Below are 72,089 nucleotides of genomic sequence, written 5' to 3'. Positions count from 1 at the left end.
ACAATCTGATCCAGAAAGAGTCCTCTAGTGCTTCCTAGTGTTCAAGACATGAAGGCCCGTGATCTATAGTGTGGCACAGTGCAAAGTACCCATCCTAGATACTAGATACCTTTACACTGCTGTGTCCATTGTCCTCTATTAAGAGCACACACAGAAGTACTTTTCCTCCTTTTCATGATTTCAGGGCCACATTTATGTTCTTTTTTATTTTATTTTATTTTATTTTTTATTTTTTATTTATGAAAGTATTAATGAACAAAACCATAAGGTAGGAGGGGGACAACTCCTCACAATTCCCACCACCCAATCTCCATAACCCACCCCCTCCCATGATAGCTTTCCCATTCTCTATCCCTCTGGGAGCATGGGCCCAGGGTCATTGAGGGTTGCAGAAGGTAGAAGGTCTGGCTTCTGTAATTGCTTACCCACTGAACATGGGCATTGACTGGTCGGTCCATACTCCCAGTCTGCCTCTCTCTTTCCCTAGTAAGGTGTGTCTCTGGGGAAGCTGAGCTCCAGGACACATTGGTGGGGTCTTCAATCCAGGGAAGCCTGGCCAGCATCCTGGTGGCATCTGGAACCTGGTGATTGAAAAGAGAGTTAACATACGAAGCCAAACAAATTGTTGAGCAATCATGGATCCCAAAGCTTGGAATAGTGGAGAGGAAGTGTTAGGGAGGTACTCACTGCCTACTCTAGTGTACTTCTGCTGTCAGGTATATATTTTGCAGTAGTTTATGGATACGTGTGAACATAAGCTCTCTCTCACAGAAACTGGTGTATATCTAGGTTATGGGACTTTGTTAGAAAGAGAACCACCTGAGATGAAATTAGAGTGTACTATAAAAGGAAAGGTCTCACCCGAGTAATGAAGCTGAAGGGTTGTCATTCCACACCTGAAGTCTCTGGACACAGTCTGAGGTGAAGCATGTTGAGGTGGCAATCCTTGCGTTGGTTAGGTTGTGATCAGCGGATGCAATATTATTTGGTATGGATTGGGAGACGCATACGGGAAAGTGGGCCCTATCCAAGGGTTCCAGGACTGGGGGAAGTAGGGGCTCTATAGTGGAGATGTGAGGTTCCTGCTGTCTTAGGGTTCAAAAAGACAATCGATAGTTAATGTTATCATCACATTATTTGTTAATTGGGTTAACTTTGAAAAGTCCTTTTGTTATGGTTTGCTGTACAGTATCCAGTATCTTGTATATAGCTGTGCTATTGGATGCTTCTAATCTACTTGGTCTATGCCAGGAGCCATTTCTCTGCTCGAGAGATGATAAGTTTTGAGACAATGGAACCCCTCAAGACAAGTGTTAATTCCCCCCCTGGGCAGGCCCTTTCCCCTTAGGTAAACCATTTATCAGTAATAAAGTAAGGCAACACAAGTGAGTCAACACACAGTTTGGTTCCCGCCATTTGTTGCAAGGAACATTCCCCTTTGAAGTTTGCTCCCCCTCCCCCCTCCTCCAGCATTCCCTCTCCTTCCCCAAAGCCTTATAATGCCTGTGTTCACAATAAAATTTTGCAGCTTGATCAGAAACCTGTCTTGCTGTCATTCTTCGTGTCTCGTGTCCCTATCATTTCAGGTCTCATTGGGTTCCTAGCCCCTGTTCACCGCCCTGCTGGTCGGGGCAGGTCTAGGCTTTTGAGAGAGTCCGCATATCAAATACACAGCCTATATATTAAAAAGATTCAGTTTGTGTTTTGAAAAACTTTGAGACATACAACTGATTTTCCCCCTCTCATATTAATTAACTACTGATTTATATGTCTACATTTTGCTAGGAATGTACATAAACACCATTACCACCACCAAAAGACTGTGACCCATCCCTCCCACCCACTCCCACCCCCCACTGGCCCAGGAAGCTGCATGTCCTCTATTAAGAGCACAAACAGAAGTACTTTTCCTCCTTTTCATGACTTCAGGGCCACATTTATGTTCGAATCTCACTTCTCTGGTGTGATCTCTCCATGTCTCCCTTAATCATTTCAGTGCTATATGAGATGTATCTCATATAGATCATAGATCAGCATTGATATCAGAGTTGTGACAGGCACTCATGAGAACTTGTCCTCTTGTGTCCAAAATCTGAGGTAACATACGCTCTGCTGTGGTTCTTCTCTAATGGGCAGAACAGTCCTTCCCTATGGACGCCCTCAGAATTGAGAAGTTTGCAGTCATGGGGTAGTGCATTGGTTTGAGGGCACATATACTATGATTAATGCCCCAGAATACTGGAAGCATCAAGCAGAAGAAGTTCAGGAGAACTGATCATCCCCTGGTGTTGTGAAGAAATCATGAGGCATGCTTAGATGAACCTTAGGCCAGAACATGGCAATGTACTTGCCAGTAGTATGCACTCTGATTTAGTTTGGGATATATACAATTTCCTAATTTAATTATTTGGCAGCTGTGCCAAGTGGATTCTGGTATCACAAAACCATGATTCTACTGCACCCTGATGCTATTGTGCATGGTAAGTGATACATTTATTTCCAATAGTCAGATCAGGATATCTGATAACCACTATGTACTTATACCTCAAAGCATGCAAAAGTTGTTCAGTTTCTGCAAGTTTAAAGGAAACTGAGAGGTGGATAGGTGGTGGCAAAATGGATTTACTACACATAGTATGAAGCACATGGGCCCTCACAAGGATCCCGGATCCAGCCATGAGGCTCTCTCCTGCAGGTGGGTCGCTTCACAAGCAGAGAAGCAAGTCTGCAGATGTCTATCTTTCTCTCCCCCTCTCTATATTTCTCTTCTCTTTTAATTTCTCTCTGTGCTATATACAACATTAACAGCAATAACAGCAAAAAAAAAAAAAAAGTAATATATGGTTGCCAAGACCAGGAGTCTGGTGGTGCAGGCATCAAGCCCCATTGAAAACCATGGAGGAAAAATAAAAAGAAAGAAAGATAGAAAGAAAGAGAGAGAGAGAGATAGAGAGAGAGAGAGAAAGAAAGAAAGGAAGGAAGAAAGATAGAAAGAAAGGAAGGAGAGAAGGAGGGAGGGAGGGAGGGAAGGAAGAAAGAAAGTAAGAAAAGAAGGAAGGGAGAGAGAAAGGAAGGAAGGAAGGGAGAGAGAGAGAGAGAGAAAAAGGAGTAAATTAAGCATATCATGAATATATCTGGGACTTGTTTCTGGTGACAATGCTATCATACCAACTTACATAAAAGGTTTATTTCTCCCTACTCGCAATCTTGCTAAGAGATCCTAACATGAGACTCTAAGAAGTGAAAAGCTTTGTGATAGCCCAGTGCCTGAGAATTTTCAACATAGAAAACCTATATCCTCCTCAGGTTCATGACAGAGTAGGTAAGCCATGCTGAGCAAAGGGAGATCATGACTGGGATACTGAGCAAAGCAAATTATCTTATGTTCATAAACAGAATTTATTTCTAGTAGATGGTGAACCTTCTCCAAGGACTATATTCCTGTAGTCACGAAAGGAAACATCCTTGGAGCTCACACCACTCAGAACGTATGGGAACTCTTAGGAGTAGGGTCTCTCAGTCCAAAGACAAAGATAATATGCCCCTCCCCTCTCCTACACCAAAAAGTTTCTTATAATCCACAGAGGGGGGCATGGGAGGGCAGTGGTAGATGATGATGACTCTTCATACATGCAAATCTATCTGTAAAGTCCCTCATAAGACAAAATTGGATGCCATTGGAGTTAATAAAACATCAGGATTTACTGAGACAAAAGGACAGAGGAGATTTCTCAGAGATTTTGTGACTAAGGATAGAGTTTGTGACTTGTCTATTTTCAGCTATTGTTTGGATTTTTTTTAAATTGCTTGCACAAGATCTTTTTGACACCCATCAGTGCTCCAGACTCAGTGGAATGCCATTGTCACTCTCACACAACAAACATAATTACAGCTTCTAACACAGTAAGATCTGGTGCTCTACAAAGAAGAGTATCTTACCCACACTCCCTGCCTGACTTATGATATGTCTTCTGGCATAGGACTGATTATCACAGTCCCCATTTTCAACTTTTATATCATTTGTACCAATGTTCTACACATCCTTGGATTTTCACTTTGTTTACCTTTACAAAACCAATAAAATTTATCTTTTTCTATCTGGTCTTAAAATGACAGTAATATTATTTTCACTATGAAGCAAAATACCTCAAATATTTTTCAATAGGTAGACAATAATTAAAGTGAAGCTTCTATGTCCTGAGGATCTAACATTCTTTCTCCAACACCCAATATGCTTCGCTTACTAACTTTCATCAACCCTAGGACTTTAAGGATGCTGGGCTAATCTTTTCTGAGCTTGCACTAAGAGGACTTCCTAATCTTGTGTAAGGCAGATCTCTCCCCAGTAAGAAATGTTTCTCAGGCATTCAGGCTTACATTTAAGTCTCCATACCTTCACCTCTATCTTCCTACTATTTTTCTTTCTGTTGTTTAACTCTCTGCAAATTCCAGATGAAGATGATTTTGTAACTGAGAACTCAAGGATGTGATCATGGGTAATATCCCTATTTTACTTGAAGCATTATATACTCATAGGGAAATGAGTTATAACTGATGTCTCAACAACAACTACAAAACAATAAAAAACAAGGGAAACAAAAATGGAAAATAAATAAATATAAAAATTTTAAAGATATAAAGCAGAACAAACTGTTTGGCTAATCGTGAACCTAAAGGCAAGAATATTGCAAGTGAAACTAGTAGGTCTATTTTAGGTATTTTGGGATACGAGGTTATGGTGGTGGGAATTGAGAGGAATTGTACACCTCTTATTCTATGGTCTGGTTAACAAATCTACTTTACAAGGAAAAGATTTAAAAATAAAATAAAAGGATGTAAAAATGTTCTGTGTGTCAATTTCATTAAAGGAAAAAAAGAAGATACAAGGCAGTGGTCTCATTTATGGAATTAAAAGTCGGTAAACACATTCATATTAGAAATGAAACCTGATATGCACTTTACACCTATCTGTCTTAATTAATTAGCAAAAGTAACAGTACTGGTCATCTAGATATTGGGGAGAGTGCTAGGTGGCTGCAAACCCAGTTAAGTGCACTTAACACCAAATGGAAGGGTTAGTGCCAGCTCTGGCTCCAAACCTTGAATCAAGTCTGCTGGTGTCTATCTTTATTTCTCCAAATATATCTTTCCAACCCTCTCAATTTCTCACTGGACTTTAAAATTTAATAGAAATAAAATAGAAGAAAAAAAAATGGCCCCTGGAAGAAGTAGGTTCATAGCACCAATACTGATCCCAGCAATGACTCTTAAAGGAAATAAACAAACAAATACTAAATAGATAAATACATAGATATTGGGGAAAGCACATGACAAAACATTCATATAGATTTGGAGACATCAATGAGTCTGATCTGACACATGATACAGCTCTAAGGAAGAATCATTTCACTGCTTAGAGTAAAAGAGCTACAGATTTACTCATCATTGGGGCAAAAAGTAGTTTTTGTTTCACTTCCCCACTGGCCTAGAGCACTGTGTGAGCACTGAGACTAACATCCCAAACAGAACAATAATATTCAGCCTCATCCTCAGATTGCAGCCCTGTGATGGTCAAGGAGGCTGTGTTGCCAGACTTGGAGCCAGAGAAGCGATCAGGGACCCCAGAATATCGCTTGGTAGTTTCATATATAAGAAGCTTGGGGGCCATTCCTGGGAACTGTTGGTACCAATCTACATATTTTCCTTCATTACTGTGCCCTATGTTGTTGCTGTTTCCAGTGCAGGAGATGGTGATGCTCTGCCCTAGGTTCCCGGACACTGAGGATGGCTGAGTCACCACAGACTGGGCCCAGGATCCTATAAAGGAAGACACAAAATTAAATGTTCTAAACAGAATAACATTATAATATTAAATAATATTGTTAATAAAGCAGATGAAGCAGATCTCAGTACATCTTCCCAACCAATTCTTCTATTCCCATTACTATTTACCTCTGCACTGAATAAACAGTGTTAAGAGGAGACAGGACCAAGCCATGATGGACATCTGCATTGAGAACTTGCTTCTGATGCCCCCAAAGAATTAGAGCTCCCTCCTCTGTCTCTCCATTCTCCTGTTTATATTCTCAGAGAGGGAGGGATCTTTCATGCAAATAAGACCTACCTGTTTGATTCTTCACAAGCTCCTAAGTCAGCTTCTTCTTCAGTGTGAATGGAACATGGGTGTGTGTGTCCCCAGGGAATGCTTCATTCACAGCTGCGGGTCATGATCAGTGGGCAATAGGCAGGCAGGCCAGGTGGTGCTTTCTGTTTTCATCAGTCTGACAATCTGATCCAGAAAGAGTCCTCTAGTACTTCTTATTGTTCAGGATATGAAGGCCCATGATCTATAGTGTGGCACAGTGCAAAGTACCCATCCCAGGTACTAGATACCTTTACACTGCTGTGTCCATTGTCATCTATTAAGAGCACACACAGAAGTACTTTTCCTCCTTTTCATGATTTCAGGACCGCATTTATGTTCAAATTTCACTTCTCTGGTGTCATCTCTCCAATGTTTCCCTTAACAATTCAGTGCTAACATGAGATGTATCTCATATAGATCTTTGATCGGGATTGATATCAGAGTTGTGACAGGCACTCATGAGAACTTGTCCTTTTGTGTCCAAAATGTGAGGTAACATACACTCTGCTGTGGTTCTTCTCTAATGGGCAGAACTGTCCTTCCCTGTGGACCCCTCAGAACTGAGAAGTTTGCAGTCATGTGGTAGTGCATTGGTTTGAGGGCACATATTACTATGATTAAAGCCCCAGAATACCTGAAGCATCAAGCAGAAGAAGTTCAGGAGAACTGATCATCCCCTGGTGTTGTGAACAAATCATGAGGCATGTTTAGATGAACCTTAGGCCAGAACATGGCAATGCACTTGCCAGTAGTATGCACTCTGATTTAGTTTGGCATATATACAATTTCCCAGTTTAAATATTTGGCAGGTGTTCCACGTGGGTCCTGGTGTCATAAAACCATGATTCTACTGCACCCAGAAGCTATTCTGCATTTTAAGTGATACGTTTATTTCCAGTAGTCAGACCAGGATATCTGCTAACTTCTATGTTCTTACATCTCAAAACATGCAAAAGTTCTTCAGTTTCTGCAAGTTTGAAGGGAACTGAGAAGGAGCTAAGTGGTGGCACAATGGGTTTATTACACATAGTATGAAGCACATGGTCCTGCACAAGGATCCCAGATCCAGCCTTGAGGCCCCCTCCTTCAGGTGGGTTGCTTCACAAGCAGAGAAGCAAGTCTGCAGGTGTCTATCTTTCTCTCTCCCTCTCTTTATTTCTCTTCTCTTTCAATTTCTCTCTGTTCTATATACAACATTAATAGCAAAAACATCAACAAAAGGGAAATATGGCTGCCAAGACCAGTATCTGGTGGTGCAGGCATCAAGCCCCATTTATCACCATGGAGGAAAAATAAAAAGAAAGAAAAAGAAAAAGGAAAAAAGAAAGAAAGAAAGAAAGAAAGAAAGAAAGAAAGAAAGAAAGAAAGAAGGAGAGAGACAGAGAGAGAGGGAGAGAGAGAAGAGTAAATTTAGAATATCATGAATATTTCTGGGACTTGTTTCTGGTGACAGTGCTATCATACCCACTTAATAAAAGGTTTATTTCTCCCTACTCACAATCTTGCTAAGAGATCCTAACATGAGACTCTAAGAGGCGAGAAGCCTTGTGATAGCCAAGTGCATGAGAATTTTCAACACAAAATGCCTACCTATCTCTCTATCAGGTTCATGAATCCTGTTATTATGTCAGACAGAGTAGGTAAGCCATGTTGAGCAAAGGGAGATCATGACTTGGGTATTGGGCAAAACAAATTATCTTATGTTCACCAATAGAATCTATTTCTAATAGACGGTGAACCTTCTCTGAGGATGATTTTCCTGTAGTGCCGAAAGGAAACATCCTTGGAGCTCACACCGCTCAGAACATACTCTTAAGAATAGGGTCTCTCTGCCCAAAGTCACAGATAATTTGCCCCTCCCCTCTCCTACACCAAAAAGTTTCCTATAATCCACAGAGGGGGGCGTGGGAGGGCTCTGGTAGATGATGATGACTCTTCATACATGTAAATCTATCTGTGAAGTCCCTCATAAGACAAGATTGGATGTCATTGGAGTTTATAAAACATCAGAATTTACTGAGACAAAAGGACAAAGGAGATTTCTCAGAGCTTTTGTGACTTAGGATAGAGTTAGTGACTTGTTTATTTTCAGCTATAGTGTTTTGTTTTGTTTTGTTTTTGCTCTTTACAAGATCTTCTTGACATCAGTCAGTGCTCCAGATTCAGTGGAATGCCATTGTCACTCTCAGACAACAAATATAATTACAGCTTCTAAAACAGTAAGATCTGGTGGTCTATAGAAGGAAGAGTATCGGGTGGGGGTGACAGCGTAATGGTTATGCAAACAGACTCTCATGCCTGAGGCTCCTAAGACCCAGGTTCAATCCCCCACACCACCATAAGCCAGAGCTGAGCAGTACTCTGGTGTTTCTCTGTGTGTCTTTCTCTCTGCATCTCTCTCAAAAATAAAAAAATTAATAAAAAAAATTTAAAAAAAAGAAGGAAGAGTATCTTACCCACACTCCCTGCCTGACTTATGATATGTCTCCTGGCATAGGACTGACTATCACAGTCCACATTTTCAACTTTTCTATCATTTGTACCAATGTCCTACACATCCTTGGATTTTCACTTTGTTTACCTTTACAAAACCAATAAAATTTCTCTTTTTCTATCTGGTATTCAAATGAGAGTGATATTATTTTCATTGCGAGGCAGAATGCCTCAAATATTTCACAATAGGTAGACAATAATTAAAGTGAAGCTTCTACGTCCTACGGATCCACCATTCTTTCTCCAACACCTAATATGCCCTCGCTTATTCACTTTCATCAGTCCTAGGACTTTAAGGATGCTGGCTAATCTTTTCTGAGCTTGAACTAGGAGGACTTCAGAATCTTGTGTATGGCAGATCTCTCCCCAGTAAGAAGTGTTTCTCAGGCATTCATATTAACATTTAAGTCTCCATAACTTCACCTCTATCTTCCTACTATTTTTCTTTCTGTCTTTTACCTATTTGCCAATTCCTGATGAAGATGATTTTGTAACTGAGAACTCAGAGATGTGATCATGGGTAATATCCCTATTTTACTTGAAGCATTATATACTTGTGGGGAAATGAGTAATAAATTGATGTCTCAATGAAATCAATAACAACAACAATATAACTACAAAAACAATAAACAAGGGCAACAAAAAGGGAAAATAAATAAATATAAAAAAATTAAAAGATATAAAGCAGAACAAACTGATGGCTCATCGTGAACCTAAAGGCAAGAATACTGCAAGTGAAACTAGTAGGTCTATTTTAGGTATTTTGGGATACGAGGTTATGGTGGTGGGAATTGAGTGGAACTGTACCCCTCTTATTCTATGGTCTTGTTAACAAATCTACTTTACAAGGAAAAGATTTAAAAATAAAATAAAACGATGTGAAAGAACTGTTCTGTGTGTCAATTTCATTAAAGGAAAAAAAAGAAGATACAGGGCTGTGGTCTCATTTATGGAATTCAAAGTCGGCAAACATATTAACCTTAGAAATGAAACCTGATGTGCACTTTACACCTATCTGTCTTAATTAATTAAGAAAATAGCAGTATTGGCCATCTAGATATTGGGGAGAGTGCTAGGTGGCTGCAAACCCAGTTAAGTGCACTTAACACCAAATGGAAGGGTTAGTGCCAGCTCTAGCTCCAAACCTTGAATCAAGTCTGCTGGTGTCTATCTTTATTTCTCCAAATCTATCTCTCCAACCCTCTCAATTTCAGACTGGACTTTAAAATATAATAGAAATAAAACAGAAGAAGAAATAATGGCTCCTGGAAGAAGTAGGTTCATAGTACCAGTACTGATCCCAGCAATGACTCTTGAAGGAAATAAACAAACAAATACTAAATAGATACATACATAGATAATGGGGAAAGCACATGACAAAACATTCATACAGATTTGGAGACATCAATGAGTCTGTTCTGACACATGATACATCTCTAAGGAAGAATCATTTCACTGCTTAGAGTAAAAGAGCTACAGATTTACTCATCATTGGGGTAAAAGGAAGTTTTTGTTTCACTTCCCCACTGGCCTGGAGCACTGTGTCAGCATTGAGACTAACATCCCCAACACAGCAATAATAATCAGCCTCATCCTCAGACTGGAGCCCTGTGATGGTCAAGGAGGCTGTGTTGCCAGACTTGGAGCCAGAGAAGCGATCAGGGACCCCAGAATATCGCTTGGTAGTTTCATATATAAGAAGCCTGGGGGCCATTCCTGGGAACTGTTGGTACCATTCTACATATTTTCCATTATTACTGTGCCCTATGTTGTTGCTGTTTCCAGTGCAGGAGATGGTGAGGCTTTGACCCGGGTTCCTGGACACTGAGGGTGGCTGAGTCACCACAGACTGGGCCCAGGATCCTATAAAGGAAAACACAAAATTAAATGTTCTAAACAGAATAGCATTTATAACATTAACTAATATTGTTAATAAAGCAGATGAAGCAGATCTCAGTGCATCTTCCCAGGACCATTTCTTCTATCCCCATCACTATTTACCTCTGCACTGAATAAAGAGTGTTAAGAGGAGACAGGACCAAGCCATGATGGACATCTGCATTGAGAACTTGCTTCTGATGCCCCAAAAGAATTAGAGCTCCCTCCTCTGTCTCTCCTTTCTCCTGTTTATATTCTCAGAGAGGGATGGATCTTTCATGCAAATAAGACCTACCTGTTTGATTCTTCACAAGCTCCTAAGTCAGCTTCTTCTCCTTCAGTCTGAATGGGGCATGGGTGTGTGTGTCCCCAGGAAATGTTTCATTCACAGCTGTGGGTCATGATCAGTGGGCAGCAGGCAGGCAGGCCAGGTGGTGCTCTCTGTTTTCATTAGTCTGAAAAACAATCTGTTCCCCACTGAAGCAGTCCTCTGGTGCCTCCTAGTGTTTAAATGGAAGTCATGTTATCTAAATAAAGAGCAGAAGGCCACAGGTATGACTCAATAGAAAGACAAGACAGAAGAGGTGAAGCCTCTATGACCTTGGGAAACACCAATCTCCACTCTCTCTCTCTCTCTCTCCCTTCCTCCCGCCTTCCCTCTCACTATTTGCTCTTGCACTGATCAGCTCTCGCTTATGGTGGTGCTGAGGACTGAACCAGGGCTTTGGAGCCTCAGGCTTGAGAATCTCTTTGCATAACCATTATGCTATCTACCCCTGTCCAGTACCCATCAACTACCCCTGTACACTAACTTTATTTTCATGAACCCTGGGAACTTACACAAGCTGGGCCTTCTTTTTTGAGATGAGTCCCACGTCCTGTGTATGAAAGATGCCTTCCCACTAAGAAATAGTTCTCAGGCATTCAAGTAAGTTCACATACTTTCACCTGTTGGGAACAAGGCTCACAATTTGAATAATAGACTTTAGGACAGAATTAGCATATGGCTGACATCAGCCTGGTGAGTATTTCCCAGATTTACACATACTCACAAGGGGCTGTGGTTACAAGGGACTATATAAGCAAAGGCCTGGAGCACATGCCTGGGTGTCTCTGATAGCTAGCTGCAGGTCTCATGGCTTCCAGAATTTCTCTTAGCTAGACTTTTCCTCTTGTTTACTTTTCATGGGAATGTTTGTAAATAGATATCTCATTTGTTTAACCCCTTTTTATAATTTTCTATATTCATCTCCATCTTTCTATCATTACGATGATAGATTAAGATGCCATATTAAGATGAAAAAGTAAATGAGGACTTACAGAAGTAATGATGCATAATATCCTTGCTTTTTTTAAAATAAGAAATTACTCATTTATTGATCTTAAATCTTACAGTGATGATGTACAACCATAGAACATCATGAGATATATGCATAAAATGCATAATGTTTTCCCACATATTTACAACACCTTTGTAAGTATAACCATTGTAAAATATTTTACAGCTTTGTAGCCCTTTTTCCAGCCATGACATTATCTACCCAAACAAGAACTTAGGCCCACCTGCATAGTAGATGTCAGGCACAGGCAAAAACTAGTAATGTCGTGGACCCTTTGGAATATACCTAAAACAGACCTACTAGCTTTTCCCAAAATGGAAACTCCATATTTTCATCTGCAATATGCAAGTCTTTAGGTTCATGATTATTAAACTATTTGATATGTTTTATATCTTAAGTAATTTCAGTCACCAGGTTCCAGATGATGCCAACCTGATTTCTCTAGGCAGACAGCACCACCAATGTGTCCTGGATCCCCAATTCCCCAGAGCTCTACTCTTCTGGGGAAAGAGAGAGGCAGGTTTGGAGTATGGATTGTCAAAGACCATGTTCAGTGGAGAAGCAATTACAGAAGCCAGACCTCCCACCTTCTGCACCCCACAATGATCCTGGGTCCATATTCCCAGAGGGATAAAGAATAGGAAAACTATCAAGGGAGGGATTTGATATGGAGTTCTGGTGGTGGAAATTGTGTGGAACTGTACCTCTCTTATTGTCTGGTCTTGTTGGTTTTTCCATATTATAAATAAAAATTTATTTAAAAAATAAAATACCCCTGTTTTATCTGGAAGCATTATGTTCTCATGGAAAAATGAGCCATAAAAAGTAATTATAGGGGCTAGGTCATAAAAAGGAATTATAGGGGCTAGGTGGTGGAACAACTGACTAAGTGCACATGCACAAGGCCCCAAGATCCAGTCCCTAGTCCCCATCTGCAGGGGGAAAGCTTCATGAGTGCTCAGGCAGGTCTGAAGGTGTGTCTCTGTCTCTCTCGTCATCTCCATCTGCCCCTCTCAATTTCTCTCTATCTATATGCAATAATATACAAGTAAATAATTTTAAGATTAGTTATAGGCATCATGCCATTGCATTTATCAGATGAAGTTAGTAAAACCTGCTTTTGAGTGCTCTACATGCAATCAATCCCTATTTAGAATGATCTCTTTGATGGACAAAGATTTTGAAAAATGCATTTGTATTTTTTGATCTCATGTACTACAGAACATTTGACACTGAAACCATCAATACTACAATATAAATGATATACAGGTCATCTATTTTTATCATGTTCTTGGCAAACAACTGTCATACCTATCCTCAAGTGCAATGCTACCTAGGATTCAGTCAAATAACACTCTGAATGGTTTTTATTATTATTATTGATTTTTAATTTTTTATTTATAAAATGGAAATATTGACAAGACCATAGGATAATAGAGGTACAATTCCACATAGTTCTTGCCACCAGAACTCCATATCCTATCCCCTCCCTTGATAGCTTTCCTATTCTTTATCTCTCTAGGAGCATGGGGCCTGGATCATTATTCAGTACAGAAGGTGGATGGTCTGGCTTCTGTAATTGCTTCTTCGCTGAGCACAGGTATTGGCAGGTTGATCCTTACTTCTAGCCTGTCTCTCTATTTCCCTTTCGGGGTAGGGCTCTAGGAAGGCAGGCCCCAGGACATATTGGTTGGGTCACATGCTCAGGAATGTCAGGTTGGCACCATGGTAGCATCTGGAGCCTGGTGGCTGGAAAAGAGTTAAGACAAAAAGCAGGACAAATTGTTGACTAATCATGAACCTAAAGGCAAGAATAGTGCAGATGAAGATTTGGTGTCCACTTTGGGAAAAGCTAGTAGGTCTATTGTAGGTATGTTCTAAGGGGCCCATTACATTACCAGTTTTTTCCTGAGTCTGACAGCTAACACGCAAGTGGACCCAAGGTAATTTCTGGGGAGATGATGTCATAGCTTGAAAAAGGACTAGAAATCTGGGTCAGGAAAGAGAGTAGCTCCCAAATATGGGAAAAGTATATAAATATTGTTAACTTCAAACCCCATCAATTTGATCTGGGGCCCATAAGCACAGCTGCCTATGTAAACTCTACATACCCTGACTATTATACGGAAATAATCATTCCTGGTCACTGCTGGCTGTTTATTGGTCACATACACACGAATATGGTTATATATACAGAGACAACTCAGAGGCAAAGCAGGGTAAGTGCACATGCCTCCAAATGCACCTACAGCTTAAGGATCCAGGTTGGAGCCCTGGTTTCTCACCTGCAAAAGGTCGCTTCACAAGCTGTGACATAGGAATGCAGGTTATATCATTCTCTCTCCTTCTCTGTCTTCCCCTCTTTTATCAGTTTCCTTCTGTCCTATCCAACAACAATAACAATAATAACAAGGGCAACAAACATGGGAAAAAATGGCCTCCAGGAGCAATGGATTTGTAGTGCAGGCACTGAGCCCTAGCATTAATCCTGGAGTAAAGAGGGGGGGGGGGGTCTCAGTCTGTAGTAGCACTATAACTAGATGTGAGATCTGCTCTGCAAAAAATTAATTAATTAATTAATAGACTGAACTCAGAATTCAGTGGTGGTAACCTAAATTCTCTCAGATGGTTTTGACTACAAAATGTAGACATTAGAATAAGACTCGCTGATTTTGTCTTTTTCTCTAGATGCAGTACTGTACCCTCTTACTTTTTATAGATTTAAGTTGTCCTGTGATTTAAAAACTTGTTCTAATTATTATGAAACACTGATAAGCACTACCCATAAGAATGTTCTGCATGCCATCTCTATTGGGAAGTAAAGAGGTAAGACTGTGTTCTCATTTATGTAAACAAAGTAGACAAATACATTCCTCTTATAACTGTCACCAGATGTGCACTCCACATGTATCTGTTTAAAACTAGGTATTGGGGAGGGGGCTGGGCAGTGGCACACCCAGGTAAGGGCACATATTTCCAAATGACCAGTTTGAGCCCCAACTATCCTACACAGAATTGCATCAATAGTGGTGATGCAAGTCTGTAAGTGTTCATCTTTCTTCCATTATATCTCCTCTCCCCTCGGAATTTCTCACTGTCCTGTCAAATTAAGTAGAAAGAAAAAGAAAAGAGAAGAAAAGGCAAAAAAGAAAAAATTATCCCTGGGAGCAGTGGATTCAAAGTGTTAATACAGAGTCCCAGGAATAAATCTGGAAGGAAATAAACAAATAGATAGTAAATAAATGAAAAGGTATTGGTGGAAGAACGTGAAAAATATTCATACCATTTGGATAAATCAATGAGTTTTTTCTGATTCATGCTTAATTTCTAGTGAAGATGTAAGACAGCCACAGATTTATTTATCACTGGGGAACAGCTATTTTTTGACTCACTTCCCCACTGGCCTAGAGCACTGTGTCAGCATTGAGACTAGCATCCCAAACATAGCAATAATAATCAGCCTCATCCTCAGACTGGAGCCCTGTGATGGTCAAGGAGGCTGTGTTGCCAGACTTGGAGCCAGAGAAGCGATCAGGGACCCCAGAATATCGCTTGGTAGTTTCATATATAAGAAGCTTGGGGACCATTCCTGGGAATTGTTGGTACCAATCTACATATTTTCCATTATTACTGTGCCCTATGTTGTTGCTGTTTCCAGTGCAGGAGATGGTGATGCTCTGCCCCAGGTTCCTGGACACTGAGGATGGCTGAGTCACCACAGACTGGGCCCAGGATCCTATAAAAGAAACACAAAACAAATTATTCTAATTTTAATAACATTTATAATACATTACAAATATTTATAACAAAGCAGAGGAAGCAGATTTCTGTGCATCTTCCCAGGACCGTTTCTTCTATCCCCATCACTATTTACCTCTGCACTGAATAAAGAGTGTTAAGAGGAGACAGGACCAAGCCATGATGGACATCTGCATTGAGAACTTGCTTCTGATGCCCCAGAGGAATTAGAGCTCCCTCCTCTGTCTCTCCTTTCTCCTGTTTATATTCTCAGAGAGGGAGGGATCTTTCATGCAAATAAGACCTACCTGTTTGACTCTTCACAAGCTCCTAAGTCAGCTTCTTCTCCTTCAGTGTGAATGGGGCATGGGTGTGTGTCCCCAGGGAATGCTTCATTCACAGCTGTGGGTCATCATCAGTGGGCAGCAGGCAGGCAGGTCAGGTGGTGCTCTCTGTTTTCATCAGTCTGACAATCTGATCCCCACAGAAAGAGTCCTCTAGTCCCTCCTAATGTTCAGGACATGAAGACGCATGACCTATAGTGTGGCATGGTGCAAAGCACCCATCCCAGGTACTAGATACCTTTAAACTACTGTCCATTGTCATCTATTAAGAGCACACACAGAAGTACTTTTCTTCCTTTTCCAGATTTCAGGGCCACATTTGTATTTGAATCTCACTTCTCTGGTGTGATCTCTCCATGTTTCCCTTAATAATTCAGTACTACATGAGATGTATCTCATATAGACCTTTGATCAGGATTGATACCAGAGTTGTGACAGGCACTCATGAGAACTTGTCCTCTTGTGTCTACAATATGAGATAAAGGACTCTCTGTTGTGGTGCTTCTCTAATGGGCAGACCTTTGCTTCCCTGTGGACCCCCTCAGAATTGAGAAGTTTGCAGTCATGAGGTAGTGCATTGGCTTGAGGGCATATATTATTATGATTAATGTCCCAGAATGATGGAAGCATCAAGCAGAAGAAGTTCAGGGCAACAGATCATCCCCTGGTGTTGTGATCAAATAATCAGGCATGCTTAGATGAACCTTAGGTTAGAACATTGCTATGAATTTCAATAGTATGCAGTAGTATCTGTCTTAGTTTGGTGTATATACAATTTCCCAAATTTTCCAATTTTAATTATTTGGCTGGTGTACCAAGTGGATCCTGGTGTCATAAAACCATAATTCTACTGCACCCAGAAGCTATTGTGCATGGTAAGTTACACTTTTTTCCCAATAGTCAGACCAGGATATCTGATAACCACTATGTACTTATACTTCAAGACATGCAAAAGTTCTTCAGTTTCTGCAAGTTTAAAGGAAACCGAGAGGGAGCAAGTGTTTTGGCACAATGGTTTTATCACACATAGTATGAAGCACATGGACCAGCACAAGGATCCCGGATCCAGCCATGGAGCCCTCTCCTGCAGTTGGGTCGCTTTACAAGTGGAGAAGGAAGTGTGCAGATGTCTATCTTTCTCTTCCCCTCTCTATAATTCTCTTCTTTTTATTTTTTCTCTCTGTCCTATATATAACATTAACAGCAATAACAACAACAACAAAAAAAAGTAAAATATGGCTGCCAGGTCCAGTAGTCTGGTGGTGAAAGCATCAATCCCCGCTGATAACCATGAAGGCAAAATAGAAAGACAGACAGACAGAAAGAAAGAAAGAAAGAAAGAAAGAAAGAAAGAAAGAAAGAAAGAAAGAGAGAAAGAAAGAAAGAAGGAAAGAAAGAAAGGGAGGAAGGAAGAGAAAAAGAGGAGAAAATTGAGTATATCATGAATATAGCTGTGACTTGTTCCTGGTGACATTAGGTTCATGATTATTCAAATACTTGTTTGGCTTGGCTTTATATCTTAACTCTCTTTTTAGCCACCAGGTTCCAGATGCTAGCATGATACCAACCAGATTCCCTGGACAGACAACCCCACCAATGTGTCCTGGAGCTCTAATTCCCCAGGACCCCACCCCACTAGAGAAAGAGAGAGGTAGACTGGGAGTATGCATCGACCTGTCAACACCCATGTTCAGTGAGGAAGCAATTACAGAAGCCAGACCTGCTAAAGAATAGGAAGCTTTCAAGGGAGGGGATGGGATATGGAGTTTGGTGGTGGGAATCATGTGGAGTTGTACCCCTCTTATCCTATGGGTTTGTTAGTGTTTCCTTTTTATAAATAAATAGAATCGCATATATTTGACTTTGTATATAATATAGTTGTGCAATTTCAAATAGAATTTTTCAATTTTTTCTTATTGATATTTCAACACTAGTGTACTAAGGTGGTGAACTTCATATGACTTTTTCATGTCTTTGAATAAAGTGTCTCTGATTCAAACAACATTTATATATTCTGAATGCACTTTTTTCATCTGAAAAGTGACCTTACATATTCTGAGATCACAACTCAATTCTTATATCCTGAACAGTACTTACTGTGTCTAATTCATGACCATGATATATTGCTTTTCCTTCTTTATTTGAGAAAATTCTCTAGGTCTGGAGAATTTCTATTAAAAAACTTCTATTAAAAATTTTATCATGTGATCATACAATCTTGTAAATTATTATTAATCTTAAATAAAAATAGTTTGGGGAAAATATATACATTTGACATCAGTACACTCATTGAACAACGCACAGAATGGTAAACTATGTGCATAGGACTCAAGATATATCTTTTAAGGTGATCACTAGAATAAAGTGTATATTCCACAGTTTCATACACAGCAAATGAGTGATGAGTGATGAATGTACAGATACTGAGAAAAGGAAATAAAGGCAGAGAGTTGTGTAGTGAAACAAAAATACAGGTTTTTGAGCAAAGAAGACGAAATTCAGGAGAAAAGACAATCACGGGTGTTAGGTGACCAAATGTCAGATAGCACTGGCTGAAGGATATATAGCACAGTTATTAGCCAAAAAAATGATAAAGTTATATGAACTGTATACCATCATTTATATTCTACTACTGATTTTATTCAATGTCAGATGTTCTGTAGTACCTGAAAATAAAATTTCATCAAGAAGTAAGATGTGTTTTTCAAGTTCTTTGTCCAAGAAAGAGGTCATTCTAAACAGGGTTCAATGTATGGACAGAGTCACCACAGATTGGGCCCAGGATCCTATAATTGAAGAGCATAAATTTAAATATTCTAATTATAACAGCATTTATAATATATAATAAATATTTCTAATAAAATAAAGGAAGAAGATCTTTGTGCATCTTCCCAGGACTATTTCTTCTATCTCCATCACCATTTACCTCTGCACTGAATAAAGAGTGTTAGGAGAAGACAGAACAAACCATGATGGACATCTTCATGGAGAGCTAACTTTTGATGCCCCAAAAGAATTAGAGCTCCCTCTTATGTCTCTCCTTTCAACTGTTTATATTCTCAGAGAGGTAAGGACCTTTCATGCAAGTAAGCCCTACCTGTTTGATTCTTCACAAAGTCCTAAGTCAGCTTCTTCTCGTTCAGTGTGACTGGGGCATGGGTGTGTGTGTCCCCAGGGAATGCTTCATTCACAGCTGTGGGTCATGAGCACTGGGCAGCAGGCAGCCCACGTGGTGCTCTCTGTTTTCATCATTCTGAAAAACTATCTGTTCCTCACAGAAACAGTCCTCTAGTGCCCCCACGTGAACATAACACACAAAGAGCCATGACCCAGAATGTGACATGTTGCCCAGCAGCCATCACAGACACCCTCTGCCTACACACTGCTCTGTTAATTGTTCATCTATTAAGTACAGACACAGAAGTACATTTCCTACTCTTCATAATTTCAGGGCCATATCATGTTCTATTTTTTCTCCTCAGGTGTGATCTCTCCATGGCTCCTTTGACAAATGGAAGGCAGGCTAAGTTCTACCACATAAAGGACTTAGATTAGGATTGAGAGCAGAGTTGTGACAGGCACAATTGACAACTTGTCTTCTGTTCAAAGCCTGGAGAATGTGCCCTGGGGACCCACCAATCTCTGACCAACTATTTCTTGCCCTTACTCTCCTTCCATGTACCCTGGGACATTAATAAAGCTGGGATATTCCTTTTTAGATTGCACTCTGAGGAGATCCTGACTGTGTATGGTGGATAACTCCCTACTGAGAAATATTTCTCAGGCATTTACATAACTCATTATGCCTTCATCTCAGTCAATCTATATTTTTCCCTATTTTATTTTTATTTATTTATAATATTTAAATATTGACATGACCACAGGATAAGAGTGGTATAATTCCACATAGTTCCCATCACTGGAACGCCATAACAATCCCCTCCCTTGATAGCTTTCCTATTCTTTATCCCTCTGAGAGTACCGACCCAGAATCAATATAGAGAAGGTGGAAGGTCTGGATTCTGTAATTGCTCCAGCGCTGAACATGCACAATGGCAGGTCTATCCATACTCCCAGCCTGTCTCTCTCTATCCCTAGTAGGGTAGGGAACTGGGGAGGCAGGGTTCCAGGTGGGGTCATCTGCCCAGGGAAGTCAGATTGGCAACATGGTAGCATCTGGAACCTGGCAGTTGAAAAGAGTCCAGGATACAAAGCAGAGCAAATTGTTGACTAATCGTGAACCTAAATGCAAGAATATTGCAGACGAAGATATGGCGTCTCCCTTTTGGAAAAAAAAAACAAACAACAACCTGGTAGGTCTATATTAGGTATATTCCAAGGGTCCATGGCTTTGCTAGTTTTTGCCTGAGCCTGACAGATAGTATACGGGTGGACCCAACTTACTGTCTGGGGAGATGATGTCAGAGTTGGAAATAGGACTAGAAAGCTGTTGTTCCTGATGGAGATGACCAGTGACAGTAGTGGGAGGGATCTGTTAGGTCTAGTCCCATTATGTCTGGGAATCCCAGCATTCCCTGACTAGGGCCCCAGGTGATGGCCTGATAGTGACTAAAGAGTCATTATCGAAGTGTGCCAGCCTCTTGCCCTTAGTCAGCTTTTATAGTCCTTACTTTGTCTGACAAGTTTAGCTTTGGAGTGATTTCAGGATGTGAAATAATAATAGTAGGTAGGTGAAGAGGGTATTTAAGTTTAAGAAGGAACTATTTCATTTATGGTGTTATTTTGGGTCTTTGTACTTGCTACATTTATTGACTCACTGTAAACTATTGTGCACCTTTGCTTTAAGGTATAGTATATGCTTTCCCCTAACGTATGGGTATGTATACATATACCTTACCTCTTGTGCCCTGGTCTATATATAGGTTTTGAGGTTTGTTAAGAAGTGAACCATCTGAACTGGGTTTCAGGAGTCCTATAAGCTAGGAAAGGTCCCATCAGAGTAAAAAGCTGAGGAGTTGGCATTCTATGCCTGATATCTCTGGACAGAGTCCAAAATGAAACATGCTGAGGTGGTACTGCTTGCATTGATTGGGTTAGGATCAGCAGATGCAGTATCAGTTGGTATGCATTGAGAGAAATGTATAGGAAAGTGAGCACCACCATAGAGGTTCCAGGACTGGGAGAAATATGGGCTATATAAAGAAAGGGAAAGGTTCTGGCTATCCTAGAGTTTAAGAAGGCAATAGATAGTGATTGCTATAACCAAATTATTTGGCAATTGGGTTAATTTTGAAAATCCCATTATTAGGATTTGCTGTGTCATACAGGACCTCGCCATAATATATTAGTCAATCTATATTTCTATTTAGCTATCAAAGCCAGTTTCGGAAGAAGAAGTAAATGAGAATTTAGACAAGTAATCACATCATAGGTAATATTCCTGTTTTACTTGGAAGTATTATGTTCTCATTGGAAAAATGAATCTTAAAAAACAATTATATGTGTAATCTTAGTTGGGAGTCTAACAAAAGACACTTTAAAGAAAAACAAAAACAGCAACAATAATAACAACCAAAAGCAAACAAAACTCCAAAACTAACCCAGTTTAATTACTAGTAGTTCAGATCTCCGTGGTAGCTCTTGAATGTGAACACTGAGTATGGCCCATGTTTGTTATGCACTAGAAAGGAATTCAGGCCCTACACATGCTAACACAAATTTTACGTCATCCTTAAATATGTGAAATATTAGGTAACAAAAGATATACCTCGAGCCCTATGCTCGTAGTTTAGCATTCTTTGCCTTGTTCAATGAGTGCACTGATTTCAAATGTATATATTTTCCCCAAACTATTTTTATTTAGATTAACAATGATTTACAAGTTTCTATGATTACATGATATAGTTCTATACCACCCCCACCACCAAGTTCTGGGCCCCGGTCTCCCAAAGGAATAGTATTTTCAATCACTGTAAAACTTTTGTTACCTTCTGATTATATTCATATATTCTAAAGTTTTCAGCTGTGCATCTTATCTCATGGCATTTGATAGATACAGTCACTACATCCTGCTTTATAGCTCTGTCCATACATTGACCCTGTTTAGAATGACCTCTTTCATGGATAAAGAACTTGAAAAACACATCTTACTTCTTGATGAATTTTTGTTTTCAGATACTACAGAACATCTGACATTGAAAAAAATCAGTAGTAGAATATAAATGATGTTATACAGTTCATATAACTTTATCATTTTTTTTTTTTTTGGCCAACGACTGTCTTTTATATCCTTAAGCACAGTGCTATCTGACATTAAGTCACCTAACACCTGTGATTGCCTTTTCTCCTGAATTTGGTCGTCTTTGCTCAAAAACCTGTGTATTTGTTTCTTTGCACAGCTGCTCTGCTTCTTTTTTTTTTTTTTATCTTTTCTCAGTATCTACACATTAATCACTCATTTTCTGTGTATGAAACTGTGGAATATACATTTTATTCTACTGATCACCTTTCTCAGCAATAAGCCATATATTTTGATCCTACCAAGAATACTTACTCAACATGGTCACAAATACCACCTCTGCATCAACAGAATCCCAAACTCAACACAAACACCACATATTTCCAGTTCTGCTCCCTTTCTATATATTTCTTTTTTTATATACAGAATGATGTTCTGTTTTTTAATATTTTATTTATTTATTTATGAGAAAGATAGGAGGAGAGAGAAAGAACCAGATATCATTCTGGTACATGTGCTGCCGTGGTTGAACTCAGGACCTCATGCTTGAGACTCCAGTACTTTATCCACTGCTCCACCTCCCAGACCACTCTAATTATTTCTAATTCTGGATAATTCTAATATTAATTCCAGAAGTGTGTTGAGTTTGTACTGAACATTTATCTGTAATTCAGATACATGTGTAAAAAGAAGAAAGTGACATTTCAAATGTATTTCTTATTACCCCTTAGCAAATGAAGGAATTGTGACATATTCTCTAATTTTCTTTGCTGACTTTAATATTGTGCATAGCTTAGTGTGCAATTCATAATAAATAAATAAATTGAATATTTGTGCACAACATATTAGTGTAATTTCAAATAAGATTTTTCAAGTTTTTCTTATAGATATTTCACTTTTAGAGTACAAATGTGATGAACATTACCTGATTATTATCATAAGTCTCAGAAAAGTACATCTATTTGACTCAAATAACATTGATGTGTTCTGAATACAATCATATCATCAGAAATGAGACCTTACATAATCTGATACCATATCCCAGTGTTTTTATCCTGAACTGTATTCACTATGTCTAATACTTCACCATGATATTTCTTTGGACCTTCTTTCTCTGAGAAAATTCCCCAGGTCTTGAGTCTTTCTTCTAAGGACCCTGCTTGTGAGCCCTGTAGGACAAGATTCTCTCCTGATTGATGGAAACTATCATGCCTGGCTGTTTACAAATCACATTCAGTTATATGAGTTTTATATATAAAAAGAATGAATTCAGTGGTGGTCACCTATATTCTCTTTCTTATGATTGCTTTTAAAGATTTTATTTTTCTATTCATGAAGACTAGGAGGAGAGAGAAAGAGCCTGACATCACTCTGCTACATGTGATGCCAGGGATTGAACTCAAGACATCATACTTAAGAGTCACATAGTTTTGGAGATATGCATTGAGTGCTTTCTGACTTATGATTCATCTTTAAGAAGGAGAGTTCACTCCTACAAGGAGGGGTACAGATGTTAGAGCCATCACTGGTAACAAGTAGTTTTTGGTCTCACTTCTTCACTGATTTAGAGCCCTGTGTCAGCATTAAGAATAATATCCCAAATTAGGCAATATGGTCTTCAGACCATAGTCCAATGATGGTCAAGGAAACTGTGTTGGAGCCAGAAAAATGATCAGGGACTATAGAATACCCTTTGATAGTTTTGTATATAAGAAGCTTGGGGTTATTCCTGGGAGTTGTTGCAACAACTGTATATAATTTCCCTGTATCCTAGGCCCTATGTTGTTATTGTTCCCATTCCAGGAGATGGTGGTCCTCTGCCCCAGTTTCCTAGACACTGACATGGCTGAGTTACCACAGACTGGGCCCAGGCTCCAGAGACATAAATTTAAATGTAAATGTAAAATTAAATGTAAATGTAGAGACATCAATATAAACATTCTAATTCTAATAAATACATGAAATATAATAACTAGTTCTAATAAAGTAGAGGATGCAGATCCCTATAAATCTTCCCCGGATAAATTATCTTATCTCCATCACTATTTACCTCTACATCGAATAAGGAGTGTTAAGAGGAGACAGGACCAAGCCATGATGGCTATCATCATTGAGAACTTGCTTCTGATTCCCCAAAAGATTTAGTGCTCCCTCCTATGTCTCTCCTTTCTACTGCTTATATTCTCAGAGAGAGGGGAATCTTTTATGCAATTAAGACCTGATTCTTCATAAGATCCTAAATCAGGTATTTCTGCCTCAGTGTTGATGGAGTCTGTGGGTGCCCAGGGATTGCTTCATTCACAACTCTTTGTCATGATAAAAAGGCAACATGGAAAACAGGCTGTGATCTCTGTTTTCATCAATTTGTAAAACAAACTGCTCCCCAGCCCCCTGCCACAGAAACATTTCTCTAGTATCTCCTAGTGTTGAGAACTAGAAGACTCATGTCCCATAGTATAAATTTGTGCCCAGTACCCATCAACAACACCCCCTCCACTCCTCTCCACACACTGTTCTATCCACTGTCCATCCACTTAGTCTAGACTCGAAGCATTTTACCTTTCCTTCATGATCTCAGGGCAATACTCACGTTACAATCATACTACTCAGTGGTGACTTCCATGGATCCCTTTACAATTCAGTGCCAGGATGTGATCTACCTACCCATATCAATCTTAGAGCAGAATTGAGTTCAATGTAATGACAAGCACACATGGCAACTTTCCACCTTGAGTGTAAAGGATGGGTAATGTGCTCTCTGCTATGGTCCCTCCCTGGTGGGAAGAAAGCTCCTTTCCTGTGGATCCTCTCAGATTTTTGGAAGGCAGCAAGTTGTAGGTGGTTCAATGGCTTGAGAGCACACATTATTATACATAAGGTAACAAAGGGGGTGAAGCTTTAAGAAGCAAATAACTACAGCAGCAGATCATGCCCTGGTGTTATGATGATGTTGTAAGTCATAATTGTTTAAACCAGAATATGATTCTACTGCACAGAAGTTTTGGGGATTTGTACCCATCAAGTGTTTCCAATAATCAAACCAGGATCTCTCCCCACCATCAGGCACTTATACCTCAAGGCAAACTACAAGCCTGCAGTTTCTCCAAGTTTAAAGAAATTTGAGTGTACACTGAGTATATCTGGAAGTTGCTTCTGGTGACAATGCTGTCTTACTTAGTTTCAATAAAGTTTTGTTTTTCCTAGTAGCTACTGTGTGGAAAGTTTCGAAGATGAGGCACTAAGATGTGACTTGCTTTATGAGGACACATATCCATGAAAATTTACAAAGACTCAGAAAAGATTGTGATTACAAGAGGATATATAAGCAAGGTACTGGAGCAAATGTCTGGTGGCTCAAATAGCTAGCTGACTCATAGCTCTTAACTAGACTTTTCCTCTTGCTTACTTTTCATGGTGATATTTATAAGTAAACATATCATTTGTTTAACCTTTTTTTTTAACATTTTCATATTCACATTCAATATTCTATCATTTGATTATATCTGCTAATGCCATATTAAGATGAAGAAATGAATGAGAACTTAGAGATGTAATCATGGGAAATATCCCTATTCTACTTGGAAGCATGAAAATCTCACAGGAAAAATGAGTCATCAAAGTAATTATAGGGGCCAGGTGGTGGCACAGCTGGTTCAGTGGACATGTTAATATGTGCAAGGACTCAGGTTTGAGTCCATGCAGTGGGAAAGCTTCATGAGTGGTGAGGAAAGACTGCAACTGTCTCTCAGTCTCTCCTTATCTCTCTCTGCCACTCTCAATGTCTCTCTGTGTCTTATAAAATGTTTGACAATTACTATTATCAAATAGTAAATATGTAAAAATTTTTAATTAATTAATTTATTTAAGAAAGGAGACATTAACAAAATCATAGGATGGGGGGGTACAACTCCACACACTTCCTGCCACCTAATCTCCATATCCTATCCCCTTCCCAATAGCTTTCCCATTCACTATCCCTCTGGGAGCATGGACCCAGGGTTGTTGTGGGTTGCAGAAGATGGGAGGTCTGGCTTCTGTAATTGCTTCCTCACTGAACATGAAACAACAAGAGAAACAAGAATAGCAACCAACAAAGTAAATGAAACCTCAAAGTAACCCAGTTTGGTTACTACTAATTGAGATCTAGATGGATGTTCTTGAAGGTGAGCACTGAGTATGGCCCATGTTTGTAATGTACTAGGAGGGACTGCAGGCACACATTTCAAGTAATGCTTAAAGGTATGAACTAATCAGGTAACAAATGTTCTGTCTCAATATCTATGCTCATAGTTTACCATTCTAGACCATGTTCGATGAGTGCAATGATTCCAGATGCATCCTAACTGAAAGGAGTTGAGATATAGGGATGTGGGTGGTAGAGCAGTGGGTTAAGGCACATGGCACTTTTGAGCTCCTCGCTCCCCACCTACAGGGGAGTTGCTTCACAGGTGATGGAGCAGGTCTGCTGTGTCTATCTTTCTCCTCCCATCTATGTCTTCCCCCATTTCTCTCTGTCCTAACTAACAACAACTACATCAATAACAAAAACAACAATAACTACAACAATAAAAAACAAGGGCAACAAAAAGGAAAAATAAACAAAATTAAAAAATTAAAGATGTAAAGCAGAACAAACTTATGGATAATTGTGAACATAAATCAAGAATATTTCAGATGAAACTAGTAGGTCTATTTTAGGATTGGGATATGAGGTTGTGGTGGTGGGAATTGAGTGGAATTGTATGCCTCTTATCCTATGGTCTTATTAAAAATATACTTTAGAACTAAATTTTTTAAATAAAATAAAAAGGATGTGAAAAATGGTCTGTGTGTCAATTTCACTAAAGGAAAAAAAAAAAGAAGATACAAGGTGGTGTTCTCATTTATGGATTGTTTTTCAGACTGATGAAAACAGAGAGTACCACCTGACCTGCCTGCCTGCTGCCCACTGATGATGACCCACAGCTGTGAATGAAGCATTCCCTGGGGACACACACACACACACCCATGCCCCATTCACACTGAAGGAGAAGAAGCTGACTTAGGAGCTTGTGAAGAATCAAACAGGTAGGTCTTATTTGCATGAAAGATCCCTCCGTCTCTGAGAATATAAACAGGAGAAAGGAGAGACAGAGGAGGGAGCTCTAATTCCTCTGGGGCATCAGAAGCAAGTTCTCAATGCAGATGTCCATCATGGCTTGGTCCTGTCTCCTCTTAACACTCTTTATTCAGTGCAGAGGTAAATAGTCATGGGGATAGAGGAAACGGTCCTGGGAAGATGCACGGAAATCTGTTTACTCTGCTTTGTTAGAAACGTTGTAATTTCTTATAAATGTTATTAAATTTACAATAATTCATTTTGTGTCTTTTTATAGGATCCTGGACCCAGTCTGTGCTGACTCAGCCATCCTCAGTGTCCAGGAACCTAGGGCAGAGCATCACCATCTCCTGCACTGGAAACAGCAACAACGTAGGGCATAGTCATGAAGCAAAATATGTAAATTGGTACCAACATTTAGCAGGAATGGCCCCCAAGCTTCTTATATATGAAACTACCAAGCGATATTCTGGGGTCCCTGATCGCTTCTCTGGCTCCAGGTCTGGCAACACAGCCTCCCTGACCATCACAGGGCTCCAGTCTGAGGATGCAGCTGATTATTATTGCTTTGTTGGGGATGTTAGTCTCAGTGCTCACACAGTGCTCCAGGCCAGTGGGGAAGTGAAACAAAAAGTACTTTTTACCCCTCTGATGACTAAATCTGTAGCTTTTTACTCTAAGCAGTGAACTGATTCTTCCTTAGAGATGGATCATGTGTCAGAAGAGACTCATTAATGTCTCCAAAACTGTGTGAATGTTTTGTCATGTTCTTTCTCCAATATCTATGTATTAATCTATTTGGTATTTATTTGTTTATTTTTCTCAAGAGTTATTGCTGGGCTCAGTACTGGTGCTATGAATACACTACTCCTACAGGACTATTTACAGCAGGAAGAGTATGGTACCCACATTCCCTGCCTGACTAATTATATGTCGCCTGGCATAGGACTATCAAAGTCCACATTTTCAACTTTTCTATTATTTGTATCAATGTCCTACACATACTTGGATTTTCACTTTGTTTTACCTTTATAAAACCAAAATAATTTCTCTTTTTCTATCTGGTCGTCAAATGTCAGTAATATTATTTTCGTGATGAAGCAGAATACCTCAAATATTTCTCAATAGGTAGACAATAATTAAAGTGAAGCTTCTATGACCTGGGGATCCAAGATTCTTTCTCCAACACCCAATATGCCCTCGCTTACTCACTTTCACTTAACACCAAATGGAAGTTAGTTCAAGCTATGGCTCCAAACCTTGAATCAAGTCAGCAGGTTTCTATCTTTATTTCTCCCACTCTATCTCCCCAACCCACTCAATTTCTCACTGGACTTTCAAATATAATATAAATAAAATGGAAGAAGAAAAAATGGAGGAGTAAATTGAGCATATCATTAATATATCTGGGACTTGTTTCTGGTGACAATGCTATCATACCCACTTACATAAAAGGTTTATTTCTCCCTACTAACAATCTTGCTAAGAGATCCTAACATGAGACTCTAAGAAGTGAAAAGCCTTGTGATAGCTAAGTGCGTGAGAATTTTCAACACAGAAAGCCTACCTCCCTCTCAGGTTTATGAATCCTGTTATGATGTCAGACAGAGTAGGTAAGCCATGTAGAGCAAAGGGAGATCATGACTGGGATACTGAGCAAAGCATATTATCTTATGTCCACCAATAGAATCTATTTCAAGTAGATAGTGAACCTTCTCCGAGGACTATATTGCTGTAGTCATGAAAGGAAACATCCTTGGAGCTCAAACCACTCAGAACATATGGGAACTCTTAGGAGTAGGGTCCCTCAGCCCAAAGACACAGATATTATGCCCCTCCCCTCTCCTACACCAAAAAGATTCCTATAATCCACAGAGGGGGCGTGGGAGGGCTCTGGTAGATGATGATGACTCTTCATACATGCAAATCTATCTGTGAAGTCCCTCATAAGACAAGATTGGATGCCATTGGAGTTAATAAAACATCAGGATTTACTGAGACAAAAGGACAAAGGAGATTACTCAGAGCTTTTGTGACTTAGGATAGAGTTTGTGACCTGTTTATTTTCAGCTATAGTTTGGCTTTTTTTATTGCTTTTCACAAGATATTCTTGACACCAATCAGTGCTCCAGATTGAGTGAAATGCCATTGTCACTCTCACACAACAAACATAATTACAGCTTCTAACACAGTAAGATCTGGTGCTCTACAGCAGGAAGAGTATGGTACCCATATTCCCTCCCTGACTAATTATATGTTGCCTGGTATATGACTAACTATCACAGTCCACATTTTCAACTTTTCTATTATTTGTACCAATGTTCTACACATCCTTGGGTTTTCACTTTGTTTACCTTTACAAAACCAATATAATTTCTCTATTTCTATCTGGTCGTCAAGTGACAGTAATATTATTTTCGTTATGAAGCAAAATGCCTCAAATATTTCTCAATAGGTAGACAATAATTAAAGTGAAGCTTCTATGACCTGGGGAATCCAAGATTCTTTCTCCAACACCCAATATGCCCCCGCTTACAAACTTTCATCAATCCTAGAACTTTATAAATATAAAAAATAAAATGATATAAAGCAAAACAAACTGTTGGCTCATCGTGTACCTAAAGGCAAGAATATTGCAGATGAAACTAGTAGGTCTATTTAGGCATTTTGGGATACGAGGTTCTGGTGGTGGGAATTGAGTGGAATTGTACCCCTCTTATTCTATGGTCCTGTTAATAAATCTACTTTACATGGAAAAGATTTAAAAATAAAATAAAAGGACGTAAAAAATGTTCTGTGTGTCAATTTCATTAAAGGAAAAAAAAAGAAGACACAGGGATGTGGTCCCATTTATGGAATTCAAAGTCGGAGAAACTGAAACCTGATGTGCACTCTACACCTATCTGTCTTAGTTAATTAAGAAACATAACAGTACTGGCCATCTAGATATTGGGGAGAGTGCTAGGTGGCTGCAAACCCAGGTAAGTGCACTTAACACCAAATGGAAGGGTTAGTTCAACCTCTGACTCTAAACCTTGAATCAGGTCTGCAGGTGTCTATCTTTATTTCTCCAACTCTATCTCCCCAACCCTCTCAATTTTCACTGGACTTTCAAATATAATAGAAATTAAACAGAAGAAGAAAAAATGGCCCCTGGAAGCAGTGAGTTCATAGCACCAGTACTAATACCAGCAATGACACTGAGGGAAATAAACAAATACTAAATAGATAAATACATAGATATTGGGGAAAGCACATGACAAAACATTCACACCGATTTGGAGACATCAATGAGTCTGTTCTGACACATGATACATCTCTAAGGAAGAATCATATCACTGCTCAGAGTAAAAGAGCTACAGATTTAGTCATCATTGGGGTAAAAAGTAGTTTTTGTTTCACTTCCCCACTGGCCTGGAGCACTGTGTGAGCACTGAGACTAACATCATTAACAAAGCAATAATAATCAGCCTCATCCTCAGACTGGAGCCCTGTGATGGTCAAGGAGGCTGTGTTGCCAGACCTGGAGCCAGAGAAGCGATCAGGGACCCCAGAATATCGCTTGGTAGTTTCATATATAAGAAGCTTGGGGGCCATTCCTGGGAACTGTTGGTACCATTCTACATATTTTCCATTATTACTGTGCCCTATGTTGTTGCTGTTTCCAGTGCAGGAGATGGTGATGCTCTGCCCAAGGTTCCTGGACACTGCGGGTGGCTGAGTCACCACAGACTGGGTCCAGGATCCTATAAAGGAAGACACAAAATTAAATGTTCTAAACAGAATAACATTAATAATATATAACAAATATTTCTAATAAAGCAGAGGAAGCAGATCTCCATTCATCTTCCCAGGACCGTTTCTTCTATCTCCATCACTATTTACCTCTACTCTGAATAAATAGTGTTAAGAGGAGACAGGACCAAGCCATGATGGACATCTTCATTGAGAACTTGCTTCTGATGCCCCAGAGGAATTAGAGCTCCCTCCTCTGTCTCTTGTTTCTCCTGTTTATATTCTCAGAGAAGGAGGGATCTTTCATGCAAATAAGACCTACCTGTTTGATTCTTCACAAGCTCCTAAGTCAGCTTCTTCTCCTTCAGTCTGAATGGGGCATGGGTGTGTGTGTCCCCAGGGAATGCTTCATTCATAGCTGTGGGTCATGATCAGTGGGCAGCAGGCAGGCAGGCCAAGTGGTGTTCTCTGTTTTCATCAGTCTGAAAAACAATCTATTCCCCACTGAAGCAGTCCTCTGGTGCCTCCTAGTGTTTAAATGGAAGTCATGTTATCTTAATAAAGAGCAGAAGGCCACAGGTATGACTCAATAGAAAGACAAGGCAGAAGAGGTGAAGCCTCTATGACCTTGGGAAACACCAATCTCCTCTGTCTCTCTCTCTCTGTCTCTCTCTCTGTCTCTCTCCTCCCCTCTCACTATTTGCTCTGGAACTGATCAGCTCTGGCTTAAGGTAGTGCTGAGGTCTGAACCCAGGGCTTTGGAGCCTCAGGCTTGAGAATCTCTTTACATAACCATTATGCTATCTACCCCTTTCCAGTACCCACCAACTACCCCTGTACACTTACTTTATTTCCATGAACCCTGGGAACGTATACAAGATGGGATATTCTTTTTTGAGCTGAGTCCCACATCCTGTGTATGAAAGATGCCTTCCCACTAAGAAATAGTTCTCAGGCATTCAAGTAAGTATACAAAATTTCACCTATAGGGAACAAGGCTCACAATGTAAATAATGGACTTTGGACACAATTCGCATACGACTGACATCAGCCTAGTGAGTATTTCCCAGATTTACACATACTCACAAGGGGCTGTGGTTACAAGGGACTATATAAGCAAAGGCCTGGAGCACATGCCTGGGTATCTCTGATAGCTAGCTGCAGGTCTCATGGCTTCCAGAATTTCTCTTAGCTAGACTTTTCCTCTTGTTTACTTTTCATGCTTATGTTTATAAATAGACATCTCATTTGTTTAACCCCTTTTATATAATTTTCTATATTCATCTCCATCTTTCTATCATTATTGATAAAGATGCCATATTAAGATGAAAAAGTACCCCGGCTCCCCACCTGCAGGGGAGTCGCTTCACAGGCAGTGAAGCAGGTCTGCAGGTGTCTGTCTTTCTCTCCCCTCCTCTCTCCATTTCTCTCTGTCCTATCCAACAACAACAATAATAACTACAACAATAAAACAACAAGGGCAACAAAAAGGGACTAAATAAATATTTAAAAAAAAAGAAAAAGTAAATGAGCACTTAAAGAAATAATGATGCATAATATCCCTTTTTTTTTCAAATAAGAAATTACTCATTTATTTATCTTAAATCTTACAGTGATGATATACAACCATGGAACATCATGAGATATATGCATAAAATGCATAATATTTCCCACAAATTTGCAACACCTTTGTAAGTATAACCATTGTAAAATATTTTATAGCTTTCTAGCCCTTTTTCCAGCCATGGCATTATCTCCCCAAACAAGAACTTAGGCCCACCTGCATATTAGATGTCAGGCACAGGGAAAAACTAGTAATGTCATGGGCCCTTTGGAATACACCTGAAACAGACCTACTAGCTTTTTCCAAAATGGAGATCCCATATTTTCATCTGCAATATGCAAGTCTTTAGGTTCATGATTATTAAACTATTTGTTCTGTTTTATATCTTAAGTAATTTCAGCCACCAGGTTCCAGATGATGCCAACCTGATTTCTCTGGGCAGACAGCAACACCAATGTGTCCTGGATCCCCAATTCCACAGAGCTCTACTCTTCTGGGAAAAGAGAGAGGCAGGCTTGGAGTATGGATTGTCAAAGACCATGTTCAGTGGAGAAGCAATTACAGAAGCCAGACCTCCCACCTTCTGCACCCCACAATGATCCTGGGCCCATATTCCCAGAGGGATAAAGAATAGGAAAACTATCAAGGGAGGGATTTGATATGGAGTTCTCGTGGTAGAAATTGTGTGGAACTGTACCTCTCTTATTGTCTGGTCTTGTTGGTGTTTCCATTTTATAAATAAAAAATAAAATACCCGTTTTATCTGGAAGCATTATGTTCTCATAGAAAAATGAGCCATAAAAAGTATTTATAGGGGCTAGATCATAAAAAGTAATTATAGGGGCTAGGTGGTGGCACACCTGACTGAGTGCATATGCACAAGGTCCCAAGATCCAGTCCCTAGTCCCCATCTGCAGAGGGAAAGCTTCATGAGTGCTCAGGCAGGTCTGAAGTTGTGTCTCTGTCTCTCTCATTACCTCCATCTACTCCTATCAATTTCTTTCTATCTCTATGCAATAATATATAAGTAAATAATTTTAAGACTAGTTATATGCATCTTGCCATCAGCTGCAGTTATTAAAATCTGCTTTTGAGTGCTCTACATGCAATCAATCCTTATTTAGAATGATCTTTTTAATGGACAAAGATTTTGAAAAATGCATTTGTATTTTTTGATCTCATGTACTATAGAACATTTGACACTGAAACCATCAATACTACAATATAAATGATATAAAGGTCATGTAATTTTATAATTTTCTTGGTGAACAACTGTGTACCTATCCTCAAGTGCAATGCTACCTAGGATTCAGTCAAATAACACTCTGAATGGTTTTTATTATTATTATTTTTAATTTTTTTATTTATAAAATGGAAATATTGACACGACCATATGATAATAGAAGTACAATTTCACATAGTTCTCACCACCAGAATTCCTTATCCTATCCTCTCCCTAGATAGCTTTCCTGTTCTTTATCTCTCTAGGAGTATGGTGCCAGGATCATTTTTCAGTACAGAAGGTGGATGGTCTGGCTTCTGTAATTGCTTTCTCACTGAACACAGGTATTGGCAGGTTGATCCTTACTTCTAGCCTGTCTCTCTCTTTCCCTTTTGGGGAAGGGCTTTAGGAAGGCAGGCTCCAGGACATACTAGTTGGGTCAAATGCTCAGGAATGTCAGGTTGGCACCATGGTAGCATCTGGAGCCTGATGGTTGGAAAAGAGTTAGGACATAAAGCAGAACAAATTGTTGACTAATCATGAACCTAAAGGCAATAATACTGCAGATGAAGATTAGGGGTCCACTTTGGGAAAAGCTAGTAGGTCTATTGTAGGTATGTTCTAAGGGGCCCATTACATTACCAGTTTTTTCCTGAGTCTGACAGATAACATGCAAGTGGACCCAAGAAAATTTCTGGGGAGTTGGTTTCATAGCTGGAAAAAGGACTAGAAATCTGGATCAAGGAAGAGAGTAGCTCCCAAATATGGTACAAGTATATAATATTCTTAACTTCAAACCCCATCGATTTGATCTGGGGCCCATAAGCACAGCTGCCTATGTAAACTCTACATCCCTGATATAATAATGATCAACAAGTCAGTTGGATAAGAGGGATACAATTCCATACAGTTCCCACCACCAGATTTTCACATCCCATCCCCTCCATTGGAAGCTTTCCTATTCTGTATCCCTCTTTGAGTATGGACCCCAAATCATTATGAGTACAGAAGGTAGAAGGCCACTTATAATTGTTTCCTGGCTTGACATGGGCATTGCCATTTTGATCCATACTATGCCCCTGTTTCTATCTTTCCCTAATTGGGCAGGGTTCTAGAGGGGCAAAGTTCCAGGACACATTGGTGAGAACATCTGCCCACGGAAGCCAGGTTGGCATTATGGTAGCATTTGCAATTTAGTGGCATTAAAATGGAAGAGAGATTAAGTACTTTATGATATCTTTTATACTTGCTTGCTTCACATATTAACTCAAAGCAAACTATTGTGCACTTTTGCTTTAAGGTTTATATTTTCCCCTAACTTATGTATATATGCCTTATCTCTTGGGTCCCACGTCTATATCTAGGTTTTGAGGTGTCTTTTTTTTTTTTTTTAAGGTGGACCACTCAAAATTGAATTAAGGAGTCCTATGAGATAAAACGGTCTCACCAGAATAATAAAGGTGAAGAGTTCACAATCCACACCTGATATCTCTGGACACAGTCCAAGTGAAGCATGCTGAGGTGGTACTGGCTGCACTGATTAGGCTGGGATTAAGGGATCCAAGTAGTATGCACTGTCAAGTGGTATGAATTAGGAGAAGGCTACAGGAAAGTGAGCCCCATACTAGAAGTTCTTTATAGAGAAACTGGAAGGTTCCACTGTCTTAAGGTTTGAGAAGGCAATAGATAGTCATTGCTATAATCAAATTATTTGGAAATTGGGTTAACTTTGAAAATCCCATTATTAGTATTTGCTGTATCATAGCAATCCTCACCATAATTTATGCCCTTCAATGCTATTTTCATATAGCTGTATCTTATAAAGTAATGCCACCAATTGTATCTGTTCTCCCTAGGCTAAGCTTTTAAGAGATTTAATATTTCAAAGAACAAGTCATTATTAGAAATGTATTAACAATTTGAGCCAGGGTGGGGGTAGATAGCAAAGAGACTGACATGCCTGGGGCTCTGTAACCCCAGGTTCAAACCCCACACCACCATAAGCCAGAGTGAGCAGGGCTCTAGTGTTTCTCTCTGTGTCTTTCGCTCTCTATATCTCTCTTATAAATAAAATAATAAAATACTTAACAAAAAAGTTTAAAAAAAGAGATAAGTAACATAAAAAAACATTGAGTCCACTGTTAAAATTTAATCTGATTACCAATTTGAAGTCATAAGTGCTTAGATTGAAGGTACTTATACTCAGAGCTTTGGTCTATGCATCAAAAAGTTTGAGACATTCAATTCATTTCCCCTCTCATATTAAATAAACAGTGATTTCTGAGAATATAAGTTAGTAGGAGTTTCTATTAGCACCATTCCTGCCACCAAAGGTGTTTGTCTCTCTCCCAGCCCCAGTAAAGCTGAACATCTACCCTCAGCCTCCACTCAGAGATTTTTACTTTGGTGCCATACTCCAAACTCAGTTGGGTCTTGATTTGAGATTCCCTTTCTCTTCTTCTTTTTCAACTTCTGTTTACAAGTGAGATCATCCCATACTCATCTTTGTCGTTCTGACTTAGCTTATCATAATTCCTTCTAGCTTCATCCAAGATGGTCAGAGAAGGTGGGTTCATTGTTCTCAATAGCTGCATAGTATTCTGCTATGTATATGTACCTCTGCTTTCTCAGACATTCATCTGTTCTTTGGCTCATGGGTTGCTTGTGAGCCCCTGCAGGCTAAGAATCTACCCTGACTATTATATGGAAATAATCATTCCTGTTCACTCCTGGCTGTTTATGATCACATACACACGAATATGTTTATATATACAGAGACAACTCAGAGGCAAAGCGGGGTAAGAGCCCATGCCTCCAAGTGCACCTAGCTGCTTAAGGATGCAGGTTGGAGTCCTGGCTTCTCACCTGCAGGGGGTTGCTTCACAAGCTGTGACAGGGGTATGCAGGTTCTATCATTCTCTCTCCTTCTCTGTCTTCCCCTCTTTTATCAATTTATCTCTGTCCTATCCAACAACAATAGCAATAATAACAAGGGCAACAAAATGGGAAAAAATGGCTTCTAGGAGCCGTAGATTTGTAGTGCAGGCACTGAGCCCCAGCAATAAACCTGGAGGGAAAAAAGTGGGAGCCTCAATCTGTAGTAGCACTGTAACTAGATGTGAGCTGTGCTCTGCTAAAAATAAATAAATTGATTAATTAATAGACTGAACTCAGAATTCAGTGGTGGTAACCTAAATTCTCTCAGATGGTTTTGACTACAAAATGTAGACAATAGAATAAGACTCGCTGCTTTTGTCTTTTTCCCTAGATAGAGTACTATACCCTCTTACTTTTTATAGATTTAAGTTGTCCTGTGATTTAAAAACTTGTTCTAATTATTATGAAACACTGATAAGCACTACCCATAAGAATGTCCTGCATGCCATCTCTGTTGGGAAATAAAGAGGTAAGACTGTGTTCACATTTATGTAAACAAAGTAGACAAATAACATTCCTCTTATAACCGTCACCAGATATGCACTCCACATATATCTGTTTAAAACTAGGTATTGGGGAGGGGGCTGGGCAGTGGCACACCCAGGTAAGGGCACATATTTCCAAATAGCCAGTTTGAGCCCCAACTACCCTGCACAGAATTGCATCAATAGTGGTGATGCAAGTCTGTAGGTGTTCATCTTTCTCCCATTATATCTCCTCTCCCCTCGGAATTTCTCACTGTCCTGTCAAATTAAGTAGAAAGAAAAAGAAAAGAGAAGAAAAGGCAAAAAAGAAAAAATGATCCCTGGGAGCAGTGGATTCAAAGTGTCAATAAGAGTCCCAGGAATAAATCTGGAAGGAAACAAACAGATAGTAAATAAATGAATGATATTAGTGAAAGAACATGAAAAATATTCATACCATTTTGGATAAATCAATGAGTTTGTTCTGATTCATGCTTAATTTCTAGAGAAGATGTAAGACAGATACAGATTTAGTTGTCACTGGGGAATAATGAGTTTTTGTGTCACTTCCCCACTGGCCTGGAGCACTGTGTCAGCATTGAGACTAGCATCCCAAACAGAGCAATAATAATCAGCCTCATCCTCATACTGGAGCCCTGTGATGGTCAGGGAGGCTGTGTTGCCAGACCTGGAGCCAGAGAAGCGATCAGGGACCCCAGAATATCGCTTGGTAGTTTCATATATAAGAAGCCTGGGGGCCATTCCTGGGAACTGTTGGTACCATGCTATATAGTTTCCATAACTGCTATGCCCTATGTTGTTGCTGTTTCCAGTGCAGGAGATGGTGATGCTCTGCCCCAGGTTCCTGGACACTGAGGATGGCTGAGTCACCACAGACTGGGACCAGGATCCTATAAAAGAGACACAAAATGAATTATTCTAATTTTAATAACATTTATAATACATTACAAATATTTATAACAAAGCAGAGGAAGCAGATCTCCATACATCTTCCCAGGACCGTTTCTTCTATCCCCATCACTATTTACCTCTGCACTGAATAAAGAGTGTTAAGAGGAGACAGGACCAAGCCATGATGGACATCTGCATTGAGAACTTGCTTCTGATGCCCCACAGGAATTAGATCTCACTCTTATCTCTCTCCTTTCTCCTGTTTATATTCTCAGAGAGGGAGGGATCTTTCATGCAAATAAGACCTACCTGTTTGATTCTTCACTAGGTCCTAGGTCAGCTTCTTCTACTTCAGTGTGAATGGGGCATGGGGGTGTGTGTCCCCAAGGAATGCTTCATTCACAGCTGCGGTTCATGATCAGTGGGCAGCAGGCAGGCAGGTCAGGTGGTGCTCTCTGTTTTCATCAGTCTGACAATCTGATCCAGAAAGAGTCCTCTAGTGCCTCCTAGTGTTCAGGACATGAAGGCCCGTGACCTATAGTGTGGCACAGTGCAAAGTACCCATCCCAGATACTAGATACCTTTGCACTGCTGTCTCCATTGTCATCTATTAAGAGCACACACAGAAGTACTTTTCCTCCTTTTCATGGTTTCAGGGCCACATTTATGTTCTAATCTCACTTCTCTGGTGTCATCTCTCCATGTTTCCCTTAACAATTCAGTGCTACATGAGATGTATCTCATATAGATCTTTGATCAGCATTGATATCAGAGTTGTGACAGGCACTCATGAGAACTTGTCTTCTTGTGTCCAAAATCCGAGGTAACATACACTCTGCTGTGGTTCTTCTCTAACGGCAGAACTCTCCTTCCCTATGGACCCCCTCAGAATTGAGAAGTTTGCAGTCATGAGGTAGTGCATTGCCTTGAGGGTACATATTACTATGATTAATGCCCCAGAATGCTGGAAGCATCAAGCGGTAGAAGTTCAGGGCAATAGATTTTTCCCTGGTGTTGTGAACAAATCATGTGGCATGCTTAGATGAACTTTAGGCCAGAACATGGCAATATACTTGCCAGTAGTGTGCACTCTGTCTTAGTTTGGTATTTATACAACTTCCCAATTTAATTTTTTGGCAGTCGTGCGAAGTGGATCCTGGTGTCATAAAATCATGATACTGCTGCACTGGAAGCTATTGTGGATGGTTAGTGATATGTTTTTTTTTCCTAGTAGTCAGACTAGGATATCTGATAACCACTATGCACTTATACCTCATGGCATTCAAAACTTCTTCAGTTTCTGCACATTTAAAGGAAACGTGAGAGGGGAATAGGTGTTGTCACAATAGGTTTGTTACACATAGTATGAAGCACATGGACACGCACAGGTTTCCCGGATCCAGCCATGAGGCCTCCTCCTGCAGGTGGGTCGCTTCACAAGCGGAGAAGCAAGTCTGCAGTTGTCTATCTTTCTCTCCCCTTCTCTATATTTCTCTTCTCTTTCAATTTCTCTCTATTCTATATACAACATTAACAGCAATAACAGCAAAAAAAAAATGGAAAATCTGGCTGCCAAACCAGGAGTCTGGTGGTGTAGGCACCAAGCTCCATTGAAAACCATGGAGGAGAAATAAAAAGAAAGAGAGAGAGAGAGAGAGAGAGAGAGAGATATGAAAGAAAGAAAGAAAGAAAGAAAGAAAGAAAGAAAGAAAGAAAGAAAGAAAGGGAGGCAGGGAGGCAGGGAGGGAGGAAGAAAGAGGAGTAATTGAGAATATCATGAATATATCTGGGACTTGTTTCTGGTGAAATGCTATCATACCCACTTACATAAAAGGTTTATTTCTCCCTACTAGCAATCTTGCTAAGAGATCCTAACATGAGACTCTAAGAGGTGAGAAGCCTTGTGATAGCCAAGTGCATGAGAATTTTCAACACAGAAAGCCTACCTCCCTCCAGGTTCATGAATCCTGTTATGATGTCAGACAGAGTATGTAAGCCATGTAGAGCAAAGGGAGATCATGACTGGGAAACTGAACAAAGCAAATTATCTTATGTTCACCAATAGAATCTATTTCTAGTAGATAGTGAACCTTCTCTGAGGACTATTTTCCTGTAGTCCCAAAAGGAAATATCCTTGGAGCTCACACCACTCAGAACATATGGGAACTCTTAGGAGTAGGGTCTCTCAGGCCGAAGACAAAGATAATATGCCCCTCCCCTCTCCTACACCAAAATGTTTCTTATAATCCACAGAGGGGAGCGTGGGAGGGCTCTGGTAGATGATGATGACTCTTCATACATGCAAATCTATCTGTGAAGTCCCTCATAAAACAAGATTGGATGCCATTGGAGTTTATAAAACATCAGGATTTACTGAGACAAAAGGACAAAGGAGATTTCTCAGAGCTTTTGTGACTTAGAAGAGAGTTAGTGACTTGTTTATTTTCAGCTATAGTTTGCCTTTTTTTTTTTATTGCTTTTCACAAGATCTTCTTGACACCAATCAGTGCTCCAGACTCAGTGGAATGCCATTGTCACTCTCACACAAGAAACATAATTACAGCTTCTACCACAGTAACTCTGGTGCTCTACAGCAGGAAGAGTATCTTACCCACATTCCCTGCCTGACTAATTATATGTCTCCTAGTATAGGACTATCACAGTCCACATTTTCAACTTATCTATCATTTATACCAATGACCTACACATCCTTGAATTTTCAATTTTTTTACCTTTACAAAACCAATAAAATTTCTCTTTTTTTTATCTGGTCTTCAAATGAGAGTGATATTATTTTCATTATGAAGCAGAATGACTCAAATATTTCTCAATAGGTAGGCAATAATTAAAGTGAAGCTTCTATGTCCTGGGGATCCACCACTCTTTTTCCAACATCCAATATGCCCTCGCTTACTCACTTTCATCAGTCCTAGGACTTTAAGGATGCTGGGCTAATCTTTTCTGAGCTTGCACTAGGAGGACTTCCTAATCTTGTGTAAGGCAGATCTCTCCCCAGTAAGAAATGTTTCTCAGGCTTTCAGGCTTACATTTAAGTCTCCATACCTTCACCTCTATCTTCATACTATTTTTCTTTCTGTCATTTAACTATCTGCCAATTCCAGATGAAGATGATTTTGTAAATGCAAACACAGTGATTTGATCATGGGCAATATCCCTATTTTACTTGAAGCATTATATACTCATAGGGAAATGAGTAATAAATTGATGTCTCAATGACATCAAGAACAACAACAACAATAAAAAAAACAGGGGCACCAAAAAGGGAAAATAAATAAATATAAAAAAATTTAAAGATATAAAGCAGAACAAAAACTGTTGCTAACCATGAACCTAAAGGCAAGAATGTTGCAGACGAAACTAGTAGGTCTATTTTAGGTTCCGGTGGTGGGAATTGAGTGGAATTTAACCCCTCTTATCCTACGGTCTAGTTAATAAATCTACTTTACAAGGAAAAAATTTAAAAATAAAATAAAAGGATGTGGAAAAAATGTTCTGTGTGTCAATTTCATTAAAGAAAAAAAAGAAGATACAGGGCTGTGGTCTCATTTGTGGAATTCAAAGTCGGCAAACACATTCCTCTTAGAACTGAAACCTGATGTGCACTCCACACCTATATGTCTTAGTTAAGAAAAATAACAGTACTGGTCATCTAGATATTGGGGAGAGTGATAGGTGGTTTCAAACCTAGTTAAGTGCACATAACACCAAATGGAAGGGTTAGTTCAACCTCTGGCTCCACCCTGGAATCAGGTCTACAGGTATCTAGCTTTATTTCCCCAACTCTATCTTCCCAACCCTCTCAATTTCTCACTGGACTTTCAAATATAATAGAAATAAAACAGAAGAAGAAAAAATGGCCCCGGGAAGCAGCGAATTCATAGCACCAGTACTGAGCCCAGCAATAACTCTTGAGGGAAATACACAAACAAAAACTAAATAGATTAATACATAGACATTGGGGAAAGAACATGACAAAACATTCATATAGTTTTGGAGACATCAGTGAGTCTGTTCTGACACATGATACATCTCTAAGGAAGAATCAATTCACTGCTTAGAGTAAAAGAGCTAAAGATTTAGTCATCACTGAGGTAAAAAGTAGTTTTTGTTTCACTTCCCCACTGGCCTGGAGCACTGTGTGAGCACTGAGACTAACATCCCAACCATAGCAATAATAATCAGCCTCATCCTCAGACTGGAGCCCTGTGATGGTCAAGGAGGCTGTGTTGCCAGACCTGGAGCCAGAGAAGCGATCAGGGACCCCAGAATATCGCTTGGTAGTTTCATATATAAGAAGCTTGGGGACCATTCCTGGGAACTGTTGGTACCATGCTATATAGTTTCCATAACTGCTATGCCCTATGTTGTTGCTGTTTCCAGTGCAGGAGATGGTGATGCTCTGCCCAAGGTTCCCGGACACTGAGGATGGCTGAGTCACCACAGACTGGGCCCAGGATCCTATAAAGAGACACAAAATTAAATATTATAAACATAATAACATTTGTAATATATAACAAATATTTCTAATAAAGCAGAGGAAGCAGATCTCCATGCATCTTCCCAGGACCATTTCTTCTATCCCCATCACTATTTACCTCTGCACTGAATAAAGAGTGTTAAGAGGAGACAGGACCAAGCCATGATGGACATCTGCATTGAAAACTAGCTTCTGATGCCCCAAAAGAATTAGAGCTCCCTCCTCTGTCTCTCCTTTCTCCTGTTTATATTCTCAGAGAGGGAGGGATCTTTCATGCAAATAAGACCTACCTGTTTGATTCTTCACAAGCTCCTAAGTCAGCTTCCTCTCCTTCAGTGCGAATGGGGCATGGGGGTGTGTGTCCCCAGAAATGCTTCATTCACAGCTGTAGGTCATGATCAGTGGACAGCAGGCAGGCAGGTCAAGTGGTGCTCTCTGTTTTCATCAGTCTGAAAAACAGTCGGTTCCCCACTGAACGGTCCTCTGGTGCCCCCTAGTGTTGAATGGAAGTAATGTTATGTTAATTAAGAGCAGAAGGCCACAGGTATGTCTCTATAGAAAGAATTAATCCTTTCTTAAATAAAAAAAAATAAAAATAAATAAATAAATTTTAAAAAAAAGAAAGACAAGACAGAAGAAGTGAAGCCTCTATGAACTTGGGACCCGCCATCCTGCTCTCTCTCTCTCTCTCCCCTCCCCTCTCTCTCTCTGCCTCCCTCCTTCCTCCCTCTCTCCATTTGCCAGAGCACTGATCAGCTCTGGCTTAAAGTGGTGCAGAGGACTAAACCTGGGACTTTGGAGCCTAACGCTTGAGAATCTCTTTGCATAACCATTATGCTATCTACCCCTGCCCAGTACCCACCAACTACCCCTGTACACTTACTTTATTTCCATGAAGCTTGGGAACTTACACAAGCCAGGCTATTCTTTTTTGATGAGTCCCTCATCCTGTGTTTGCAAGATGCCTTCCCAATAAGAAATAGTTCTCAGGCATTCAAGTAAGTACACAGAATTTCACCTGTTGGGAACAAGGCTCAAAATGTCAATAATGTACTTTAGCACACAATTGGGATATGGCTTACATCAGCCATAAAATCCCAGATTTACACATACTCACAAGGGGTTGTGGTTACAAGGGACTATATAAGCAAAGGCCTGGAGCACATGCCTGGGTGTCTCTGATAGCTAGCCGCAGGTCTATGTCCTCCAGAATTTCCCTTAGCTATACTTTTCCTCTTGTTTACTTTTCATGGCAATATTTATAAATAGAAATCTCATTTGTTTAATCCCTTTTTGTAATTTTCTATATCCATCTCCATCTTTCTATCTATCATCATGATGATAGATTAAGATGCCATAGTAAGATGATAAAGTAAATGAGGACTTAAAGAAGTAATGATGCATAATATCCTGTTTTTTTCAAATATGGTATTATTCATTTATTTATCTTAAATCTTACAGTGATGATATACAACCAAGGACCATCATGAGATGTATGCATAAAATGCACAGTATTTCCCACAAATTTGCAACACCTTTGTAAGTATAACCATTGTAAAATATTTTTTTACAGCTTTCTAGCCCTTTTGCCAGCCATGGCATCATCTTCCCAAACAAGAACTTAGGCCCACCTGCATATTAGATGTCAGGTGCAGGCAAAAACTAGTAAAGTCATGGGCCCTTTGGAATATACCTGAAACAGACCTACTAGCTTTTTCCAAAATGTAGACCACAAATTTTCATCTGCAATATGCCAGGCTTTAGGTTCATGATTATTAAACTATTTGTTCTGCTTTATACCTTAACCTTTTTTCAGTTACCAGGTTCCAGAAGCTACCATAATGCCAACCTGACTTCTCTGGGTAGATAGCACCACCAGTGTGTCCTGGATCTCCAAATCCCCAGAGCTCTACCCCACTGGGCAAAGAGAGAGGCAGGTTTGGAGTATGGATCCACCTGTCAAAGCCCATGTTCAGTGGCAGAAGCCAGAACTTCCACTTTCTGCACCCCACAATGATCCTGGGGTCATACTCCCAGAGGGATAAAGAATAGGAAAGCTATCAAGGCAGGGATTTGATAAGGAGTTCTGGTGGTGGAAATTGTGTGGAACTATACTGCTCTTACTGTCTGGTCTTGTTGGTGTTTCCATTTTATAAATAAGAATTATTTAAAAATAAAAAATATCCCAGTTTTACCTAGAAGCATTATGTTTTCATGGGAATAAATGAGCCATAAAAGTAATAATAGGGGCTAGGTGGTGGCACACCTGACTGAGTACACATGCACATGGTCCCAAGATCCAGCCCCTGGTTCCCATCTGCAGGGGGAAAGCTTCATGAGTGGTGAAGCAGGTCTGAAGGTGTCTATCTGTCTATCTCCTTATCTCCGACTTCTCCTCTCAATTTTTCCTCTAATTTCTTTTCCTGAGTCTGACAGATAACATGCAAGTGGACCCAAGGTAATTTCTGGGGAGATGGTGTCATAGCTGGAAAAAGGATGAAAAGCTGGATCAGGCAAGAGAGTAGCTCCCAAATATGGGAAAAGTATATAAATATTGTGAACTTCAAACCCCATCAATTTGGTCTGGGGCCCATAAGCACAGGTGCCTATTCAACCAATGGAGCCTTGTGATGGTCAAGGAGGCTGTGTTGCCAGACCTGGAGCCAGAGAAGCGGTCAGGGACCCCAGAATATCGCTTGGTAGTTTCATATATAAGAAGCTTGGGAGCCATTCCTGGGAACTGTTGGTACCATTGTACATATTTTCCTGCAGTACTATGCCCTATGTTGTTGCTGTTTCCAGTGCAGGAGATGGTGATGCTCTGCCCCAGGTTCCTGGACACTGAGGATGGCTGAGTCACCACAGACTGGGCCCAGGATCCTATAAAAAAGACACAAATTGAAATGCTCTAATTTTAATAGCACTTATAATATTAATTAATATTGTTAATAAAGCAGTTGAAGCAGATCTCAGTGCATCTTCCCAGGACCATTTCTTCTATCCCCGTCACTATTTATCTCTGCACCTCTGCACTGAATAAAGAGTGTTAAGAGGAGACAGGACCAAACCATAGTGGACATCTTCACTGAGAACTTGCTTCTGATGGCCCCAAAGAATTAAAGCTTCCTCCTCTGTCTCTCCTTTCTGCTGTTTATATTCTCAGAGAGGGAGGTATCTTTCATGCAAATAATAACTACCTGTTTGATTCTTCACTAGTTCCTAAATCAGGTTCCACTGCCTCAGTGTGTAGGGAGTATGGGAGTGTACATGCCCAGGGGATGCATCATCCACAGCTGTGGGTCATGATCAGTGAGCAGCAGGCAGGCAGGTCAGGTGGTGCTCTCTGTTTTCATCAGTCTCACAATCTGATCCAGAAAGAGTCCTCTAGTGCCTCCTAGTGTTCAGGACATGAAGGCCCATGATCTATAGTGCGGCATAGTGCAAAGTACCCATCCCAGATACTAGATACCTTTACACTGCTGTGTCCATTGTCATCTATTAAGAGCACACACAGAAGTACTTTTCCTCCTTTTCATGGTTTCAGGGCCACATTTATGTTCGAATCTCACTTCTCTGGTGTGATCTCTCCATGTTTCCCTTAACAATTCAGTACTACATGAGATGTATCTTATATAGATCTTTGATCAGGACTGATATCAGAGTTGTGACAGGCACTCATGAGAACCTGTCCTCTTGTGTCTACAATATGAGATAAAGGACTCTCTGCTGTGGTTCTTCTCTCATGGGCAGAACTGTCCTTCCCTGTGGACCCCTCAGAATTGAGAAGTTTGCAGTCATGCGGTATACCGCGCATTGGCTTCAGGGCACATATTATTATGATTAATGCCACAGAATGATGGAAGCACCAAGCAGAAGAAGTTCAGGGCAACAGATCATCCCCAGGTGTTGTGATCAAATAATGAGGCATGCTTAGATGAACCTTAGGGCAGAGCATGGCAATATACTTACCATTAGTATGCACTCTGTCTTAGTTTGGTGTATATACATTTTCCCAGTCTTTCCGATTTTAATATTTGGCAGGTGTGCCAAGTGGATCCTGGTGTCATAAACCCATAATTCTACTGCACCCAGAAGCCATTCTGCATTTTAAGTGATACTTTGTTTTTTCCAGTAGTCAGACCAGGATATCTGATAACCACTATGTACTTATACCTCAAGGCATGCAAAAGTTCTTCAGTCTGCAAGTTTAAAGGAAACTGAGAGGGGGATAGTTGGTGGCACAATGGGTTTATTACACATAGTATGAAGCACATGGACCCACACAGGGATCCCGGATCCAGAACCCAGGCCCTCCAGCAGTTGGGTCGCTTCACAAGTGGAGAACAAGTCTGCAGGTGTCTATCTTTCTCTCTCCCCCTCTTTATTTCTCTTCTCTTTCAATTTCTCTCTGCTCTATATACAATATTAACAGCAAAAACATAAAAACAAAAGGGAAAATGTGGCTGTGAAGACCAGTAATCTGGTGGTGCAGGCACCAAGCCCCGTTTAACCATGGAGGAAAAATAAAAAGAAAGAAAGAAAAAGAGAGAGAGAGAGAGAGAGGAGTAAATTGAGCATATCATGAATATATCTGGGACTTGTTTCTGGTGACAATGCCATCATACCCACTTACATAAAAGGTTTATTTCTCCCTACTCGCAATCTTGCTAAGAGATCCTAACATGAGACTCTAAGAGGTGAGAAGCCTTGTGATAGCCAAGTGCATGAGAATTTTCAACACAGAATGCCTACCTATCTCCCTATCAGGTTCATGAATCCTTTATGATGCCAGACAGAGTAGGTAAGCCATGTTGAGCAAAGAGAGATCATGACTGGGATACTGAGCAAAGCAAATTATCTTATGTTCACAAACAGAATCTATTTCTAGTAGATGGTGAACCTTCTCTGAGGACTATATTCCTGTAGTCACGAAAGGAAACATCCTTGGAGCTCACACCACTCAGAACATATGGGAACTCGTAGGAGTAGGGTCTCTCAGCCCAAAGACACAGATAATGTGCCCCTCCCCACTCCTACACCAAAGTTTCCTATAATCCACAGAGGGGGCGTGGGAGGGCTCTGGTAGATGATGATGATTCTTCATACATGCAAATCTATCTGTGAAGTCCCTCATAAGACAAGATTGGATGCCATTGGAGTTTATAAAACATCAGGATTTACTGAGACGAAAGGACAAAGGAGATTTCTCAGAGCTTTTGTGACTTAGGATAGAGTTAGTGACTTGTTTATTTTCAGCTACACTTTTGTGGGGTTTTTTTTAATTGCTTTTCACAAGATCTTCTTGACACCAATCAGTGCTCCAGACTCAGTGGAATGCCACTGTCACTCTCACACAACAAACATAATTACAGCTTCTAACACAGTAAGATCTGGTGCTCTACAGCAGGAAGAGTATCTTACCCACACTCCCTGCCTGATTTATGATATGTCTCCTGGCATAGGACTGACTATCACAGTCCACATTTTCAACTTTTCTATCATTTGTACCAATGACCTACACATCCTTGGATTTTCACTTTGTTTACCTTTACAAAACCAACAAAATTACTCTTTTTTTATCTGGTCTTCAAATGACAGTAATGTTATTTTCATTATGAAGCAGAATGCCTCAAATATTTCTCAATAGGTAGAAAATAATTAAAGTGAAGCTTCTATGTCCTGGGGATACACCATTCTTTCCCCAGCACCCAATATGTCCTCACTTACTCACTTTCATCAATCCTAGGACTTTAAGGAAGCTGGACTAATCTTTTCTGAGCTTGCACTAGGAGGACTTCCTAATCTTATGTAAGGCAGATCTCTCCCCAGTAAGAAATGTTTCCCAGGCATTGACAGACTTACATTTAAGTCTCCATACCCTCACCACTGTCTTCATACTATTTTTCTTTCTGTCTTTCAACTATCTGCCAATTCCAGATGAAGATAATTTTGTATATGAAAACTCAGAGATGAGATCATGGGTAATATACCTATTTTACTTGAAGCATTATATACTTATGGAGAAATGAGTAATAAAATTAATTATATGTATAATTTTGATTGGGATGGTTAGCAAAAGAAGTTGTAAACAAAAACAACCGAAGTATAATAATAATAACCAACAAAGCAAGTAAAACTTCAAAAGTAACCCAGTTTAATTGCTAGCACATCTGATATATGTGGGTGCACAGGAATATGAGCACAGAGTATGGCCCATGTTTTATATGTACTAGGAAAGAATTCAGGCACATGTGCCAACACAAATTTCAAGTAATTCTTAAGGATGTGAAACATTAATCAACAATTCATTTCAAATCCTATGATTATCGTTTATCATTCTGTGCCTTATTCAATGAGGGCAATCATTCCAAATGCATATATTTTCTCCAATTTATGTTATTTGTGATTAATATTGGTTTAAAATATTAGATGATCATATGGTATAATTCTATACCACAGCCACCACCAAAGATCTGAAGCACATACTCCCAAGGGAACAGTATTTTCAATGATTGTAAAGCATTTCTCACCTTCTGACATTCATTCATCCTAAGATTTTTTCAGCTGTGTATCTTATGTCATGGCACTTGTTAGATACAGTTATTTTAACCTGCTTTAGAGCTCCTACATGTAATAATTTCTCTTTAGAACCATCTCTCTGATGGACAAATAACTTGAAAATTACATCATACTTTCTTGATGAATATTTGTTCTCAGATACCAAAAAATATTTGAAATTGAAACCATCAGTAGTAGAAGATAAATTATGGTTTATGATTTTAGTATGTTGTCAGCCAACAACTATCTTCTCTATCCTCAAGTGCAGTGCTCCCTGAAATTCAGTCAACTAACACTGAATTGTATCTGCACATAACTTTTGACTTCTTTACTCAATATCTGTGATTATTTTTTTCCTCTAAGGCTATCTCTGGGGTTTGCTGGACTATGAATCTATTGCTCCTGGAGGCCAGTTTTTGCATTTTGTGCCCTTGTTGTTGTTGGGTAGGACAGAGAGAAATTGAGAAGGGGGAAGAGAGAGAAGGGGAGAGAAAGATAGACACCAGCAAACCTGCTTCACAGCTTGCTAAGTGACTCCCGGCAGGTGGGGAGCCAGGGCTCAAATCTTAGGCCAGTCCTTGTGCTAGGTACCAGGTGTGCATAACCCAGTGAAGCTTCCTCTGGGCCCCCAATATCTGTGAACATTTTCTCACATGCAGCTTCTCAACATCTGTATATTTATCAGTTGTCCTCATCTGCTGTGTCTGAAAGTGTGAGATATACTTTATTCTAATGATCGCTATAAACTGGGACAAACCATTGCACATTTTTTGATCCTACTAACAATATACAACATGGTTACAAATACCACCTCTGAAGAAATAGAACTCCAAGCTGAAATAAAAACAGAATCTATTATCTTTCCAGCAGTTCTGCTTCTTTCCAACAGATGCCTTACTCTGGATAATTCCAGTGTTAACTCTGTAAGTATATTCAGTTTGAACTATACATATATCTGTGATTCAGTTACAACTGAAAAAATAAGTGAATTTTTAAATACATTTCAGTCCGTAGAACCATATCAAATAGTGAGTTGTTGATTTATTCTCTAATGTATTATGTGGAGTTTAATAGTATTTTTGGATTCATTTGCAACTCAGAAGAACTAAGTTACAGGCCCTTTGGAATATAACTAAAATATGCCCACTAACTATCTACAAAACAGAGACCTGTGCCACCCCCACACACACACTCTTCATCTTCGCTCCTCCAGCCATTAGGTTCATGATTAGTCAAAAACTTGTTTGACTTTATATCATAACTCTTTTTTCAACCACCAGGTTCCAGATGCCAGTATTATGCCAACCAGACATCCCTGGACAGACAACCCCACCAATGTGTCCTGGAGCTCCAATTCCTCAAAACCCCACCCCACTAGGGAAAGAGAGAGACAGGCTGGGCATATGGATCGACCTGTCATTGCCCATGTTCATCTATTACAGAAGCCAGACCTTCAACCTTCTGCATCCCACAATGACCTTGGGTGCATACTCCCAGAAGCATAAAGAATAGGAAAGCTATCAAGGGAGGGGATGGGATACAGAGTTCTGGTGGTGGGAATTGTGGTTTTGTCAATGTTTCCTTTTTATACATAAGAAAGGGGGGGCTATAAAGTTGGATTAGAACAGAAAGTAGCTTCCTAATTGAAAAAAAGGAAACACTGATAAAAACCAAAGGATAAGAGGGGTACAACTTCGCACAATTCCTACCACAGAACTCCGTATCCCCATCCCATTCCTTTGTACATAATATATTTGATCAATTTCAAATAGAACTTTTCAATTTTTTCTTATTGATATTTCAACACTAGTGTACTTAATGAACTTTATATGATTTTTTTATATCCTTGAATAAAAGGTCTCTGATTCAAACAACATTTATATATTCTGAAGGCACTTATGTCATCTGAATAGTAACCTTACATATTCTGAGATCACAACCCAATGTTTGTAACCTGAACAGTATTTACTGTGTCTAATTCATGACCATGATAATTTGCTGGCCCTTCTTTATGTGAGAAAATTCCCTAGGTCTGGTTCTATTAAAAAAAAAAAAAAACTACTTGTGAGGCCCTGGAGGATAAAATTCTCCCCTAATTGATGGGAGACAATTAGATCTGGCTGCTTACTAATCACATTCACTCCTGAATTTAATAAATGAGTAGAATGAATGGCTTCTTGGCAAGCAGGAACCCAAAAAACAGAATACAAGTATAATGATAGATCAATTTTTTCACACTCCTTTTACTGGGCCTCTCTATTTACTATGTAGATTCAGACACACTTTGATTTCTAGTACTTCATCTTCTTCTGTTTTATCTATCTCTATATTGTCTTGTGATATAAAATGTTGTTCACACTACTATGCAGCACTGACAGTCATTCCCCACCACGAATGATCTCTGTTTTAATATTGTTAGAAAAAAATAAGAAAATGGTAAAACTGTGGTCTCATTGATGGAATCCAATTAGCCAAATACACTCATCTTAGTACTGTCGCCAAATGTGTACTGTACACATTATGGTTTTAATTAAAAAATATCACAGCATAACTGACATCAAAATAGATATTGGGAAAGAACGTAAGTCTAAAAGCATCTAAATAGATATTGGGAAAGAATGTGGTAATATCATATATAAGAAGCCTGGGGGCCATTCCTGGGAATTGTTGGTACCATTGTACATATTTTCCTTCCTTAATATGCCCTGTGTTGTTGCTGTCTCCATAGCAGGTGATAGTAAACTTCGGTCCCAAGCTCCCAGATACTGAGGATGGTTGAGTCCCCACAGACTGGGCCCAGAATCCTATAAAGGAAAACACAAAATTAAAAGTTCTAAACATAATAACATCTATAATACATAACCATATGTTCCCATGAGAACATAATATTTCCAAGTAAAACAGGAATATTACCTATGATGTAATTGCTTGTCTAAATTCTCATTATTATGCTTAAGGTAACAAAAGGGGTGTAGCTTTAAGAAGCAGAGTACTACGGCAACAGATCATGTCCTGGTGTTATGATGATGTTGTAAATCATGATTGTTTAAACCAGAGTCCTGAATACGATTCTGCTGCACACAGAAGTTTTGGGGATTTGTAGCCCTCAAGTGTTTCCAATACTCAAACCAGGCTCCCTCAGCACTATCAGGCACTTATACTTTAAGGCAAGCTACAATCCTGCAGTTTCTACAAGTTTAAAGAAAATTGAGTGTATATATCTGGAAGTTGCTTCTGATGACAATGCTGTCTTACTCAGTTTCAATAAAGGTTTGTTTTTCCTAGTAGCTAATGTGCAGAAAGTTTCTAAGATGAGGCACCAAGATGTGACATGCTTTCTGAGGACACATGTCCATGAAAACTTATACAAACTCACAAGGGATTGTGGTTACATGAGGCTATATAAGCAAGGACCTGGAGCAAATGTCTGGTGGCTCAAATAGTTAGCTGACTCATAGCTTCCACTATGTCTCTTAACTAGACTTTTTCTCTTGCTTACTTTTCATGGTGATATTTATAAGTAAACATATCATTTGTTTAACCCCTTTTTATCATTTTTATATTCACATTCAATATTCTATCATTTATCTATCTGTCAATGTCATATTAAGATGAAGAAGTGAATGAGAACTTAGAGAAGTAATCATGGGGAATATCCCTGTTCTACCTGGAAGCATTATAATCTCACAGGAAAAATGAGTCATAAAAGTAATTATGACTCAGGTAGTGGCACACCTATTTCAGTGGACATGTTACTATGTGCAAGGACCCAGGTTTGAGTCCCTGCTGGAGGAAAGCTTCATGAGTGGTGAAGAAAGACTGCAACTGTCTCTGAGTCTCTCTCCTTATCTCTCGCTGCCCCTCTCATTTTTACTCTGTGTCTTCTAAAATGTTTGACAATTATTATTATCAAATAATAAATATGTAAATAAATTTTAAAGTAATTATATGAAAAATATTGGTTGGAGTGGTTAACAAACAACACTTCACTGAAAAACAACAAGAGAAACAAAAATAGCAACCAGCAAAGTAAATGAAACCTCAAAGTAACCCAGTTTGATTAATACTAATTGAGGTCTAGATGGATGCTCTTGAAGGTGAGCACTGAGTATGGCCCATGTTTGTAATGTACTAGGAGGGACTGCAGGTACACATTTCAAGTAATGCTTAAAGGGATGAAATAATCAGGTAACAAATGTTCCGTCTCAATATCTATGCTCACAGTTTACCGTTCTAGGCCATGTTCGATGAGTGCAATGATTCCAACTGCATCCTGACTGAAAGGATTTGAGATATAGGGATGTGGGCAGTACAGCAGTGGGTTAAGTCACATGGTACATTCGAGCTCCTCACTCCCCACCTACAAGGGAGTTGCTTCACAGCTGATGGAGCAGGTCTGCAGGTGTCTATCTCTCCCTCCCCCCTCTGTGTCTTCCCCTCCTCTCTCCATTTTTTCTGTCCTAACAACAACTACATCAATACAACAATAATAATAACTAAAATAATAGAAAACAAGGGCAACAAAACAGGAAAAAGTAAATAAAAATTAAAAAGTTAATGATATAAAGCAGAACAAACTTATGGATAATTGTGAACATAAAATCAAAAATATTGCAGATGAAACTAGTAGGTCTATTTTACGTGGATTGGGATATGAGGTTCTGGTGATGGGAATTGAGTGGAATTGTACCCCTCTTATCCTATGATCATATTAATAAATTTACTTTATAACTAAATTTTTAAATAAAATTAAAATGATGTGAAAAAAATATTCTGTGTGTCAATTTCATTAAAGGAAAAAAAAAGATGATACAAGGCGGTGGTCTCATTTATGGAATTCAAAGTAGGCAAATACATTCCTCTTAGAACTGAAACACAATGTGAACTCTATACCTATCTGTCTTAATTAAGAAAAATAAAAGTACTGGCCATCTAGATATTGGGGAGAGTGCTAGGTGGTGGCAAATCCAGTTAAGTGCACTTAACACCAAATGGAAGGGTTAGTTCAAGCTCTGGCTCCAAACCTTGAATCAGGTCTGCAGGTGTCTATCTTTATTTCTCTAACTCTATCTCCCCAACCCTCTCACTTTCTCATTGGACTTTCAAATATAATAGAAATAAAATAGAAGACGAAGAAAGGGCCCCTAGGAGCAGTGTATTCATAGCACCAGTACTGAGCCCAGCAATAACTCTTGAGGGAAATACACAAACAAAAACTAAATAGATTAATACATAGACATTGGGGAAAGAAGATGACAAAACATTCATATAGTTTTGGAGACATCAGTGAGTCTGTTCTGACACATGATACATCTCTAAGGAAGAATCAATTCACTGCTTAGAGTAAAAGAGGTAAAGATTTAGTCATCACTGAGGTAAAAAGTAGTTTTTGTTTCACTTCCCCACTGGCCTGGAGCACTGTGTGAGCACTGAGACTAACATCCCAACCATAGCAATAATAATCAGCCTCATCCTCAGACTGGAGCCCTGTGATGGTCAAGGAGGCTGTGTTGCCAGACTTGGAGCCAGAGAAGCGATCAGGGACCCCAGAATATCGCTTGGTAGTTTCATATATAAGAAGCTTGGGGGCCATTCCTGGGAACTGTTGGTACCAACATACATATTTTCCCTCAGTACTATGCCCTATGTTGTTGCTGTTTCCAGTGCAGGAGATGGTGATGCTCTGCCCCAGGTTCCTGGACACTGAGGATGGCTGAGTCACCACAGACTGGGACCAGGATCCTATAAATGAGACACAAAATGAATTATTCTAATTTTAATAACATTTATAATACATTACAAATATTTCTAACAAAGCAGAGGAAGCAGATCCAAATGCATCTTCCAGGACCATTTCTTATATCCCCATCACTATTTACCTCTGCACTGAATAAAGAGTGTTAAGAGGAGACAGGACCAAGCCATGATGGACATCTGCACTGAGAACTTGCTTCTGATGGCCCCAAAAGAATTAGAGCTCCCTCCTCTGTCTCTCCTTTCTCCTGTTTATATTCTCAGAGAGGGAGGGATCTTTTATGCAAATAAGACCTACCTGTTTGATTCTTCACAAGCTCCTAAGTCAGCTTCTTCTCCTTCAGTGTGAATGGGGCATGGGTGTGTGTGTCCCCAAGGAATGCTTCATTCACAGCTGTGGGTCATGATCAGTGGGCGGCAGGCAGGCAGGCCAGGTGGTGCTCTCTGTTTTCATCAGTCTGACAATCTGATCCAGAAAGAGTCCTCTAGTGCTTCCTAGTGTTCAGGACATGAAGGCCCATGATCTATAGTGCGGCATAGTGCAAAGTACCCATCCCTGATACTAGATACCTTTACACTGCTGTGTCCATTGTCCTCTATTAAGAGCACACACAGAAGTACTTTTCCTCCTTTTCATGATTTCAGAGCCACATTTATGTTCTTTTTTTATTTTATTTTATTTTATTTTTAATTTTTTATTTATGAAAGGATTAATGAACAAAACCATAAGGTAGGAGGGGTACAACTCCACACAATTCCCACCACCCAATCTCCATATCCCACCCCCTCCCCTGATAGGTTTCCCATTCTATAGCCCTCTGGGAGCATGGACCCAGGGTCATTGTGGGTTGCAGAAGGTAGAAGGTCTGGCTTCTGTAATTGCTTCCCCGCTCAACATGGGCGTTGACTGGTCGGTCCATACTCCCAGTCTGCCTCTCTCTTTCCCTAGTAGGGTGTGTCTCTGGGGAAGCTGAGCTCCAGGACATATTGGTGGGGTCTTCAATCCAGGGAAGCCTGGCCAGCATCCTGGTGGCATCTGGAACCTGGTGATTGAAAAGAGAGTTAACATACGAAGCCAAACACTTTGTTGAGCAATCATGGATCCCAAGCTTGGAATAGTGGAGAGGAAGTGTTAGGGAGGTACTCACTGCAAACTGTAGTGTACTTCTGCTTTCAGGTATATATTTTGCAGTAGTTTATGGATACGTGTGAACATAAGCTCTCTCTCACAGAAACTGGTGTATATCTAGGTTATGGGACTTTGTCAGAAAGTGAACCACCTGAGATGAAATTAGAGTGTACTATGAAAGGAAAGGTCTCACCCGAGTAATGAAGCTGAAGGGTTGTCATTCCACACCTGAAGTCTCTGGACACAGTCTGAAGTGAAGCATGTTGAGGTGGCAATCCTTGCGTTGGTTAGGTTGTGATCGGCGGATGCAATATTATTTGGTATGGATTGGGAGACGCATACGGGAAAGTGGGCCCTATCCAAGGGCTCCAGGACTGGGGGAAGTAGGGGCTCTATAGTGCAGATGTGAGGTTCCTGCTGTCTTAGGGTTCAAAAAGACAATCAACAGTTATTGTTATCATCACATTATTTGGTAATTGGGTTAACTTTGAAAAGTCCTTTTGTTATGGTTTGCTGTACAATATCCAGTATCTTGTATATAGCTGTGCTATTGGATGCTTCTAATCTACTTGGTCTATGCCAGGAGCCATTTCTCTGCTTGATAGATGATAAGCTTTGAGACAATGGAACCCCTCAAGACAAGTGTTAATTCCCCCCCCTGGGCAGGCCATTTCCCCTTAGGTAAACCATTTATCAGTAATCAAGTGAGTCAACACAAGTGAGTCAACACACAGTTTGGTTCCCGCCATTTGTTGCAAGGAGCATTCCCCTTTGAAGTTTGCTCCCCCTACCCCCTCCTCCAGCATTCGCTCTCCTTCCCCAAAGCCTTATAATGCCTGTGTTCACAATAAAATTTTGCAGCTTGATCAGAAAACTGTCTTGCTGTCATTCTTCGTGTCTCGTGTCCCTATCATTTCAGGTCTCATTGGGTTCCTAGCCCCTGTTCACCGCCCTGCTGGTCGGGGCAGGTCTAGGCTTTTGAGAGAGTCCGCATATCAAATACACAGTCTATATATTAAAAAGATTCAGTTTGTGTTTTGAGAAACTTTGAGACATACAACTGATTTTCCCCCTCTCATATTAATTAACTACTGATTTATATGTCTACATTTTGCTAGGAATGTACATAAACACCATTCCCACCACCAAAAGACTGTGACCCATCCCTCCCACCCACTCCCACCCCCCACTGGCCCAGGAAGCTGCATGTCCTCTATTAAGAGCACACACAGAAGTACTTTTCCTGCTTTTCATGACTTCAGGGCCACATTTATGTTCTAATCTCACTTCTCTGGTGTGATCTCTCCATGTCTCCCTTAATCATTTCAGTGCTACATGAGATGTATCTCATACAGATCTTAGATCAGCATTGATATCAGAGTTGTGACAGGCACTCATGAGAACTTGTCCTCTTGTGTCCAAAATCTGAGGTAACATATGCTCTGCTGTGGTTCTTCTCTAATGGGCAGAACAGTCCTTCCCTATGGACCCCCTCAGAATTGAGAAGTTTGCAGTCATGGGGTAGTGCATTGGTTTGAGGGCACATATACTATGATTAATGCCCCAGAATACTGGAAGCATTAAGCAGAAGAAGTTCAGGAGAACTGATCATCCCCTGGTGTTGTGAAGAAATCATGAGGCATGCTTAGATGAACCTTAGGCAAGAACATGGCAATGTACTTGCCAGTAGTATGCACTCTATTTTAGTTTGGGATATATACAATTTCCTAATTTAATTATTTGGCAGCTGTGCCAAGTGGATTCTGGTGTCGCAAAACCATGATTCTACTGCACCCTGATGCTATTGTGCATGGTAAGTGATACAGTTCTGATAACCACTATGTACTTATACCTCAAAGCATGCAAAATTTGTTCAGTTTCTGCAAGTTTAAAGGAAACTGAGAGGAGGATAGGTGGTGGCAAAATGGATTTACTACACATAGTATGAAGCACATGGGCCCTCACAAGGATCCCAGATCCAGCCATGAGGCTCTCTCCTGCGGGTAGGTCGCTTCACAAGCAGAGAAGCAAGTCTGCAGATGTCTATCTTTCTCTCCCCCTCTCTATATTTCTCTTCTCTTTTAATTTCTCTCTGTTCTATATACAATATTAACAGCAATAACAGCAAAAAAAAAAAAAGCAATATATGGTTGCCAAGACCAGGAGTCTGGTGGTGCAGGCTTCAAGCCCCATTGAAAACCATGGAGGAAAAATAAAAAGAAAGAAAGAAAGATAGAAAGAAAGAAAGAGAGAGAGAGAGAGAAAGAAAGAAAGAAAGGAAGGAAGGAAGATAGAAAGAAAGAAAAAGAAAGGAAGGAGGGAGGGAGGGAAGGAAGAAAGAAAGAAAAAAGAAAGAAAGAAAGAAAGAAAGAAAGGAAGGGAGAGAGAAAGGAAGGAAGGAAGGAAGAGAGAGAGAGAGAAAAAAAGGAGTAAATTAAGCATATCATGAATATATCTGGGACTTGTTTCTGGTGACAATGCTATCATACCCACTCACATAAAAGGTTTATTTCTCCCTACTCGCAATCTTGCTAAGAGATCCTACCATGAGACTCTAAGAGGTGAAAAGCTTTGTGATAGCCCAGTGCCTGAGAATTTTCAACACAGAAAACCTATATCCTTCTCAGGTTCATGACAGAGTAGGTAAGCCACGCTGAGTAAAAGGAGATCATGACTGGGATATTGAGCAAAGCAAATTATCTTATGTTCACCAACAGAATCTATTTCTAGTAGATGGTGAACCTTGTCAGATGACTATATTCCTGTAGTGCCGTAAGGAAACATCCTTGGAGCTCACACCACTCAGAACATATGGGAACTCTTAGGAGTAGGGGCTCTCAGCCCAAAGTCACAGATGATATGCCCCTCCCCGCTCCTACACCAAAAAGATTCCTATAATCCACAGAGGGGGCGTGGGAGGCCTCTGGTAGATGATGATGACTCTTCATACATGCAAATCTATCTGTGAAGTCCCTCATAAGACAAAATTGGAAGCCATTGGAGTTAATAAAACATCAAGATTTACTGAGACAAAAGGACAAAGGAGATTTCTCAGAGCTTTTGTGACTTAGGATAGTTAGTGACTTGTTTATTTTCAACTATTGTTTGGCTTTTTTTAATTGCTTTTCACAAGATCTTCTTGACACCAATCAGTGCTCCAGACTCAGTGGAATGCCACTGTCACTCTCACACAACAAACATAATTACAGCTTCTAACACAGTAAGATCTGGTGCTCTACAGAAGGAAGAGTATCTTACCCACACTCCCTGCCTGACTAATGATATGTCTCCTGGCATAGGACTGACTATCACAGTCCCCATTTTCAACTTTTCTATCATTTGTACCAATGTCCTACACATCCTTGGATTTTCACTGTTTAACTTTACAAAACCAATAAAATTTCTCTTTTTCTATCTGGTCTTAAAATGACAGTAATATTATTTTCATTATGAAGCAGAATGCCTCAAATATTTCTCAATAGGTAGACAATAATTAAAGTGAAGCTTCTATGTCCTGAGGATCTACAATTCTTTCTCCAACACCCAATATGCCTCACTTACTAGCTTTCATCAACCCTAGGACTTTAAGGAAGCTGGGCTAATCTTTTCTGAGCTTGCACTAGGAGGACTTCCTAATCTTGTGTAAGGCAGATCTCTCCCCAGTAAGAAATGTTTCTCAGGCTTTCATATTTAATTTAAGTCTCCATACCTTCACCTCTATCTTCCTACTATTTTTCTTTCTGTCTTTTAACTCTCTACAAATTTCAGATTAAAATGATTTTAAATGAGAACTCAGAGATGTGATCATGGGTAATATCCCTATTTTACTTGAAGCATTATATACTCATAGAGAAATGAGTTATAACTGATGTCTCAATGACATCAATAACAACAACAATAATAACTACAAAACAATAAAAAACAAGGGAAACAAAAATGGAAAATAAATAAATATAAAAATTTTAAAGATATAAAGCAGAACAAATTGTTGGCTAATCATGAACCTAAAGGCAAGAATATTGCAAGTGAAAGTAGTAGGTCTATTTTAGGTATTTGGGATACGAGGTTATGGTGGTGGGAATGGAGTGGAATTGTACCCCTCTAATTCTATGGTCTTGTTAACAAATCTACTTTACAAGGAAAAGATTTAAAAATAAAATAAAAGGATGTAAAAATGTTCTGTGTGTCAATTTCATTAAAGGAAAAAAAAGAATATACAAGGCAGTGGTCTCATTTATGGAATTAAAAGTCGGCAAACACATGCATCTTAGAAATGAAACCTGATGTGCACTTTACACCTATCTGTCTTAATTAATTAATAAAATAACAGTACTGGCCATCTAGATATTGGGAAGAGTGCTAGGTGGCTGCAAACACAGTTAAGTGCACTTAACACCAAATGGAAGGGTTAGTGCAAGCTCTAGCTCCAAACCTTGAATCAAGTCTGCTGATGTCTATCTTTATTTCTCCCACTCTATCTCCCCAACCCTCTCAATTTCTCACTGGACTTTAAAATATAATAGAAATAAAACAGAAGAAGAAAAATGGCCCCTGGAAGAAGTAGGTTCATAGCACCAGTACTGATCCCAGCAATGACTCTTGAAGGGAATAAACAAACAAATACTAAATAAATAAATACATAGATATTGGGGAAAGCACATGACAAAACATTCATACAGATTTGGAGACATCAATCAGTCTGTTCTGAAACATGATACATCTCTAAGGAAGAATGATTTCACTGCTTAGAGTAAAAGAGCTACAGATTTACTCATCATTGGGGTAAAAAGTAGTTTTTGTTTCACTTCCCCACTGGCCTGAAGCACTGTGTCAGCACTGAGACTAGCATCCCCAACACAGCAATAATAATCAGCCTCATCCTCAGACTGGAGCCCTGTGATGGTCAAGGAGGCTGTGTTGCCAGACTTGGAGCCAGAGAAGCGATCAGGGACCCCAGAATATCGCTTGGTAGTTTCATATATAAGAAGCTTGGGGGCCATTCCTGGGAATTGTTGGTACCAATCTACATATTTTCCTTCATTACTATGCCCTATATTGTTGCTGTTTCCAGTGCAGGAGATGGTGATGCTCTGCCCCAGGTTCCGAGACACTGAGGAGGCTGAGTCACCACAGACTGGGCCCAGGATCCTATAAAACAGACACAAAATTAAATGTTCTAAACAGAATAACATTATAATATTAAATAATATTGTTAATAAAGCAGATGAAGCATATCTCAGTGCATCTTCCCAGGACCATTTCTTCTATCCCCATTACTATTTACCTCTGTACTGAATAAAGAGTGTTAATAGGAGACAGAACCAAGCCATGATGGACATCTGCATTGAGAACTTGCTTCTGATGCCCCCAAAGAATTAGAGCTCCCTCCTCTGTCTCTCCTTTCTCCTGTTTATATCCTCAGAGAGGGAGGGATCTTTCATGCAAATAAGACCTACCTGTTTGATTCTTCACAAGCTCCTAAGTCAGCTTCTTCTCCTTCAGTGTGAATGGGGCATGGGTGTGTGTGTCCCCAAGGAATGCTTCATTCACAGCTGTGGGTCATGATCAGTGGGCGGCAGGCAGGCAGGCCAGGTGGTGCTCTCTGTTTTCATCAGTCTAACAATCTGATCCAGAAAGAGTCCTCTAGTGCTTCCTAGTGTTCAGGACATGAATGCCATGATCTATAGTGGGGCATGTTGCAAAGTACCCATCCCAGATACCTTTGCACTGCTGTCTCCATTGTCATCTATTAAAGCACACACAGAAGTACTTTTCCTCCTTTTCATGATTTCAGGGCCACATTTATCTTCTAATTTCACTTCTCGGTGTGATCTCTCCATGTTTCCCTTAACAATTCAATGCTAACATGAGATGTATCTCATATAGATCCTTGATCAGGATTGATATCAGAGTTGTGACAGGCACTCATGAAAACTTGTCCTCTTGTGTCCAAAATCTGAGGTAACATATGCTCTGCTGTGGTTCTTCTCTAATGAGCAGAACAGTACTTCCCGGTGGACCCCTCAGAATTGAGAAGTTTGCAGTCATGAGGTAGTGCATTGGTTTGAGTGCACATATACTATGATTAAAGCCCCAGAATGATGAAAGCATCAAGCAGAAGAAGTTCAGGGCAACAAATCATTCCCTGGTGTTGTGAACAAATCATGAGCATGTTTAGATGAGCCTTAGGCCAGAACATGGCAATGTACTTGCCAGTAGTATGCACTCTGTCTTAGTTTGGCATATATACAATTTCCCAGTTTAAATATTTGGCAGGTGTTCCACATGGCTCCTGGTGTCATAAAGCCATGATTCTACTGCACCCAGAAGCTATTCTGCATTTTAAGTGATACGTTTATTTCCAGTAGTCAGACCAGGATATCTGCTAACCACTATGTACTTACACCTCAAAGCATGCAAAAGTTCTTCAGTTTCTGCAAGTTTGAAGGGAACTGAGAGGGAGCTAGGTGGTGGCACAATGGGTTTATTACACATAGTATGAAGCACATGGTCCAACACAAGGATCCCAGATCCAACTTCACAAGCAGAGAAGCAAGTCTGCAGGTGTCTATCTTTCTCTCTCCCTCTCTTTATTTCTCTTCTCTTTCAATTTCTCTCTGTTCTATATACAACATTAATAGCAAAAACATCAACAAAAGGTAAATATGGCTGCCAAGACCAATATCTGGTGGTGCAGGCATCAAGCCACATTTATAACCATGGAGGAGAAATAAAAAGAAAGAAAGAGAAAAAGGAAAAAAGAAAGAAAGAAAGAAGGAAAGAAAGAAATAAAGAAAGAAGTACAGAGAGAGAGAGAGAGAGAGGAGTAAATTGAGCATATCATGAATATATCTGGGACTTCTTTCTGGTGACAGTGCTATCATACCCATACATAAAAGGTTTATTTCTCCCTACTCGCAATCTTGCTAAAAGATCCTAACATGAGACTCTAAGAGGTGAGAAGCCTTGTGATAGCCAAGTGCGTGAGAATTTTCAACACAGAAAGCTTACCTCCCTCTCAGGTTCATGAATCCTGTTATGATGTCAGACAGAGTAGCTAAGCCATGTTGAGCAAAGAGAGATCATGACTTGGGTATTGAGCAAAGCAAATTATCTTATGTTCACCAATAGAATCTATTTCTAATAGACGGTGAACCTTCTCTGAGGACTATTTTCCAGTAGTGCCGAAAGGAAACATCCTTGGAGCTCACACCACTCAGAATATGGGAACTTTTTTTTTTTATTTTTTATTTAAGAAAGGATTAGTGAACAAAAGCATAAGGTAGGAAGGGTACAACTCCACTCAATTCCCACCACCCAATCCCCATAACCCACCCCCTCCCATGATAGCCTTCCCATTCTCTAGCCCTCTGGGAGCATGGACCCAGGGTCGTTGAGGGTTGCAGAAGGTAGAAGGTCTGGCTTCTGTAATTGCTTCCCCGCTGAACATGGGCGTTGACTGGTCGGTCCATACTCCCAGTCTGCCTCTCTCTTTCCCTAGTAAGGTGTGTCTCTGGGGAAGCTGAGCTCCAGGACACATTGGTGGGGTCTTCAATCCAGGGAAGCCTAGCCAGCATCCTGGTGGCATCTGGAACCTGGTGATTGAAAAGAGAGTTAACATATGAAGCCAAACAATTTGTTGAGCAATCATGGATCCCAAGCTTGGAATAGTGGAGAGGAAGTGTTAGGGAGGTACTCACTGCAAACTCTAGTGTAATCCTGCTTTCAGGTATATATTTTGCTGTAGTTTATGGATACGTATGCACATACGCTCTCTCTCACAGAAACTGGTATATGTCTAGGTTATGGGACTTTGTTAGAAAGTGAACTACCTGAGATGAAATTAGAGTGTACTATAAAAGGAAAGGTCTCACCCGAGTAATGAAGCTGAAGGGTTGTCATTCCACACGTGAAGTCTCTGGATACACTCTGAGGTGAAGCATGTTGAGATGGCAATCGTTGCTTTGGTTAGGTTGTGATCAGCGGATGCAATATTATTTGGTTTGGATTGGGAGATGCATACGGGAAAGTGAGCCCTATCCAAGGGTGCCAGGACTGGGGGAAGTAGGGGCTCTATAGTGAAGATGTGAGGTTCCTGCTGTCTTAGGGTTCAAAAAGACAATCTATAGTTAATATTATCATCACATTATTTGTTAATTGGGTTAACTTTGAAAAGTCCCTTTGTTATGGTTTGCTGTACAGTACCCAGTATCTTGTATATAGCTGTGCTATTGGAAGCTTCTAATCTACTTGGTCTAGGCTTTTGAGAGAGTCCGCATATCAAATACGTAGCCTATATATTAAAAAGATTCAGTTTGTCTTTTGAGAACCTTTGAGACATACAATTGATTTCCCCCTCTCATATTAATTAACTACTGATTCATATGTCTACATTTTGCTAGGAGTGTACATAAACACCATTCCCACCATCAAAGGACCGTGACCCATCCCTCCCGCCCACTCCCACCCCCCACTGGCCCAGGAAGCTACATGTCTACCCCTCACCACTGGGTTTTTACTTTGGTGCCCTACTTACAAGAATATGGGAACTCTTAAGAATAGGGTCTCTCAGCCCAAAGTCACAGATAATTTGCCCCTCCCCTCTCCTACACCAAAAAGTTTCCTATAATCCACAGAGGGGAGCGTGGGAGGGCTCTGGTAGATGATGATGACTCTTCATATATGTAAATCTATCTGTGAAGTCCCTCATAAGACAAGATTGGATGCCATTGGAGTTTATAAAACATCAGGATTTACTGAGACAAAAGGACAGAGGAGATTTCTCAGAGCTTTTGTGACTTAGGATAGAGTTAGTGACTTGTTTATTTTCAGCTATAGTTTTTTTTTTTTTTTTTTTTTTTTTTTGCTTTTTACAAGATCTTCTTGACATCAATCAGTGCTCCAGATTCAGTGGAATGCCATTGTCACTCTCACACAACAAACATAATTACAGCTTCTAACACAGTAAGAGCTGGTGGTCTATAGAAGGAAGAGTATCTTACCCACACTCCTGCCTGACTAATGATATGTCTCCTGGCATAGGATTAACTCTCACAGTCCACATTTTCAACTTTTCTATCATTTGTACCAATGACCTACACATCCTTGGATTTTCACTTTGTTTACCTTTACAAAACCAATAAAATTTCTCTTTTTCTATCTGGTATTCAAATGAGAGTGATATTATTTTCATTACAAAGGAGAATGCCTCAAATATTTCACAATAGGTAGACAATAATTAAAGTGAAGTTTCTACATCCTACGGATTCACCATTCTTTATCCAACACCCAATATGCCCTCGCTTATTCACTTTCATCAGTCCTAGGACTTTAAGGATGCTGGGCTAATCTTTTCTGAGCTTGCACTAGGAGGACTTCCAAATCTTGTGTAAGGCAGATCTCTCCCCAGTAAGAAATGTTTCCCAGGCATTCACAGACTTACATTTAAGTCTTCATACATTCAACTCTATCTTCCTACTATTTTTCTTTCTGTCTTTTAACTATTTGCCAATTCCTGATGAAGATATTTTGAACAGAGATGTGATCATGGGTAATATCCCTATTTTACTTGAAGCATTATATCCTCGTGGTGAAATGAGTAATAAACTGATGTCTCAATGAGATCAATAACAACAACAATATAACTACAAAAATAATAAACAAGGGCAACTGAAATGGAAAATAAATAAATATAAAAGATTTTTATAAATATAAAAGAATATAAATAAATATAAAAGAATTTAAAGATATAAAGCAGAACAAACTGATGGCTCATTGTGAACCTAAAGGCAAGAATATTGCAGGTGAAACTAGTAGGTCTATTTTAGGTATTTGGGATACGAGGTTATGGTGGTGGGAATTGAGTGGAATTGTACTCCTCTTATTCTATGGTCTTGTTAACAAATCTACTTTACAAGGAAAAGATTTAAAAATAAAATAAAAGGATGTAAAAATATTCTGTCTGTCAATTTCATTAAGGGAAAAAAAAACAAGATACAGGGCTGTGGTCTCATTTATGGAATTAAAAGTCGGCAAACACATTCACCTTAGAAATGAAACCTGATGTGCACTTAACACCTATCTGTCTTAATTAATTAAGAAAAATAACAGTACTGGCCATCTAGATATTGGGAAGAGTGCTAGGTGGCTGCAAACACAGTTAAGTGCACTTAACACCAAATGGAAGGGTTAGTGCAAGCTCTAGCTCCAAACCTTGAATCAAGTCTGCTGGTGTCTATCTTTATTTCTCCCACTCTATCTCCCCAACCCTCTCAATTTCTCACTGGACTTTAAAATATAATAGAAATAAAACAGAAGAAGAAAAAACGGCCCCTGGAAGAAGTAGGTTCATAGCACCAGTACTGATCCCAGCAATGACTCTTGAAGGAAATAAACAAATACTAAATAGATAAATACATAGATATTGGGGAAAGCACATGACAAAACATTCATACAGATTTGGAGACATCAATGAGTCTATTCTGACACATGATACATCTCTAAGGAAGAATCATTTCACTGCTTAGAGTAAAAGAGCTACAGATTTACTCATCATTGGGGTAAAAGGAAGTTTTTGTTTCACTTCCCCACTGGCCTGGAGCACTGTGTCAGCACTGAGACTAACATCCCCAACAAAGCAATAATAATCAGCCTCATCCTCAGACTGGAGCCCTGTGATGGTCAAGGAGGCTATGTTGCCAGACTTGGAGCCAGAGAAGCGATCAGGGACCCCAGAATATCGCTTGGTAGTTTGGTATATGAGGGTTCTGGGGGCCATTCCTGGGAACTGTTGGTACCATTCTACATATTTTCCATTATTACTGTGCCCTATGTTGTTGCTGTTTCCAGTGCAGGAGATGGTGATGCTCTGCCCCAGGTTCCTGGACACTGAGGATGGCTGAGTCACCACAGACTGGGACCAGGATCCTATAAAGGAAGACACAAAATTAAAAGTTTTAAACAGAATAGCATTTATAATATTAACTAATATTGTTAATAAAGCAGATGAAGCATATCTCCGTGCATCTTCCCAGGACCATTTCTTCTGTCCCCATCACTATTTACCTTTGCACTGAATAAAGAGTGTTAAGAGGAGACAGGACCAAGCCATGATGGACATCTTCATTGAGAACTTGCTTCTGATGCCCCAAAAGAATTAGAACTCCCTCCTCTGTTTCTCCTTTCTCCTGTTTATATTCTCAGAGAGGGAGGGATCTTTCATGCAAATAAGACCTACCTGTTTGATTCTTCACAAGCTCCTAAGTCAGCTTCTTCTCCTTCAGTGTGTATGGGGCATGGGTGTGTGTGTCCCCAGGGAATGTTTCATTCACAGCTGTGGTTATAATCAGTGGGCAGCAGGCAGGCAGGCCAGGTGGTGCTCTCTGTTTTCATTAGTCTGAAAAACAATCTGTTCCCCACTGAAGCAGTCCTCTGGTGCCTCCTAGTGTTTAAATGGAAGTCATGTTATCTAAATAAAGAGCAGAAGGCCACAGGTATATCTCAATAGAAAGACAAGGCAGAAGAGGTGAAGCCTCTATGACCTTGGGAACCACCAATCTCCTCTCTCTCTCTCTCTCTCTCTCTCTCTCTCTCTCTCTCTCCCTCCCTCCCTCCTTCCCTCTCACTATTTGCTCTGGCACTGATCAGCTCTCCCTTATGGTGGTGCTGAGGACTGAACCTAGGGCTTTGGAGCCTCAGGCTTGAGAGTCTCTTTGCATAACCATTATGCTATCTAACCCTGTCCAGTATTCACCAACTACCCCTGTACACTTACTTTATTTCCATGAACCCTGGGAACTTACACAAGCTGGGCCTTCTTTTTTGAGATGAGTCCCACATCCTGTGTATGAAAGATGCCTTCCCACTAAGAAATAGTTCTCAGGCATTCAAGTAAGTACACATACTTTCACCTGTTGGGAACAAGGCTCACAATGTGAATAATGGACTTTAGGACACAATTAGCATATGGCTGACATCAGCCTGGTGAGTATTTCTGAGATTTACACATACTCACAAGAGGCTGTGGTTACAAGGGACTATATAAGCAAAGGCCTGGAGCACATGCCTGGGTGTCTCTGATAGCTAGCCGCAGGTCTCATGGCTTCCAGAATTTCTCTTAGCTAGACTTTTCCTCTTGTTTACTTTTCATGCTTATGTTTATAAATAGACATCTCATTTGTTTAACCCCTTTTTATAATTTTCTATATTCATCTCCATCTTTCTATCATTACAATGATTTATTAAGATGCCATATTAAGATGAAAAAGTAAATGAGGACACAGCAGTAATGATGCATAATATCCCTGTTCTTTTTCAAATAAGAAATTACTCATTTATTTATCTTAAATCTTACAGTGATGATGTACAACCATGGAACATCATGAGATATATGCATAAAATGCATAATGTTTTCCCACATATTTACAACACCTTTGTAAGTATAACCATTGTAAAATATTTTACAGCTTTGTAGCCCTTTTTCCAGCCATGACATTATCTACCCAAACAAGAACTTAGGCCTACCTGCATAGTAGATGTCAGGCACAGGCAAAAACTAGTAATGTCATGGACCCTTTGGAATATACCTAAAACAGACCTACTAGCTTTTCCCAAAATGGAGACTCCATATTTTAATCTGCAATATGCAAGTCTTTAGGTTCATGATTATTAAACTATTTGTTCTGTTTTATATCTTAAGTAATTTCAGCTGCCAGATGATGCCAACCTGATTTCTCTAGCAGACAGCAACACCAATGTGTCCTGGATCCCCAATTCCCCAGAGCTCTACTGTTCTGGGGAAAGAGAGAGGCAGGCTTAGAGTATGGATTATCAAAGACCATGTTCAGTGGAGAAGCAATTACAGAAGCCAGACCTCCCACCTTCTTCACCCCACAATGATCCTGGGCCCATATTCCCAGAGGGATAAAGAATAGGAAAACTATCAATGGAGGGATTTGATATGGAGTTCTGGTGGTGGAAATTGTGTGGAACTGTACCTCTCTTATTGTCTGGTCTTGTTGGTTTTTCCATTTTATAAATAAAAATTTATTTAAAAATAAAATATCCCTGTTTTATCTGGAAGCATTATGTTCTCACAGAAAAATGAGCCATAAAAAGTAATTATAGGGGCTAGGTCATAAAAAGTAATTATAGGGGCTAGGTGGTGGCACACCTGAATAAGTGCACATGCACAAGGTCCCAAGATCCAGTCCCTAGTCCCCATCTGCAGGGGGAAAGCTTCATGAGTGGTGAAGAGGTCTGAAGGTGTGTCTCTGTCTCTCTCGTCATCTCCATCTACCCCTCTCAATTTCTCTCTATCTATATGCAATAATATATAAGTAAATAATTTTAAGATTAGTTATAGGCATCATGCCATTGCATTTATCAGATGAAGTTAGTAAAACCTGCTTTTGAGTGCTCTACATGCAATCAATCCCTATTTAGAATGATCTCTTTGATGGACAAAGATTTTGAAAAATGCATTTGTATTTTTTGATCTCATGTACTACAGAACATTTGACACTGAAACCATCAATACTACAATATAAATGATATACAGGTCATCTATTTTTATCATGTTCTTGGCAAACAACTGTCATACCTATCCTCAAGTGCAATGCTACCTAGGATTCAGTCAAATAACACTCTGAATGGTTTTTATTATTATTATTGATTTTTAATTTTTTATTTATAACATGGAAATATTGACAAGACCATAGGATAATAGAGGTACAATTCCGCATAGTTCTTGCCACCAGAACTCCATATCCTATCCCCTCCCTTGATAGCTTTCATATTCTTTATCTCTCTAGGAGCATGGGGCCAGGATCATTATTCAGTACAGAAGGTGGATGGTCTGGCTTCTGTAATTGCTTCTTCCCTGAACACAGGTATTGGCAGGTTGATCCTTACTTCTAGCCTGTTTCTCTCTTTTCCTTTTGGGCAGGGCTCTAGGAAGGCAGGCCCCAGGACATATTGGTTGGGTCATATGCTCAGGAATGTCAGGTTGGCACCATGGTAGCATCTGGAGCCTGATGGCTGGAAAAGAGTTAAGAAAAAGAGCAGGACAAATTGTTGATTAATCATGAACCTAAAGGCAAGAATAGTGCAGATGAAGACTTGGGGTCCACTTTGGGAAAAGCTAGTAGGTCTATTGTAGGTATGTTCTAAAGGGCCCATTACATTACCAGTTTTTTCCTGAGTCTGACAGCTAACACGCAAGTGGACCCAAGGTAATTTCTGGGGAGATGGTGTCATAGCTTGAAAAAGGACTAGAAATCTGGGTCAGGAAAGAGAGTAGCTCCCAAATATGGGAAAAGTATATAAATATTGTTAACTTCCAACCCCATCAATTTGATCTGGGGCCCATAAGCACAGCTGCCTATGTAAACTCTACATCCCTGATATAATAATGATCAACAAGTCAGGTCTCACGTGAGCTTAATGTGCAGCTTGGCGATACGAGAATCCAGCATGAAGCCCAGGCAGTCTACCTTGGCGTTACTCTTGATTGCACTCTGTCATTTCAAGAACATCTCATAAAAACTTCAGCAAAGGTGGGCGCAAGGAATAACATCATTGCAAGACTGGCCAGCTCCTCACGAAGTATAACATCATTGCAAGGCTGGCCAGCTCCTCAGCGCTTCCACACTACGATCATCATCTCTGGCATTATGCTATTCCACTGCAGAATACTGTGCCCCAGTATGGTTCCGTAGCCCCCATGTCCACTTGGTCGATTCCAAATTATATTCCTCCATGAGGATAATTTCTGGAACCATCCGTTCCACCCCGGTTTCATGGCTGCCAGTTCTTAGCAACATCGCCCTGCCAGATATTCGTCGGAATGCGGCATCATCTAAGTTCATTTCCCACGTCTACGCTCAACCAGACCTGCCAATATACGCAGATATCTTTGCCCACCCTGTCCAACGCTTGACGCCTCGTCACCCAATCTGGTCCCCTACGCCTACACTGAATTTCTCTGTTCCAGACTCTTGGAAACAGAGTTGGCAGTCAGCTGAGGTAAAGAACAAACACCTCATCACAGACCCCTGCAAGAGTCAACCCGGCTTTGACCTAGCACGTTATGATTGGGCCCTCCTCAATCGCTATCGAATAGGCCATGGCCAGTGCGCTGCTATGTTCCATCGCTGGGGAGCCAGAGATGACCCGAACTGCCCCTGTGGCTACAGACAGACTATGACCCACATAGTCAATGACTGCCACCTCTCCAGATTCAAAGGAGGTCTCTTTACATGAGGCTCAACCTGACGCTGTTGACTGGCTACGGAAGAAGGGCAAACGCTAGAAGAAGAAGAGCAAGTCAGTTGGATAGAGGGATACAATTCCATACAGTTCCCACCACCAGATTTTCACATCCCATCCCCTCCATTGGAAGCTTTCCTAGTCTTTATCCTTCTTTGAGTATAGACCCAAAATCATTATGAGTACAGAAGGTAGAAGGCCAGGCACTTATAATTGTTTCCTGAATTGATATGGGCATTGCCATTTTGATCCATACTATGGCCCTGTTTCAATCTTTCTCTAATTGGGCAGGGTTCTAGAGGTTCCAGGACACACTGGTGAGATCATTTGCCCAAGGAAGCCAGGTTGGCATTATGGTAGCATTTGCAACTTAGTGGTGAAAAGCATTAAAATGGAAGAGAGATTAAGTACTTTATGATATCTTTTATAGGTCTTTCTACTTGCTTGCTTCACTTGACTCACTGCAAACTATTGTGCACTTTTGCTTTAAGGTTTATATTTTCCCCTAACTTATGTACACATGCCCGATCTCATGGGTCCCGGTCTATATCTAGGTTTTGAGGTGTTTTTTTTTTTTTTAAGAAGTACACCACCCAAAATTGAATTAAGGAGTCCTATGAGATAGGAACAGTCTCACCAGAATAATAAAGCTGAAGAGTTGACATTCCACACCTGACATCTCTGGACACAGTCCAAGTGAAGCATGCTGAGGTGGTACTGGCTGCACTAATTAGGTTGGGATCAGCAGATCCAAGTGGTTTGCAGTATCAAGTGGTATGAATTAGGAGAAGGCTACAGGAAAGTGAGCCCCATC

The 72,089-nt window shown here is 39.9% G+C and overlaps 2 protein-coding genes and 7 gene segments (V, D, J or C); 1 reads left to right on the top strand and 8 right to left on the bottom strand.

Moving 5' to 3' along the window:
* Positions 1–10,722, bottom strand: part of LOC132539051 (uncharacterized) — an 11,640-nt gene extending 918 nt beyond the window's left edge. Inside the window, 4 exon segments of the mRNA XM_060192671.1 lie at positions 5,440–5,846; positions 9,098–9,191; positions 10,124–10,501; positions 10,640–10,722. Of these exon segments, the coding sequence (XP_060048654.1) occupies positions 5,440–5,846; positions 9,098–9,191; positions 10,124–10,501; positions 10,640–10,700 (940 nt within the window). The 5' untranslated portion in view covers positions 10,701–10,722.
* Positions 10,723–15,260: 4,538 nt separating this feature from the next.
* LOC132539102 (probable non-functional immunoglobulin lambda variable 1-50) lies at positions 15,261–15,804 on the bottom strand. The segment is given in 2 exon segments: positions 15,261–15,592; positions 15,731–15,804. Coding segments are annotated over 2 exon segments (393 nt in total).
* An 11,517-nt stretch (positions 15,805–27,321) lies between these two features.
* Positions 27,322–27,922, top strand: LOC103127131 (immunoglobulin lambda variable 2-23-like). The segment is given in 2 exon segments: positions 27,322–27,376; positions 27,513–27,922. Coding segments are annotated over 2 exon segments (465 nt in total).
* Positions 27,923–30,577: 2,655 nt separating this feature from the next.
* LOC103127132 (immunoglobulin lambda variable 2-8-like) lies at positions 30,578–31,166 on the bottom strand. The segment is given in 2 exon segments: positions 30,578–30,981; positions 31,121–31,166. Coding segments are annotated over 2 exon segments (450 nt in total).
* Positions 31,167–37,694: 6,528 nt separating this feature from the next.
* On the bottom strand, positions 37,695–38,277 carry LOC132539050 (probable non-functional immunoglobulin lambda variable 1-50). The segment is given in 2 exon segments: positions 37,695–38,068; positions 38,207–38,277. Coding segments are annotated over 2 exon segments (435 nt in total).
* A 3,867-nt stretch (positions 38,278–42,144) lies between these two features.
* Positions 42,145–42,760, bottom strand: LOC132539049 (immunoglobulin lambda variable 2-23-like). The segment is given in 2 exon segments: positions 42,145–42,548; positions 42,686–42,760. Coding segments are annotated over 2 exon segments (465 nt in total).
* Positions 42,761–54,463: 11,703 nt separating this feature from the next.
* Positions 54,464–55,095, bottom strand: LOC103127130 (probable non-functional immunoglobulin lambda variable 1-50). The segment is given in 2 exon segments: positions 54,464–54,867; positions 55,005–55,095. Coding segments are annotated over 2 exon segments (459 nt in total).
* Positions 55,096–60,738: 5,643 nt separating this feature from the next.
* Positions 60,739–61,848, bottom strand: LOC103127133 (immunoglobulin lambda-1 light chain-like). Its single transcript, XM_060192669.1, has 3 exons — positions 61,716–61,848; positions 61,293–61,425; positions 60,739–61,156 (listed from the first exon to the last, which is right to left on the bottom strand). Exons 1-3 carry the CDS (start codon positions 61,846–61,848, stop codon positions 60,754–60,756), a joined length of 669 nt encoding a protein of 222 aa, XP_060048652.1. The 3' UTR covers positions 60,739–60,753.
* A 4,682-nt stretch (positions 61,849–66,530) lies between these two features.
* On the bottom strand, positions 66,531–67,162 carry LOC103127134 (immunoglobulin lambda variable 2-23-like). The segment is given in 2 exon segments: positions 66,531–66,934; positions 67,073–67,162. Coding segments are annotated over 2 exon segments (465 nt in total).
* Positions 67,163–72,089: the final 4,927 nt, after the last annotated feature.

The sequence above is a fragment of the Erinaceus europaeus genome, chromosome 6, assembly GCF_950295315.1.
Source record: "Erinaceus europaeus chromosome 6, mEriEur2.1, whole genome shotgun sequence".
Lineage (NCBI taxonomy): Eukaryota > Metazoa > Chordata > Mammalia > Eulipotyphla > Erinaceidae > Erinaceus > Erinaceus europaeus.
Note: the sequence above shows the minus strand (reverse complement) of the source record. Positions and strands in the feature narration are given on the sequence as shown.

Bases quoted from the DNA above. Each gene is read 5' to 3' on its own strand.
- LOC103127133 (XM_060192669.1), bottom strand. From the start codon at position 61,848: ATGGAGAGATCACACCGAGAAGTGAAATTAGAAGATAAATGTGGCCCT. The intron at 61,426-61,715 runs GTACTTTGCAAC...TCCCTCTCTGAG, and splicing joins TGCAAAGGTATCTGGGATGG to GATATAAACAGGAGAAAGGA. The intron at 61,157-61,292 runs GTAAATAGTAAT...TCTGTTTTATAG, and splicing joins ACTCTTTATTCAGTACAGAG to GATCCTGGGCCCAGTCTGTG.